Here is a 72,089-nt window from a genome sequence, read left to right on the forward strand (position 1 = left end):
TTGGGAAAATATACTCTTTTCACACTTATTTTGAAAATAACCTTTATACTTTGAAATATAATGCTGAATGTCTGCATAAAAAAGGCACATTTCCACTGACAATAACACACAGCTGTATGATGTAAGTCTGTGAAGTCTAGTTTTCATTTTCCTTAGGTTGACCTTTTCCAATACTGCAATGTGATGTGAACTCTTGATGTGATACGTACACTCTATTTATATAAGTTAGCTAAGTTGACCACAAATTCTCATCCAGCCTTTTCATTCGCCACACGGCCCAAGCTCCCCTTAATATGAAAGACATTCAGTTTTGAAGTGCAGATGTGAGCCTGTAAGGATCATATTCTGTCATGTTTGGCATTCTGTTTGTACACATTCTACATTCCTCCGGGGGAAACTGTCCTGCGCTGCAGAATGGCTGTAGAGAATTAAATACTGATGTTCTAGTCACACACATACAACCATATATTTTTACAAGCTTACTTGTCAAAGTTTCGCCGGTCCCAAATTCATCTTCCCTCTGCCTTGAGTAAAATCTTATCTCGGGAGACTTGGGTGACTCTCTTGGCACATTTTTTGCACAGCTCCATGTTGCACAGTGACGGTTTGACAGTCGATTTCAAGGCCTGTAAATCCCCCAGAATGCCGTTTGCCTGGTGCTTTGAATGGGCATGAAGCATCTGCACTCTGACAAACAGACACTTCAGCCTAGGGATGGATGAGGCTAGAGAGGCTTTGCTGGTGCTGAAGGGGTGATGGGGGCAACAAATCACTCCCCCAAATCTTCCTGACAGCTCACTTGCCGTAGGGATGTGGAGCAAGGTTGGAGGGTGCCCCACTTTAACACCCCCACAGAGCCCTAACCCGTAGTGTATGGCTGTAAACACGTGTGCACACACACACACACACACACACACACACACACACACACACACACACACACACACACACACACACACACACTCGGGGAACACTCCCATTCATCTCCTGATCACAAAAACAGTGAGAAGAAAAGAACAAAATGAAAGAGGGAGAGAAATGTTGGAAATATTCTAAACATGTTATGTCTCTTTATTTGTCTGTCAGAAAGTATGTGTAATTGCTGCTCTGATCCCAGAGCAGTTACTGTTAAACCGATAGTTCAACCGAGAATGAAAGTCTGTCATATTTACTTGTCCTTAAGTTGTTCTTCCAAACCTATATTACATTTTCTTTCTCTGTGGAATCCAGAAGGTGAATTTCTGAAGAATATCCAGGTCACTCTTTTCAGTATAATTGCAGTAAAGGGGGAAGGGGCTGCCAAGCACCATGAAAATAGTCCATATGACTATTGTGTTACATTCCAAGTCTGTGCAAAATTTTGCTGTCACTTTCAAACCAAGCAGATTTCTGTTGGTAAATAGCGAATTTGTATGACCAACTTGAACTCATGGAATATTTCACCCTCATGCGTAAATCACGATCATGTTGATTCCTATTAAAATGACTGGATTTGACCCACAAAAATTTGTTGAAACAATGGTAATTGTGTAACCACACTTTTAGAGAAGTATTATTGTCCTTTTTGGGAAGATTTTTTTTTTTTTTTGATTCAATTCATGAATCAGATTGATTCGGTTCTCAAGTTCAAGTTAACAGCCCATTGAAAGAAACAAAGCCACAAAGATGTAGTATGAATTCAGAAGACTTGCACTAATCATACAAAGTATTGTTATGCTTTCATACGCCATTTGATTAATTATACTTGAAATGTATGAAAAAGAGTGACCAGTACATTACTCAAGATCTCTCCAAAGAAGAAAGAAAGTAAAATGGTCAAATTTATAATGCAATGAGGGTGAGTAAACGATGACAGATTGTTCATTTTTAGATAATTAGAGGTAATCTTATTTGTGAATTGAAAAAGCATAATGGAACAAATTATCACACAAAATGGCCAAAATTTCCATTTCATTTATTTCTAAGTGGTTGTGTAGCTCAGGCATTACTAGACACTGCTCACGTGTGTCTGCACACAAAAGAGAGACAGCATTGTGCATTTTACTAAGAATCACTTTATTAATAATATGACCTCCAGGGTTCTTCTTCTTTTCAGAGTGTGCTGGTCAGTTTTAAGGTCAGCCCCTCAAAGGGCTTCAGAATATAAATAAATAAACTCTTTTTTTGAGGAAAGATTGTTTTTATCTCAAGTGTGTGTGTGTGTGTGTGTGTGTGTGTGTGTGTGTGTGTGTGTGTGTGTGTGTGTGTGTGTGTCTGTCTGTCTGTCTGTCTGTCTGTCTGTCTGTCTGTCTGTCTGTCTGTCTGTGTGTGTGTGTGTGTGTGTGTGTGTGTGTGTGTGTGTGTGTGTGTGTGTGTGTGTGTGTGTGTGTGTGTGTGTGTGTGTGTGTGTGTGTGTGTGTGTGTGTGTGTGTGTGTGTGTGCTTGTGTGTGTGTGTGTGTGTGTGTGTGTGTGTGTGTGTGTGTGTGTGTGTGTGTGTGTGTGTGTGTGTGTGTGTGTGTGTGTGTGTGGCAATGACAGTGACCTGAGGGTTGCACCCATCCATCAGTCAGTTACGTGTGAGTCACAGCCTTTTTAATGATGAGGGAAGAGGGCCTTAAGAGCTGAGGAAATGTCGCGTTTTAATGGCTGAACTCTGTTTGGTTGATTTGGCCCTGGGTTCTCTGGGCATGAGCATAATGATGTGAAATCCATTTAAGAGCTGGGAAAGAACTGACGCTCAAGAGGAAGTATTGAGTGCCACACCACACACACATAAGCTCACACAACAAGATTTTAACACCCCTAAAGCCAGTTTCAGCCAAATAAAGGCTTAGCATGAGCCCATAGCTAGATGCTTATGTGGACACATTGACCTGTATAGGCTACTTGATTTTCAGATTTTAACCGGATGCCATTTCGTAACAATCGTTAGCATGGTTAGCACGTTAATTAGTTTATTGCTGCTGTATTCTCTGATGTCTATGAGTAATGTACCAATGCATGCATAATTTAAATCATTTAGTTATGCTTGCTAAGCAGTGTAGTAGTCAGTTACATTCTATATAGGTCCATTGGGGAAATGTCAGTGGAAGAAATGGAAAACACCAGTGACAACTAAGCCTAGAAGTAACCAAAAAACTTAAATATAAACCAAAACACAAAAGAAAATGTTGTTAGTGTTACTGCTATGCCTCTCAGAATTTGTGCTCGGCACAATTTGTGGTTTGATGTTGATTGCCACAAAACAATTTTGGCTCATTTCTTCTTATCTTTGAATACAATAAAATAAACAAATAAATAACCAAGCAAGCAAAATTCAAGGTTACAGCACTAAAATGTGAAGCTTTTAAAAAAATCTTAATTATTCAGTTAAAACTGTCTATTATTTGATCTGTACAGTTGTTCTAGTCATTTTTACCATGACTTTAGGGTTTTAGGTGTTGTGTTTTTATGACAACGAAGGTGTAAAATTGAATATGACTTTACACAGAAATTGTCATTTTTTTCAAACTTATATCATAACACACATCAGCGTTCTGACTGACAGGGTCCCGACGCAGTATTCACTGCACCCTATTCACTGAAAAAGGTGTATCGGTTGAAGTTCATTTAACAAAATGTTAGAACACCCTGCAACATCATCAAACACATAGATGACTCTTGAGTCAAAGATATTAGATAAGTTTAAAGTTTGATTACATTATATAGTTCTATAAATAAATATACTGTATCATATGTTTGTGCTATAGGCTATATGGGTCTCATTCATGAAACATTCGTAAATATACAAGTAAATATGTGAGTGATTTGCGCGTAAAGAGACCTTCCCGAGAACTCTTCTCCTGATTCACAAATACTTCGTAAATGTCAGATGTGATAGTGAAATGTGTGTGTGTTAATGAATTCCAATTAGTCTTAAATGGGACGTGCGTGCACGCTCATTCTCAATTAGCATAAATCCCGCCCATTAAATTCGACTGACAACTATAAATGGGCATCATATTATGACATCAAACGAAGGATTTCAACATGTCTTCTCAAAAGCGATCAAAAAAGAAACATTTTGCAGATGCAGAAATTGAAATTATACTATCAGAAGTTCATTCAAAACGTCAAATTTTATTTTCAAGTGTACATAGTGGCGTATCAGGTCCTAAAAAAAAGGAAGCTTGGCAGCATATTACAGATGCAGTTAATGGAGTTTCATCTGTCAATCGAAGAGTCCCAGAAGTGAAAAGAAAATGGTTTGACATGAAGCTTGACTGCAAAAAACGAATTAGTTCACTTCGAAAAAATCGTATACAAACTGGAGGAGGACCACCATCATCATCGAGCATATATACATGCGATGAACGCATCATTAGCATAATTGGCGAAACCTCTCTGTCGGGTATAATTCCCGATGGTGACGGTGATGAAACCCCTTTGCAGGAAAGCACTTCAGCACAATCAGATGGTAAGGCTACATTTCCTTTTTTTTATTTTTTTTGGGCCAGCTGACATGGTAAAATAAAAATTTGAGGAAATACACAAAGCAGTTTACATTTGAGCAGATTTTACTTTTTTGTAAAGACAGACAAATGCCAACTGTGTCCACCCATGGTACCACTGAAGCGCCAACCGGATCCGTTCATCTTACGGCCCCTGAACCGGTATTTCCAGCAGCAACCCGCGGTGTTGCCTCTGCACAGAAGCCGGCTTTAACTCAGGAAGTGCTGGATAAGCAAGACAAAATTTGTCAAGCTGTGCTGGCAATAAATGACACATTCAAAGAAATAAATGTAAGCCTACGAGAAATATGTGATGCTATTAAACATAAGAAATAAAGTTTACTGAGACTATTTTGTGCGCTTGTTTTTTAATGCATACATACTCTTAGAAACGTAGAATTAGTTCCTGTCGCTTTGCAATTGCAGCAAGAGGTATGTTTATGTGTCGGATAGGCAACCTTGGAGGCACCATACCATGATCAGGTCTAATTGTATCCTCTGGGTCTGGCAGACCATGTTCCATGGCAATGTTGTGTAGAACGGAGCAGGCCAATATTATTTTGCAAACCTTTTCTGGTCTGTATAACAGTGTACTACCTGATGTGTCCAAACACCGCCAGCGGCCCTTTAAGATACTGTTTGTGCGTTCAATAACTGACCGAGATTTTGCGCGTGCTTCATTATATGCCATCTCCAGCCGGCTTTGGGGATTTATCAATGGGGTCATAAGCCATGGTGTCAGGGGATAACCATTGTCACCTGAGTGGAGGGGAGGGAAAGTGTTAAATATTTGTCAAATGTTGTGTATAAATAAAATTGTACATACCAATTAGCCATCCGTCTGTAACTGCACCACTGTCCAAACGTCTAGCAACTGAGCTGCTCCGAAGAATGAAACTATCATAAGTACCACCCGGCCAGCGGGCCACTACATTAAGTAGTGCACATTTAGCATCACAAATTAGTTGCGCATTGATGGAATGATAGTTTTTCCTATTCAGAAATGGAAATGCATCATGTGATGGCGCCTTGATGCGAATGTGTGTGCAATCAATTGCTCCTACTACGTTTGGCAGGTTTGCAATAGCAAAGAATCTTTGCTTCACCTCCAACTGATGGACAAGGTTATAGGGGAATTTTATATATTGAGGCATTAGCCCTATTATGCAATCAAGAACATCTGGGATGATGCAACTCATGGATGACTGAGATATCCCTGACCTGTCTGCAATCTCTCGCTGGAATGTTCCTGTTGCCAAAAAACCAAGCACGGACAACACCTGCAAGTGTCCTGGAATGCTGTGGGATCTTCTAGTTTGCTTTCTAAGATTGGCCTCCAATATATTGCATAAATGCAAAAGAACTAGTCTGGGTAGCCTGAAACGACTAATTAACCAGTCATCATTCTCGGCAAGTAAGTCTGCCCGGTCTCTGAAAAATACGCCTTTTGCGCAGCGCTCTATCTGCCAAATCTAGCAAAAGCGCTATATCAGCCATCGTAAATGCTTCTTGTTATGCCTGATTTTGGCCATTTTATAGGTAACTATTTCCGTAACAATTAAGGGGCTATTAGTTTGCCCAGCCCTATTGAAAGCAATTCATTATTTGATTAAAGTTTTCCATTTGCAGATGCTATTACTGGCTCTCATAATAAAAATAAAAACTGTATGTAATTATATTATAGTATATAATTATAGTATACTATATATAATATTTTTTCAAAATGCTGTGTAAATATGTGCACGATTCAGTCGCCCCCCTTTTTGGCAATCGAGTGCAAAATGACATACCCATAATAAAATGGTTGTTGCTAAGGAGTCCTTCTGACTATACACAAAACCAAGGTATCATTTAAAAGCTAACACTTGACAGTTTACTGTGAAAAACTCAGAATTGCTCTAGCAATTACTAATAGAGAGATAAAGCAGCTCAAAAACAATGCACAATTTTTTTGAATGTAAAATTCGGGATCACCAGGGATCCCTGCGGCTCAAGGGGTTAAGGTGAATTAAAATGCAGCCTTATTAATGAGCAAAACATTCGGATGTTAAACGCACTATTTACGCGTGGCTGGGAGCAGGTGTAGATTTCGTTCGTACCAACTAACATTTGGAAAATACGAACATTTTAATGAATCCGAAAATTTACACCAGAACCACTTTACACACAATTTACACAAAAATTTGTTCTGTTCGTGTTTCATGAATGAGACCCTATGTGTATATAATATATCCATGTGTGTATATATAAATATAAATGCATTATTAATTTAATAATTGTATTAAATTTAAATTGTCATATTTGAAAGATAAATGTCTGTTGCAATATGAAAACAAACAATATTTGGTTATGTTCAATTTGTCTCTTATCTCGTTTAACTGTATTCATGTTAATTGCATTGTAGCTGCATGTCTTGCATATTTTTTACCCGCGAACAACCATGTACAAACCTTTTTTTTTTTCAAACTTAAGTATACTGCAGTGATGCACAATGACTGATGGGTAAATTTCTCTCTCTCCACTTCCAGTGAAGTGATGTTTTGATGTTCCCTTATGTCATTCACAGTGCCCTTTATACTGAACATATGGGCTGTGTCTGAAATCGCATACTCTCTTGAGTAGGTACTTATTCTGTATAAGTAATTACTTTGCGACCACTAAAAAAGTAAGTACTATATAGTATGAATGTGTGTAGTATGAATGTAATCCAGGCGTACTAAATTCACCATGTTGTCATTATCATGTGACCTTCCAGCATCAGTTGCTTCGCTTCATCTCCATTCACAATTTCTCTCCCGTGGTCTCATGGGATAGTAGTGTCCATCGTATGCACACTTCAGAATCTCGCCGGAAGAAGTTGGTCATACAGGTCATTTTTGCCTAATCTTTTATGAATACTTTGAATTCGGACATACAACTTTTGTCACATACTGTTTTTCGCGGACCAACGGACGGACCAAACCTACACCATGGATTTACCAGCAGTCCAGCTATTATGTATGGACCAGGAACAGCAGTCCCTCGAGACCCACACTAGGCTATTTTTAGATCTTGCCTTATTCACACACTGAGTAACTTCTTTTACAGAGGCCTCATCGCTGATACTAAGGCACGCCTGCTTGGTGTGGGTCCACGGGGGAACTTCGCAGAGTAAATTGAGTGGGTGCTGGTGAACTGCGGCTCGCCATTCACCATCGGCCTCACAGAGGATGTCATCACCACCAGTCCCACTCCTACACAGCCTGATCAGCCCGCCAAGGCCACACGTCCAGAGTCTCGTCCTGCCAGGACCGCCCGACCAGAGTCTCGTCCCGCCGAGACCAAGTTCCTTCACGTCTTCTCTACCGAGCCTGAGAATCTTCACGTCATTCCAGCCATTGGGTCTGCCACCGGATCGGTCTATGGGCGTTCAGGGCTGATGTCCAGCTTGGCAGATCCCACGCTAAAGTCCACTCGATCTGCAAAGATCACCGTTCCTCCAGAGTCTCATTCCGCCGAGACCGTCCTGCCAGAGGCTCGTTCCGCCAAGACCGTTTTGCCAGAGTCTCGTCCCGCCGAGACCGTCCTGCCTGAGTCTCGTCCCACCGAGACCGTCCTGCCAGAGTCTCGTCCTGCCGAGACCGTCCTGCCTGAGTCTCGTCCCGCCGAGAACGTCCTGCCTGAGTATCGTCCCGCCGAGACCATCCTGCCTGAGTCTCGTCCCACCGAGACTGTTCTGCCTGAGTCTGAGCTTGCACTTCTCATCAGTCCAGCCGAGCCTGCACTTCACATCAGTCCCGCCGAGCCAACGCATCTCGGCATGCATGCCGAGCCAGAGACTGTTCACGTCAAGTACGCCGAGCCAGAGACTGTTCACGTCAGATACGCCAAGCCAGAGACTGTTCACGTCAGGTACACCGAGCCAGAGACTGTTCACATCAGGTACGCCGAGCCAGAGACTGTTCACGTCATGCACGTCGAGCCAGTGACTGTTCACGTTGAGCCAGAGACTTTTCACGTCATGGCTGCCGATGGTGCCGATGGTGAATGGCGAGCCGCAGTTCACCAGCACCCACTCAATTTACTCGGCGAAGTTCCCCCGTGGACCCACACCAAGCAGGCGTGCCTTAGTATCAGCGATGAGGCCTCTGTAAAAGAAGCCAGAGACTTTTCACGTCATGGCCGCCGAGCCAGAGACTGTTAATGTCATGATTCCCAAGCCTGTCCCTGTCCAAGAGCCTGTCCAAGAACCTGTCCAAGAGCATGTCCCAGAGCCTGTCCCAGAGCCTGTCCAAGAGCCTGTCACAGAGCCTGTCTCTGAGCCTGTCCCGGTCCCTGAGCCGGTACCGGTCCCAGAGGCTATCCCTGAGTCTGTCACTCCTCATTTTTTGGGAGTAAAAGTAAAAGTAGTTTTTGGGAACGGTCCCCGGCCGTTGAGGACAGGCCTGAGCCCCATGGGAAGGCCTGGCCACCCGAAGGGTCATCTCAACCGTGGCCGCCTAAAGGGTCATCTCCACCGTGGCCACCTGAAGGGTCATCTCCACCGTGGCCGCCTGAAGGATCGTCTCCGCCTTGGTTGCCTGCACAGCCTGCTCCGCCCTGAAAGCCTGCACAGGCTGCTCCACCTAGGAGGACTCCTGCTCCGGATAATCCACGTCCTCGACAGCCTCCAGGGCGCCCACCCCCCTACCCTTATTGATGTTGTACGGCGTGAGGACGCGCCTTGCAGGAGGGGGGGATTCTGTTACATGTATGTCATGTGTTTTCTCTTGCTTAGTGTTTTTGGTTCAGTCCTGTGTCCCAGTTTTCTCGCTCCTCGTTAGTGTTCAGTTCATCCACCTGTGTTGAGTTAATTTGCCCCAGCTGTGCGTTGTTTCTCTAATCTGTTCTCTGTGTATTTAAACCCTGTGTTCTCCCTCATTCCTTGTCTGTTCTCATTTATGTCTAGCGTGGTTTCTGTATCTCCTGAGATTTTGATGATTAAACTCTGTTTCCTTGTATTCCTCGTCTCCTCGTGCTTCCTACCACCATGAACCGTAACAATTATAGCATCATTATGTAATATATTCATAATTTATTTTTAATAGGAGATTACTATAAACAAACAACCAATAGAATGTCATGTCACAGTTAACAAATGTACTGTGAAATCTGCTTTTGTAAACAAACTGTCCTCTGGTGACAGTTTCATGCCTTGGGGACCAAGTCTGTAAGACAAATAAATTGACAAAATAAATGGAAAAAAAGTCCCTTGATACAAACAGAAATACTTTTAAAACATGTATATGGTCTATAAATGTAGAAATCAAATTAGTGTCTTGTCTTATTTGTTTATTAATTACTTTTTTGGAGTTAGCTAATTTGGTGGTGGGTAATTTGTTATTTTAGTATCAGCAATTTCCACACTTAATTTATAGTAAATATCAAAACTAAACAATTTCTTTCACCATATTAATAACCGATTTCTTCATTTAGTCTAGCCTCACTGTTAGCCTTTGTGCCCATAGAGAATGAGCTACCTCATAAAAGTTACCTTATTCTTGATAACATTAAAGCAAATTCCAGCATGCAACCAATTGTACATTTTAATCCAATGAAAGCAATCAAACATATGAAAAATGTCACAGCTTATTAAGTTTTGTACCCTGCAGGCTAACATGGCCCAATATCTTTGCATCAGATGGCAAGGTACTTAAGGGTTTCATTGAAGTAAGTAAGCAGATGACTTATATGGAAAAAAAGCACAGCAAACTCAGGGAGGAAATTGTAAGGTATTGGGTTTTTTAAACAGCAAACAAATTAACATTTCTAATTTTCATTTCTACCAGCCCTCAGAGGAGGGCAATTCCTGTCCAAAACCTGCTACCATTGATGAAGGTTGTTAGATTTGTAGTTGTTTCTGTCAGGATCCTGAACCCTCTTGTCTTGGTTTGTTTTGCAGTATTGACCAGCTGACTAGACATTATCAGACTAATAACATGGCTACCTAAGTAGTATGTGAGCTGATTGTGATTGAGTTTTTTATGTGTGAGAGACCCCACAGGGTGTAGCAGGATTTTGGTGGCCATTATACAAAATGACACCATCCATCCATCCATCCGTCCATCCATCTGAATCATGAACTCATCCATTATAACGTTTTTTTTTAAATTTGTTTGTTTGTTTAAAATCTGATTAATGACTACATTTTATCCAAACAGCAAGAAACTGCATTTAAAAAATATATATTCTAAATAGACCAATCTGATATCAACTATGGGAGCTTTCAACTGTGCACAAATTGTCGTCTTGGTTACTAATGTAATCCTCATTCGATGATAGAGATTCCATGAAGACCTTATGTCAACTGACAAATGGGGTCTCACTTGGGAGCCCTAATCACTTAGAAAAACGACCAATGGAATTGGCGGGTGGAATTTGCATGCCAAGCCACTCCCCCGTACATATAGATAAGATGGCAGCATGCATCCACTCATTCAGGTTTATGCTGAAGAGGCCCGACCATTCAGCGGTGGTTAATGGTTGTGACAAGGGGGACATAATGTCTCCATTTCCTCGATCAGGGAACGAGGTTTGCATCAGTAACCAAGACGGAAAGGGCCCTTTCCACATGTAGCATTCCTCCATAGGCTGTAGAAAATGGAATTGAGAACCAAAGACGCAATGACGGGACAGAGCAATATCTGCTCAGGGAAAGACACAGGTTCACCGACAGGAACCATTTCGTGGAAGCTGGAATTACGACATCAGGCATCTAGCCCAGTACAGGGGCTGACCGAGCAGGCATGCACTCGAGTACTGTCCCTGTCATTGGACGCCTCCATCGCATCTGGCTGCCGAAGGATGCTCGTAGGAAACTCAATCCAGGGTTCGCCAAGTGTGGAATTAACCTAGCGAGCCAAAAAGGCACTTGTATCCCCCCTTAGAGGGGAATGGTGCTGCAAGCGAGACACAGAGCCAGCCTTCCCACACATTAACTGTTTGAACACATGGGAAGAAACCTGATCCACCCAGAGATTGTAGAATCTCGTGAAGGTATTAGGGTGTCGTCCAGCCCGGAGCTGATGTCTGCCAAGAAGGCGCCATGCGCCAACGCCCAGGAAGAGGCAACACTCCGAGTGGAATGAACCCAAACTCAGAGGGGACACGGCTCACCTTGGGATTGGTTCTCAATCCCAAGGTACACCTTGGGATTGGTAGTTGATGGCATCTACTATTCAGTGGGCCAAACTGTGCTTGCCTTACCCTTCTGCTAACCTCCAAAACAGACAAAGAGCTGCTCAGAACTTCTGAAGCTCTGTGTGCAGTCCACGTAAATATGCAGGGTGTGAAGGGGACACAGCAACACAAGGGCTGGGACTGCCTCCTCTGGGGGTCAGCGCTTGCAAGTTCACCACCTAGTTCTGAAAAGGAGGTCCCAGGATGGGGTTAAAAGAGGCCGGCTCGACCTCAAGACATGATTCGCTGACCGAAAGTGCCTACAGGTCCCCCACCCTCCTGATGGAAGTGAACGTGGTCAGGAGGATTAACTCAAGTGGTTCAAAGGGAGATTGTGCAGACCAGAAAGGACCACATAGAGATCCCAGGAGGGGATGAAGTGTGGTCTGGGACATGTATGGCCCTCTGGCCCATAGAAAGGCAAGGTCTGACCAAGGGCTGAAACGTCAGCGACAGATCAGTGTGATGACCACAGGGAGTGTGCCGAAGCGCCATGCACATATTTGGACTCGGGTGTGTAGCCTGTAGTGGTCTCATATGCATCAATGCCAGCAGCATGACCACGGCTGCAGATGCAGTATGCCCCAGGAGCCTCTGAAAATGTTTCAGTGAAACCATAGTTTTGCCCCTGAACATATTCAGGCAGTTCAGCACTTATTGTGCATGCTCATTGGTGAGACTCGCCATCATACTGACCAAGTCCAACACCAAACTGAGAAAATAGATCCTCTGCTTGCTCTTTTTTCAGTTGACCCTTAGCTCCAGTTGAATGAATTGCCTAAGCACTAGGTCCCTGTGTTCGCACAACCGATCTTGAGAGTGAGCTAGAATGAGCCAGGTGTCGAGATAGTTGAGAATGCGAATGCAAATGCCCACTTCTCTTAGTGGTGCAAAGGCAGCCTCTGTGACTTTGGTAAAGATGGGGGAGAAATGGATAGGCTAAAGGGGTTGTACTGATACGCCTGACCCTCGAAGGCAAAACAAAGAAACAGTCCGTGTCGAGGTAGAATCGAGACTTAGAAGTACGCTACCTTCAGGTCAATTGCTGCGAACCAATCTTGGGGACGAATGCACAATGTGTTTCTGCAGTATGGCCATTGCATGCAAGGTGGAGGCGGCCTGTTCAGCGGCACAGTAAACCTTAGCAACCAGGGCTTTCGTCATCTTACAGGCCTTGGACGGGAGACGCGGACAGTTTCGCCAGGTAGTGGCATTTTGCGGGCACAAGTGCACCACAATTGCATGCTCCACATGGGTGAAATCCACATAACCCTTGGTGGGCCCACCGTCGAGGGTAGTGAGAGTGAAGAAGGATGCGACACCGCTCCGATCAGTGAAAGGTGACTTCCACGAATTCTGAACCACCTCATTCACTTCCGGGAAGAAAGGCACAGAGTTTTCGAACCAATCGTCCAACCGCAAGCTCTCAAGACAAGGTGGAGGGTTCCACTCGAGTCCAATGCCCGTGGCAGCCTGTGCAAGCATGGCCATCAACTCTGCATCCGACTCAGCCTGAGTTACCATGCCCGAAGGGCTAAGCTCAGCTTAATCTTCCTCTGCAGAGGACAATAGCCCGCATTCCGATGCAGCTATTGGCATCTGATCCTCTCCCGGAGAGCCTAATGAAATATGCTTGCCGACCATGCTTGCACTTTGCGCTGAATCGCCCAGGGGAATTCCACTGTACTTAAATGTGCACTGCTCTTTAAGTATGGAAAAATCCACTGAATGTGTTCTCTTCCAGCATAGATCTCCGTAACACACTCGTTGCTTGTTGATTGTAAGAGTAATCACTGTGCAACCACTCGGCTCCAAAGCAAAAAATGAAATGAGTGGATTCGTGCCACCGTCTTATTTTATGTATTCGTGCCACCGTCTTATTTTATGTATAGGGGAGTGGCTTGGCATGTAAATTCCACTCAACAATTCCATTGGCTGTTTTTCTACAACTCAGAGGTGACTGGTGCTCCAAAGTGAGACCCCATTTGTCAGTCAAGATAAAGTTGTAGTGACTGACAGATGGGGAACTCTGGTTACATTTAAGCACAGTTGTAGATGTTTTGCTGTAAGGCTCTATGAAAGTCCAACTGATGTTCCAGCTGCTCTTATCTGTAAAGGCTATGAAGTGATTTTGTTTGTTGAATCTTAAAAAGTTAGGCGGGGCACTGCAGTTAAACCTACCTTCTTTATACCCAAGATCTTCACTCAAATTGTGTGTAGAATAGTAGAATGTAGAATTGTTCTTTTTACTATAATCCAAGATTGTACTTCAAACATGGGAAGATTTGTCTGATGCTCTTACTGTCAGACAAATTAAGCATTAAAATTAGTTTGATTCTGCCTTTTTTCGGAAAATAAAACTTGTGCCTCCACCACATACAATACACCTGCAACTTCCTCCTCTTGTTCTTTTTAAGCACATAACACGTTTCCATGCTCTTTCTTCAGTTTTAATTGGTGTCAGAAGAGAATCAGGGAACAGAGGGAGAAAGGCACGTTGATCGGAGGACCTTAGAACGACTCCTTCATGTGATCTGAACAATTGTAATTGTGTTGGACTTTTAGCTGGGAGTTTTGAAAAGACAGCTTCAGTTCAATTACTACTGTCACAGTGTCAAGCCTCATCCCTAGGTGTTTCCCTTGGCTTGTGCTCTCTCTCTTTCTCTCTGTCTTTGCCTCTCTCTCTCTCTCTCTCTCTCTCTCTCCCTGTTGCTCACTTTATCTGTCTGTTCCTCTTTTTCTCCAACATTTGTTTCATCATGTGCATTATTCCATATCCTGCGGCTGATGTTGTGCCTCATTTCTGGTGTGGCTTCATTCACGCCCATGCTGTTTCTCACACACTTTGTCTCTCATTCCTTCTTATGAGAAAACTGTTTATTAAACTATGCAGCATTTTAATCTGCTCCCAAATATCCACCAAATAATTCCTTTCTATGCTTTTCAGTCATACCAGTGTTTTGTCTGATTTGTTAAGATTCATTGATGATTTTAGAGCTCTCCAAATATGCGTAATTAAACTGAATTCCAAATTACCCCTGCAGCTCCTCTCTGAAAGACAGATAATGCATTTAATAGTAGCAAGAGTGGTAAAAACCAATGACCTTGTCTAACTGTAGTGCAATTTAAAGAATGTTCTCGCTTGCAATGTTTTCACAGTGTTGTATAAAGTCACTTGCTGTGAGACAGGAAGCGGCCACATTTGGCCATATGAGCAGTGACCCTTCAAAAGTGACACATTCTGGGCATTCCACGCAGCGCTGGATTCGCCCTCTCAACTTGTGAAGGTTATGACTAGATTCCAGGACTGCTTGTCACTGAGTGGTCCTTTTGGGAAGGTTAATTTTATATCTGTGTACAGAGTTTTTTTTTCACCCTCATGCTTTTGACTTTTGAGTCAGAAAGGTCAGAAAGTCAAACACAGACAGCAGACATAACATTTTCTGATGACCTTGGATTTCCTTTTCCTTGGATTTTTAGTTTCATGGAAGCCTACTGATGTCTGATTGTATAGTCTACCTATGATTACACAGAATTATGCAGTAGTGAGTTAATAATATGTGATTAGAAAATACATCTTCATATTATTTTAGGGCATATTCTTTTTTGCTAGTGAACTTGTTGTCCAAAAACTGTAACCGCTGAGTCAGTGTTTACGTTATATAAATAACAGGCCATGACACGTCAGCTGGAGATTTTGTCCTGCATAGTTGAGATGATGCAGGTTAGAGGTAGCCTGGCAAGCCAGACCTACATCAAGATGTTAGGTCTGGGAACTCACAATTGGCATACCTCAATCCGAGGGGCGGGATAAACGGTTGTCTTATAAAATTCCCTCTGCACGCAATAGGACAGCGCTACAACCAACCAGAGCAACGAACGGCTGTGGCTGAGTGAGTCCCATTCGTTTTTCCACCAGCGTAGCTAGTTTATATATTAAACTTTTGCCGTATCCGGTCGGAAAAACTCCGAACACATCTTCCTTTTATTTTATTTTATTTAAACAGATCATTTTTTTTAATACACAGGTGCACTGTACAAACTGAAAATGTCGACCCAGAATTTTGTGAGCTTAGAGCAGGACCAGAAAAGATGCCCAAGAGTTCCATTAGTTGATTTACATGTATCACAAGTGGGGGAGACAGCTGGAAATAATTTGTTCAGTCTAGTCTTGAAGTAGTGCAACCTATGAACTACTTTGAACTGAATAAGCTGAAGTCGAGCATTAATAGAGCATGCTTTTATCCTGTTTAACCCTTTTGCCCATAGCTCGTCAGATATAACTTCGCCGGTGTCCTTGATCCACGCCTCTTTAATATGAAGAGAGGGGGTTGCCACAACAAAGAGATTAACAAACCGAGAAATCAAATGCTTGGAGGTGGGAGGGCTGGTCATAATATCAAAAAAGACATGTTGCATGGGGGTTACATCTAGGAGCGAAAAAGTATGCTTGACAAAATTCCTAATTTGTAGATAACGAAAAAATTGGTTAGCAGGGAGTTTGAACTTTGCCTGGAGCTGGGCAAAAGATGCAAAGTAATTATCAACATAAAGATCCCTGATAGTAGTTAAACCTCTGTCTGACCATTGCGTAAAGACAGCATCCATCAAACCAGGCTTGAAACAGGGGTTCTGACATATGGGGAGATGAATTTAATTTTCTGGGAGTTTCAGAATTACCTTGATTTGCTTTAAAAGTTTAATCAAGTTGCAAAGTAAAAAATGATTGCGTTGCGATTTAGTTTTAATATCAGGTTTTGAGAATAGAATGGCTGACAAGGAGGCACCAGTAAGTGACACAGCATTACTAAGCTCAATCTCAGGCCATCTAGGGCAGGGTCCACCCATGCTCTGGCGTTGCAGGCCCAGTAGTAATGTCGAAAAACAGGCAGGCCTAAACCACCCACCTCATTGGGCTTCTGTAAGAGGGCCTTTGAAATACGGGGGGGGGGGGGGGGCTTGGAGGCCCAGATGAAGGGCATGATAATAGAGTCTAATGTCTTGAAAAAGGAAGAACTGAGGAAGATGGGCACATTCTGAAATAGATATGTAAATTTAGGGAGCATGTCCATTTTAACAATGTTGACATGACCAATAAATGAGAGGGGGAGAAGTTTCCATTTATCTATCATACCCTTGAGCCTGCCAATCAGATCCATATAATTAAGTTTAAAGAGAAGTTTTGGATTTCTGGGGATGTTAATCCCCAGGTAGGAAAAGTGGTCATGAGAGACTCTGAAGGGCAGATGGAGAAAAAAACTGGAGTCAAGACTGTTAGACAGAGGCATAAAAACAGATTTCTCCCAGTTTATAGTAAACCCAGAGAGTCGCCCAAAGCCATCTATCCGATTAAGAAGAAGTGAAAGGGATGTTTTTACATCTGAAAGGGTCAGAATTACATCATCTGCGTACAGACCGATGGTGCACTCGGATGTGTCTCACCTTATACCCGAGATTTGGGGGTTGGCTCTAATGGCAATGGCCAGCGGCTCAAGAGCTAGAGCAAAAAGCATTGGAGAGAGACAGCAGCCCTGGTGCCACGGTGCAACAGGAACGGGGTGGATCTTTCGTGGTTGGTTATAACAGAAGATTGGGGGCCAGCATACAGCATTTTTAATATATTCATAAATTTCGACCCAAAACCAAATTTGTCAAGAGCAGCGAACATGTATCTCCATTCCACCTGGTCAAAGGCCTGCTGGGCATCTAGTGAGATCACAGCAGATTGGGGCAATGTAGTTGAATACATTAAATTAAGCAAACACCTTGTGTTTGAGAAGGAAAATCTATTGGGGATGAAACCTGATTGATCAGGATGAATTAAAGTGCCAATATATTTGTTTAACCGGTTAGCCAGGACTTTTGCTATAATTTTTTGGTCAGAGTTGAGCAGAGATAGGGGACGATATGAAGAGACATTTGTTTCGTCTCTGTCCTTTTTTAAAAGAACACAGATATGGGCGTTGTAGAGAGTATGAGGGAAGATACCCTTTTTTACTGAGCAACTGACCATCCGAAGCATGAGTGGGGCGATAACGTTAATGTGCATCTTCTAAAATTCTATCCCAAATCCATCTGGATCGCATGCTTTTCCACCGGGAAAAGAACGAATAGCATTTCTGATGTCCTCCAGTGTAAATTCAGATTCCAATTCTAAACTTGCGAACTCAGGACTGGAATGTCTAAAGTATGGAGAAAATTGGCAATATCTGTATCCGTGGCAGTAGATCCGGAAATATATAGCTGGCTGTGCAAATTAAAAAATCTGTCATTAATCTGCTTGTGATCAGTTAAAAGCTGACCGGTGGAGGAGGCAATTTTATGTATAGCCCTATCAGATATGACACCCTTCAGTTGCCTAGCGAGCAATTTATCGGCCTTCTCACCCAGCTCAAAGTGCTTCTGTTTTAGTTTGCGAATATAGTTCCCAACCTGCTCACCCAAAATATGGTTATATTCATATTTCACTTTCAAAATAGAGCTAAGAGTGTCATCAGAACCTGTGTTTCGATAATCTTCCTCCAGTTCAGCTAGTACAGCCTCAATATCAGTGCGACGCCTGACCCTAGCCCTTTTGCGAGACGACTGATACGAGATGATGTGCCCTCTTATTACAGCTTTAAACGACTCCCACAAAATAGAATCTGAGACAGCGCCATTGTCATTAATGAGCAGAAAATCTTCTATCTTGGTCGATATATAGCCAACTCGTCATCTAAATATAAAGAGGGGTTAAATTTACAACTATATCGAGTGGCATAAAGTTTGAAATCAATCACCACTGAGAGGGGCGCATGGTCGGAAATTAAGATGCTATGGTAAGTTGAGCTAATTACATTCGAAATAAGTCTAGAGTCAACCAGCATATAATCAATTCTTGTGAAACTGCCATGCACGGGGGAGAAAAAAGAAATTTCCTTTCTAAGGGGTTCTGGTGCCTCCACATGTCAACTAGGTCCAGAGATTTGGCAAGGCTGTTGAGAACAGAGACAGATTTCAATAACGGGGGCATGGACGAGGAGGACCTATCTAATAGTGGATCAAAATAGCAATTAAAGTCGCTGCCTATAATTATGTTGTAATCATTGTATTCTGTGACAAGATTGAATATTTTACAGAAAAAATCGGGGTTATCGAAATTTGGGGCATAGATGTTTAAGAGAACTAAAGGGACTGAGTTGACCATACCCGTGACAAGTATGAACCTCCCACCTGGATCGGTAATCTGCGATTTGAATTCAAATGGGATGGTTCTGCGAACAAGAATGGCAACCCCCCTCGCCTTGGAGGAAAAGGTGAACTGGTACACCTGAGAAACCCACGCAGATCTTAAGCGCCTCTGCTCTGAAGGTTGAATATGGGTCTCCTCCGAAAATACAATATCAGAAGACAGGGACTTCAAATGTGAGAATACTTTACCTCGTTTTAGAGCCCTACCCCTACAATTCCAAGTAGTAAAAGTGATGTGACTCATCCCTGACCTAAGTGAATAAATTACATAGATCTATGCGGAGGGACATAAGGTGAAGTTTGATATGTGACATACAAAAGGCTGGCAAAACAACAAGTGACAAAAAGACAGATAAAGAAAAACAAATAAAAAAAACCAAAAAACCCAAACCCGCTAAAAGAACTAAGCGGTACATCCCACTAGCTAACAAGGAGGCTGCTGGGTAACAGAGCCAGCCAAACTACTCACCGAAAAGCCCACTTTCCACGGGGCCCGTGCTCAACTCCAACACATTAACTAATGTTTAAATTGCACCCACAAGAAGTATACAGTGTAAGCGATATTCAGAACACACACCTGGTGTAGATATAGATAACAGGGGGGAGGGTGTAAACATTGCAGCATATAAAACATCAAACTTAAGAAAATAAAAAGAAAATACCATAGGGAAGAGTGTGTTTAAATGAAAAAATAAACAAATTAAAACATATAGCCGGGAGTATCACTCAATTTTAATACAGACCTAAGGTAAAAAATTAAATTGTCTCAGTACTGGATTTGTGTACCCAAAAAAGCACTCTGTGTGAAACACTATTTAAACACATAACGTTACCTTATGCTCAATCAATGACCAACTGAAAGTAAAAGTTTGACCTGAATCTTTATCAAAATGCTGGATAGAAAAATATCCAGTCCGGAAAAAAAAAATATATGTATCCATGCATATACACTTACATAACGTTATATATCTATATACACACAATGATAATAATATATAGGATTTAAAAGTCATTCGCTAGGCCTAAAGAGTTGGCAAACCGTTCAGCTTCAGCTGGAGACACAAACATCTTCGATGTGTTGTTGTAGTCGACGTGAAGCTTGGCTGGAAAACGCAGGGCACATTTAGCACCAGCTTCGGTTAGCCGCTTCCTCACCGTTGTATAGGCTTGCCGCTAAGCCGAGACCTCCACCGTGTAGTCAGGGAAAATGGAGACTCTCTTTGACGTCTTCTTTGTTTTCAAGTAGCAGGGATATCACCTATGGAAATCACGCGGAACCGTCACAACTCTGCCCTCATTATGTTAAGCCCACCCACTAACTCTATACACGATGTGATTGGCCTGACCAGACTTTGGTTTTTCCAGCTCGAATGCCAACGGAGAGTTGCTAGAACACACTGGCTGCAAAATAATTTTTGCTGCCGCTAGGGTGCGTCTAGATTTCTAGGCTAGGTTAGAGGTGATATTTCACACAACTCCATTGAAACTGCTTGCATTGTCACCGCTGTTAATGGTGCATAAACACAACTTTCAGACCATTTAGCAGTTGGTTTCAGAGTGATAAAAAAGAATGTTAGATTGCATGTAAGTAAAGGAAAGGAAATAGTGTACAATACTGTTCAAAAGTTTGGGGTCATTTTTTAAAGAAATTTATACTGAAATTTATACCAATGTGGCTATGTACAGTGTAATATCATACAAGTAAAAAATCCTTTTTAATTGACAACCCGTGTTTATCAAATACAGAAATGCGCTGCAAATAGCACAGATCACAACGAAAATGTTTCAAAGGGACCCCAACAAGTGACGAACCTGGCTGGGACATGCTTATTGTTCAATGTCTACCCGTCAGTGGTGTTGTCGATGACCTGAAAGGTACGTTTTTTGTTTATTTTAACATCCTGGTCGTATATGCGTTGTATTTGCAGCATGTTTTGTCAAACTGATGAAGTTGTTTTCTTAATTTGTTGGTGTTTTTTTATTTACATGTGTTTTCTTCAGTTGCAGCACAATGAGCTCTCTTTTCCTCATTAACAAGCTACATTTTCCAACAAGTAGTGGTGTTTCCGTTTTTATTGTGGCTGCAGTTTTCAGCTTCATTTTAGTGAATCATTTGTCTCAGTTCATTAAAGTATATGATTCACCAATAAAATGAACAACAAGCAATATATAGTATAAAAAGATGCCATTTGTCAGACTCAGTTATATATATTGTTTTCTATTTTCATTAACTGCAAAACTTTAATGCTATGACTTTAGATGCTTCATATTTTTTGTGCCTATTAAGTACAGATTTCATTGCCAAATTAAAATCTAATTTCTGTGCATGTATTAAGATATAGTATCTTAAGTGTAGCTGCTACTTATTGGTGACTGTTAGTGTAGCTAACTTGTGTAATCAAATTAGTCCATACAACCATTGTTTACAGACACTTTGTGTGCCACAGCTGTAAAACTGCTCATGTTTTTCCATCTATCCTCAAGGATGATCCTCATGCTGCTCCTGTGAGTCCCATGATCATCATGGATGTGGCCATCGTAAATCCCAGATGAGCCTCAGACACACTCTCCGGGAGACGGCACAGATACAAACCAGCAGCAAAGTGAGCAACATAGATCTCTTTGACTTTGTAGATGCGCATCAGAACAGAGTGTATAATGATATTAAAGCAGTAACTTTCCTATTAGACAACACAATTTTTATCAACAACATTTTTAGTTTACTACAGTTTACTACAGTCTACTAATACTCTAATGAGAGTTAGTTGACATGTTGTTGAAAAGTTACTTATAGTTACTAGAATGTCTAAAGTGACTATCGAAATAAAGTGTGACCCATTTTTAAAGTGCCATTTGAGCGGCATTTTTCCAGCTACGGATTTGAAGCAGTGGTGTGTGTGTTTGTTTTTGCCGTCAAGTTCAGGTAGGCTGATCATTTGGAAACAGGTAACAAAAGCAGACACAGGGCAGTTGGGGGGCAGCAGAGCTGCACTAATACCTTCGGACAGCCGGGTAAGGGATGGCCAGCCAGACTGCATCCCCAGGGTGGGCCAGGACAGAGAAAAGTGCAGGACGGGGACAGATAGAGCCACAGAACATTAAAAGTCAGACAGATAACATATTAATATTATTGTTTAATTATATTTTCATTAGCCCAGCTGTATTGTTCTTCCCCAGTGACAGAAAAACACAGCAGTGTTTCTCATTTCTGAATCTGACATTTAATCCATTCTAACCAATAACCTGAGTGAGCAAATCTATCCCTGCACATCTTCATCTATATGTCGCAGTAAAACACACACAGACACACGTGACAGATCACACACCATCTGAAATGAGGCCTGAGGGGCTTTAATGACCTCTGATAAACATAAACCTTGTTTATCGTCTCCATCACATTCTATCTGTGGAGAGAATGAATCTAAGCACACACACATTCACTAATGTGTATTTGTGTATCACAAATAATCTGTATTTATTTCAGTGATCTCGCTAGATGGTGGGTCTGCAGTATTTTATTTCATGCTGAGAGGAATAGATGCCTGTGGCGCGTCGTGTATGGAGTACGTCTCAGGTTACGACGTCGAGATGCTGTGGAAACGCCCCTGAGTGATTGCGTCGTGAAGCACGTGTATAATCAGTCCAATGGAGAGACGAGACGAGACGTCATAGGCCAGGAAACTATAAAGCACACCTGAAAACAGACCGCGCTAGCTTCTGATAAGCTGAAGCAAGTCGATCACCACTGCAACCACAGGGCAGATAACTGCATCCAGCTGGTGCTCTCAACACCAGGAAGAGAACAATATCCACTTCAAGGTGTAGAATTTCCTCATGGAGGAAGCTCTGGAGTGGAGGATGATCTCAACAACCTCAGTTGAGAGACCTGAACTTATGAGCTGGGCCCCATCAGAGGCCAAGCCCAAAGTTTCCACAATTCTGGGCGGGGGGTGAAGGATCAACCCGCTCGACTGAGAGAAAAAGTATTTTTATGTGTAAATGTATGTGCTAAGAAAGTAGATGGTCCTGCCACAAACCTTGCGCTGAGTGACCACTCATGATCGCCTCCCAACCTGTGAAGGAAGCATCTGTCATTACCATTACGTGACGACAAGAAGCCCCCAACACTGGGCCTTGGGCGTGGAACCATATTGGTACACTTCGCCCCCGAAAGCAAACCTCAGGGACTTCCTGTGATGAGGACGGATGGCTACATGGAAGGTCGCATCCTTCAAATCTATTGTGACAAATCAGTCGTCCGACTGAATCCGTGACACAATCCGTTTGAATGTGATCCTCCATACTTCTTTGGAACAATGAAGTAACGGCTGTAAACCTCTGACTCCCTACTGGGAGGAGGAACCCTTTCTATAGCCTCCTTTCGCAGTAGAGTCTGTACTTCTTGCTCCATAATCAGAGCCTGCTCTGGGTCCACCACCGTAGGTAGGACCCCTAGAAATATGGGTGGATGAGAACTGAACTGAATTCTGTAACCCTTTTCTGTAGTGAGAAGGACCCAACAAGATATATTTGGCAGTAGCTTCCACGCTGCCAGAAAATCTACTAAGGGGACCAGTCTCGAGAGACTGGCCTCTGTTATTGGTCGAACAGCCACTTCAGTGCCCTGTAACCCTGTAAGTGGCGAACCGGCAGGAAACAACCGAACTGGCAGTGCTGCGACTCTCTGAGGAGGGCACCGTATTTTGATGTGGAAACCGTTTCTTCCCGGAGGGGACTGCCCTCAAAAGTCTGACGACCTCAGCATCAGGAATTCTTCTTAGTCAAAGCCTTCTTCGAGATAACGAGATAACTGTCCTCAGATATGTCTTATCCCAAGACAACTACGGCTGAGACTACTAAAGGAACCAGCCTTCTTCGAGATAACTGTCCTCAGATATGTCTTATCTCAAGATGACTAGGGCTGAGACTACTAAAGGAACCAGCCTTCTTCGAGATAACGAGATAACTGTCCTCAGATATGTCTTATCCGAAGACGACTACAGCTGAGACTACTAAAGGAACCAGCCTCTCGATACTGGTCTCTAGTATAGCTTGAGAAGCCAATCCAGCGTCCTGAAACAGATGACCGGCAGGAGATAACCGAACTGACCCCTCTTAAGCCCTCCTTCTGCGAGACAGACACTGAGACGAGAACTCGCTGGAGGGCACAGAAGGGAGATGGGCACCATATCCTTATCCGTTTACCCCCTGGGAATTCACCATTTATTTCCTCAGAATTAAATGACTCCTCAAAGATAAGATGAGTATATATTTAATTTCCTCAATTAAATACAGACAAATATCAACCAGACAAGTAAACACGGTCTGGATGAAAAAGCTGAATAGTATATTAATACAGGCGTCTAACTCCTCAAAGATAAGATGGGTACATATTTAATCATCTCAAAAATTAATTGCAGCCAAATATCAACCAGACAAATAAACACAGTCTGGATAAAAATAGCTGAATAGTATATTAATACAGACATTTAACTCCTCAAAGATCAGATGAGTACATATTTAATTTTCTCAAAATTAAATGCAGTCAAATATCAACCAGACAAGTAGAAATGATCTAGGTGAAAGGCTGAATGTAGTGATTGTAATATAGACTTCATAGTATAATCTCAAACAATAAAGAATACATAATTCGTTTGCATACAATCATAAGAGAACGAGAGAAATGCAAATTCCTGTCTCAGTTCCCTGCGCATATTATACAGATATGCAGACACATAATCTAGATCTGAGCCACTAGATTCTTATTGCGAACCCATAATCTACGCGCTGCCTCAGCAAAAACGAGATCCGAGCCACTAGACTCTTATGCAGCCCTGTAATCTACACGCTGCCTCAGCACACGTGAGATCCGAGATCGAGTAACAGAATCTTTATTGCAGACCCGTAATTTACTCGCTGCATCGGCAAAAGCGATATCAGAGCCAAAGAATCTTTATTGGCTTTCTTCCCTCGAGAAGAAAGCCAACGGAGCAGAGCTAAACTCTCGATAGTGCATATGTTACATGTCGGGAATTTATGAATGAACTCTGTAAGCCCTCTTTTACAAGAGCTGACCATGCATGCTCCACTCCTAAACAAACAACACATGAATCACATGTGTCCCCACTCGTAATGAACCGAGGGCAGGGACGAACCTACGATCCAAAGCTGTTTGCTTGACATACTCCTGCCTAAATATAGAATTTATGCTTGTGAACAAACAACAATAAATAGACAGAGACAGATTCACACAGAGCGGTTGCTGAAGGCACAGAAACTAGCTTGGTCTGTTTTCGGGTGTGCTATATAGTTTCCTGGTCGATGATGTCTCGTCTCTCTATTGGACTGATTATACACGTGCTTCACGACGAAATCAAGTAAAATGTATAAAGTATGTAGCAAATTAGCTCTAATAACTAATAAGCTAATAACTGGTTATAATTGATTATGAATATTTGGATCAGTTACTTAACTAACTTAATGTAGTAAAATTAATTTTTACTTCGACCCACCTGTTTGTCCTGTGGACACTCAGCGTTAATTGTTTATTAATTCTAAGAAATATTCATTTCCGGGGAAGGGAAATGTCTTTCTTACTGTACAGTACTATTGAGAGCATTTAGTCACAATCTAAATTGAAAGGTAAACTTTGTATGCATGCAGAGAATCAGAACCAAATACATATTGTGCACAAGTTTTATTAACAAAAACACGAAAACATAACTAACATACTAACAATTACACATTCATTCTTCCATTCATAGGTTTAAAGTGTCAGAATGAAACCAGAGGTAGGAAATGGAACTATGGAGAAGATCCATTTAACTATGAAAATAACCATCAATGTTATCATTTTTAAGGCACCTTCTTAAAAGCATACTTGCATGGCCTTGCAATGAACATAATTCTTGAAGTTGTTGAAAATTGACGTTTGTTGGTTCTATGAGTGTCAAATGTTGAAGTTGCAATTGTTTTCTTCTCCATGGATGAAGAAGGTATGATGAACTTGCGTGGTTAGTTCGACTCTGTTGGGAGAGTGAAGGCCTTGCAGGCTGTGGTCATAGCCTGCTGGGGCCCATGCAGACATCAACCCAAGGTAGCAGCAGTGAAGGCCAGAGGAAGAGAGGACTAAGAGAGCCAATGGTATGAGTTGCGATGGACTTCTTCTGCATTGAATAAGACGTTTTGCCAAACTGCTGGGACCTGCTGAGGCCACGCAGGACAGCACAACACCACGTACGTACCAAGAAGTCAAGAGAGGAAATGTTGGGTGTAGTTGCAATATAAACCCTGAGAAAGGTCCCACCTCTCAGGGTTGGCTCGGCCAATAAGAAGGGTGGATGTTGCAGTCAGGAGAATTTGGTTTATGGCTCTTTGTTTCAAGGGTGCTCATTTGCATGTGCACGCTAGAGGGGTGGTAGCAGATGAAGAAACTATAAAAGATCCTTGTAATAATAATATGTTGTTGTTATCGATATATCATGTACACAGTCATTTCGATCTTCAAAGTACCAAGTTATAGAGACCAAATATGCCACAAATATGATTTTGGTTAACCATAGTATGCAAAGTCTGAAACATTAACCCATTGGAGTTTACAAGAAAAAACAACATAAAAGGAAAATCATGAGATGGGAAAATTAGATACATGTTTATACATTTCTCAAGTGGTTATATATATATAGAATATGTAGGATTAACTGGGTTTACTTCTCCTCAGTAATAATTAAGTGAGTGTCACATCTCTCAGGAATTCCCTTTTTGGGGTCGTCAAAATTCTTATCAATGTAACAGGACACTGTGAGTGTCTAAATGCTGCCAGTGGTGTTCACTTCATTGTGATGTTAGTTTCGGGGGAAGTTACACAGATCTTTGTTGGGGGAGTGAGTTTGCCAGACTATTCATTAAATATAATTAATAATTTGTGTGTGTGTGTGATTGGTCCAGACGCTACAAGTATAATGAAACATACATGATCATGGAAGATTTTTGTATAATTTATTCTAGGTTGAAGTTATTAATAAATATAAATGTACTATTTGTATTTCATCTTCATAAACACATTCATTTTAATTTACACATCTTTAAATGTAAAAAAAAAATTAAGGATATATAGAAATTAACATTTTTAAATGCTGCAAAAGCATTAGTTATTGTTAGTTTATGAATGCATTATCAATGCATGTTAACAAATTAAACCGTATTGTAAAGAATTGTAATCTTACATGATATATTAGTTGCAAATTTTAATAATAGCAGGATAGCCCCAAAATGCTAAAATAATTTAGAGACATTGCATTACTGTGCAGACAAACGCATCACATAGAGTTAAAATGGCTTTAGAAGTCAACAATGACAACAATACAGAACGAGTGACCAAGTTACTAACATGTTTCAAATAAGCCACTTGGCCGCTTGCTCTAACGTGAACCTACATTAGATAAATGTGCGCTATTATTAGTCGCATATCCAAGTGTTTAAGCTTGAAAGCTAAAGTAAAGCATGCTTACTGCATGACATGGAGGCGCTGACTCGATCACTTAAAACTTAACAGCTTAAGTTTAACAACATAAAATACTCTGTAATTTTTGGTCATACAGATTAGAGTAATACATCATTCGAAACTTTTATTTGTGTAACCTCACAATAACAGCAAAATGTTGTGCTTTTGCAAATGAAAGAAAACAAACAGCATGCACTTTCTGCTGTCTCGGTCTCCATGAAGTTAAGCGCATCACAAAAATTTACTGAAACTCGCTCATAGACATGAGAAATCTATCTATAGAAATGTCTGCTTTTAAACTAACCAATTCAAATAGAAAACAAATACTCTGACTATGTAATCCCTATGAAAGGCGTATTTCTCTCTAAAGGCATGTCCACTATACTGTGGAGATGGCAGGTCAGCATTGTCAAATTTCATCTTTGCAGCTGACCCGGAGAACACTAGTTTATTAATAAATCAAAACGTCTCCATGCTATTTTTTCAGACACATTCATAACTGAATGATTCATAATCATTACTTTCAACAGTGCTTTGTGGCAAGCTATATATTACGCCTAAATACATTTAAAGGTTCATTAAAAAGGGGCAGCTATTTACTGGCAGGACATCACATATATACAACATTCCTATTGCAGTTATGAAGATGCAAAACCTGCACAGGTTGTCAAAACAAGAGACAGGTTTTAATGAAGATTTATAGTGCTATCCTCATCACTCGGTGAAGACAGTAGACGATGCACTTCATCATCTTAAGAAACCGATCTCAGGGGGCCTTTGTCCAGTCTGAAATGGTTTCAAACAACTTCACCTTTAATGTATCACTGAAGTCCATTATAGTTTGTGATGTACACCAAATATACCCACATTTTGCTGATCTATGCTTTGCAACGGCCTTGGGAAACAAATTGCCCTAGATACTAAATATGGAAGACAACGAGTTGCTCAACTCTTAGGACAGCATATCTAAGAATGCTGACTTTTAAGACCTTTTATTGGCTACCTAATGCCTAATCAGGTCCTAGAGGTTGTCTATCCCTGTTCTTGATCATCCTGTTCTGATTCTCTGCAGTGAGATAATAAAGCAAAACAGAAAATAATAGCAGTCATTTCATGTATAACTACCCTTACCAAAGCAAATTACTAAGATAAAGACAGAAAAAAAAAGAGATGGGTTGAGAGATATAATTTAGATCCCTCTACGTGGCGTCCTAAATTCATTGCATTGTCCCTGTTACTTCACTTAGGTCATGGATGTTGCAGTATGTCATTTAGGAACTTGTAAATTAGTGACTTTTTCTAAAAATGTGTGTGTTTGTAAGAAGAAATTCCTGGTCAGAAGAAAATGAGGTCATGTTTTATAGTGCTTCAGATTTACTATAGCCCCTTTTACACAGAGATTCCGGAAAATACACGGATAATGTGACCCGGCATTTGTCCCGGGATTGTTTGATTTCGGTTCATTCACACTGCCAGTGATTTGCCGGGATCTGTGAGTGCGTTCGCACACAACCCATAAAGATCCTGTAAAGACACATGACGTCAGGATGAGACATGTAACGTACGCGTCGAAAACATGTACACACGCATACCGTTCCACAAAGCTGGCGAACGATCTCAGCTTCAGCGCGGATAGTGAGGAGCTCCTGGTCTCTGCTTTGTTCCAGTTTGCAGACATTTGTTCTTCCTTTCATTGTTGAATTGACGAACACAAACTTTCTTCTAAGAGTAACAGAGTCGCGCGATGGCACGAGCGTCATCACTATGACACACCACTTACGGCATTGGTCCTAGCTTTTGTTCACAAAGCGCGCGTTCCGGGACTGATTCCGGCAATGTTACTAGGTCCTCAACCCGCATCGATGCCGTTATCAATCCCGGGTCGTGTTTGCGTTCACACAGAAGGCGTTCTGGCAATTTCCCGGCAATGTCCCGGGATCAACGGGCTTTGTGAAAGGGGCTTATTCTGCAAGGTGATTACACTAGATTATTATAAAGATTTATTATTATTTTTTCTAGGATACATCAATATTAAAATAATTCTGATCATTATTTTCATTGTTAGGTCCAATTTAAACTATTTACTAATTTGTCTAAAAGTTTTCAATGCTTTTCAAGTGAATTTAGGTACTATTTTTAGAGTTACAAGTAATGGTGTTACTAAATTATTAGTTTATAAATATATTCACTTTAAGTGAGTGTTAGATGATGGCAAAAGTATTCTAACTATTTATATCTAATTTATATCCAATAATTTAGCTGATATTTATATCCAGTATTGACCTAAACCAATACATTTTAAAGACCAGTAATAGGCCAATAACCGTTGCGCACTTGTGTATGCCTTTTTGATACGACGCAATGAAAACTGAAGCCAAAAATGGAAATGTCATTGGTGATATTTTTGAGAGCTGGGCTCACAGAAGAGCAGTGTGAATGCAGAACAACAGGTGTCCCAACTCAACATCTGGTGCCACCAGTGGAGAATTGTGTGGATAAGATGTAAAGAGACATGTTGATTGGAGTGTTTTAATATTCATGCTCATATTCTGAGTTAGTCATCCGTGAGAGAAGGAAAAAGTAGAAAAAATAGTGACACACACACAAATAGACCATAATATCTAAAGGTCCATAGACATGTTGAGCTTGAGTCTAAATGAAGGTGACTGGTGAAGACTTTGCGGTCCACCCTGTAGACAACTGCCTAAGGGTGAGGGGTGGGTGGAAAGAGAGAGTATCTTCAGATATTATAGTTTAAAACAAATTAACTTTGCACAATGTACAATTTAATGTAAAATTTCTCTGAATATCCTGAAACCGATGGGAAGTTACCAACTGTAGCATCACTCTAATAGATGACACATGCAGGTAGTTTTCACATGGCTTTCACATTATTCCTGTTTTGTCTACACTCACACAAATGTGTCTCATATTTCTAGCATTGGTTTTACAGTCTGGTTATGATTATGTCTGTCTTGTATTAGTTGATGATTTGTTTATACATGGATCCTGGAAATCTTTGACATAATTTTATTGGACAACACCATAGATATATGCTAGTACTGTTGTTGTAATTTCTGTTTAAATAGACTCCTTTTCATCCTGCCACATTTGCAAGTTTCATATTGACTTCAACATGCACTGAGAGCTCTTTTCCTTTGTAGATTCCCTTTCTTGCCATTTAGGATTGCCCCTCTTTTTCTCCTCAGTGAGTATACAACAACCACGCAGTCCAGTTTGGTTAATGTCTGTCTTGTTTTTCACACAAACTGAAAACTGAGTTCAGATGAAGGTACTACAGAATTTGTCCATGAAACTGCATCAGATGTGTCTGAATAGTGGTATTCCTTAAACCAGTTTTTGAGTAAAGTTTGTGTGTGTGCACGCATGCATGTACTGTATATGTATGGATGTCTCTGATAATAGAGGAACTTTCTGTGTCATGACAAATGAGTACCGCTGTGCACAAGCAACAGGGATAAATAACAGTGCAATATAAATAATGCACAAGCCGCAGTATTCACTGCTACAATGGACACATGAGCCCGCAAACACACAAATAAACCCTTTCATGTATTAGGAAGCACATAAACATGATCAATAATTTAATATGTAACAAAGATGGAAGGTCTATAGGTTAGGTCTAGAACATGGGAAGTTGGAAGTTGGCCTGGAAGATTGGTCTAAATATATGTTGTGTTTCTTTGTTTGTTTTGTGTTGTTTCTTATGGAGTTTGGGTTCTTTCATAAGTTCTCCTTTGCTTAGTTGGAGACACTTAATATCAGGGTGGTGTCAAACCCCAGTGCTGTGTGTGTATGTGTATGAAGTCCCATGAATAGAAGCATAACATATACATGTTCTTACTTTGTGTTGGGATAATCGGATGAGTCGCATGCATATATCTGCACCATCACAAACCACACAGGCACACACAGACACCCCAAGGCTAATGAAATGTCATGGAGGCGTGAATCACTCTGTAATGGATGGAGTGTAAGTAATTTAGGTGACTTTGTCTGCCAGTCACAGCATAAAATCATACACATACAGTAGACGCCCAGATTTATAGAATGGACAAATGGATATTCACAATGTAAATTTAATCACAAACAGAGACAGAAAGGTTCAAGTTCTGTTACACAAACAGTATGGGCATGGACCAGGATGCAGCATGTGATCATTGGTTAGTCACCTGGCCTGCATCTCTTTTCATACTGTCACTCCACACTCATAATATTCATAGATATATAGTCACATATGTGCTAGATAACGAATGCATGCATTTTTACACATGGAAAGTGTACACATGTTTGTCAAACTAATGTAACGTGGGCCTTGCTCCTCTCATTTCATGTACCATTTCAATTGATGTAAATGAGATCCCAGTCTTACAAGAAACCCGCTAAAGAGGATTTGCTTTTTTCGTAGTCACAAATAACAGGCTTCTTCTTTTGGAGAGTTAGCCTTGAAAAACTAAATGTTTTGGTACATTTGTTCACTGTTGATCACAAAATGGTAGCGCAACGGCTTGGGTTACTTGTGCTGTGATAACTGCATTTTTAATTAGGCTGTTTGGATGGATTAAATGGAGGATTGAAGGAAGTATGTTACCAAAAATTCAAGATTTATCAAGTGGTCATTGAAAAACCCACTTTGATTAACCACTAATCTGAATATTGGAAGCAACATGTCTCTCTTCATGTCTGTGGTACGGCCCTGGATGGATGGTTTATTCGCTGTAAAAGTGTCTGAAATGTGAAGGAAACCAGAGGTCTTAAAAGAGAGTATAGGAACGTGTAAATCAGTCCCAGTCTTATTGTCAGGCAGAATCATGACCCTGTCTGGAGGGACCGAAGGAGCTGTTGATCTTTCACGTGAAGCCGATCACGGAGATGAACGAGTGTGCAGATGCACGGATTAGAAAATGCATTATAGATCACAAAGTTATTTGTTGTTGTGAGCAGCAGCTGCTGTGTCTAACTGATCGATGGAGATCTCACAGTACACAACCTCTTTCTTAGCTCTTTCATGTGTGGAGGCCTGATTGTTGAGCTTTACATTACCGCCCCCATGTGACAGCAGCTGGAACTGCAGAAGTCACTGATGGGGGAAAGACAGCGGGAAAATGGTTATGCTGTGTTCATTTAACTTTTTAATTTGTTTATTTCAGACGCACTCTGAATGCACTCTGTTAATGAATGAGGGATATATATTCAGAAATAATATAAATAAAAGTGTGTGTGTGTGTGTGTGTGTGTGTGTGTGTGTGTGTGTGTGTGTGTGTGTGTGTGTGTGTGTGTGTGTGTGTGTGTGTGTGTGTGTGTGTGTGTGTGTTTATATATATATATACAGGTCCTTCTCAAAAAATTAGCATATTGTGATAAAGTTCATTATTTTCCATAATGTAATGATAAAAATTTAACTTTCATATATTTTAGATTCATTGCACACCAACTGAAATATTTCAGGTATTTTATTGTTTTAATACTGATGATTTTGGCATACAGCTCATGAAAACCCAAAATTCCTGTCTCAAAAAATTAGCATATTTCATCCGACCAATAAAAGAAGTGTTTTTAATACAAAAAAAAAAAGTCAACCTTCAAATAATTATGTTCAGTTATGCAAACAATAGTCAATACTTGTTCGGGAATCCTTTTGCAGAAATGACTGCTTCAATGCGGCGTGGCATGGAGGCAATCAGCCTGTGGCACTGCTGAGGTGTTATGGAGGCCCAGGATGCTTCGATAGCGGCCTTAAGCTCATCCAGAGTGTTGGGTCTTGCGTCTCTCAACTTTCTCTTCACAATATCCCACAGATTCTCTATGGGGTTCAGGTCAGGAGAGTTGGCAGGCCAATTGAGCACAGTAATACCATGGTTTTGGCACTGTGAGCAGGTGCCAGGTCGTGCTGAAAAATGAAATCTTCATCTCCATAAAGCTTTCCAGCAGATGGAAGCATGAAGTGCTCCAAAATCTCCTGATAGCTAGCTGCATTGACCCTGCCCTAGATAAAACACAGTGGAACAACACCAGCAGCTGACATGGCACCGCAGACCATCACTGACTGTGGGTACTTGACACTGGACTTCTGGCATTTTGGCATTTCCTTCTCCCCAGTCTTCCTCCAGACTCTGGCACCTTGATTTCCGAATGACATGCAAAACTGAGCAACAGTCCAGTGCTGCTTCTCTGTAGCCCAGGTCAGGCGCTTCTGCCGCTGTTTCTGGTTCAAAAGTGGCTTGACCTGGAGAATGCGGCACCTGTAGCCCATTTCCTGCACACGCCTGTGCACGGTGGCTCTGGATGTTTCTACTCCAGACTCAGTCCACTGCTTCCGCAGGTCCCCCAAGGTCTGGAATCGGTCCTTCTCCACAATCTTCCTCAGGGTCCGGTCACCTCTTCTCGTTGTGGAGCGTTTTTTGCCACACTTTTTCCTTCCCACAGACTTCCCATTGAGGTGCCTTGATACAGCACTCTGGGAACAGCCTATTTGTTCAGAAATTTCTTTCTGTCTTACCCTCTTGCTTGAGGGTGTCAATGATGGCCTTCTGGACAGCAGTCAGGTCGGCAGTCTTACCCATGATTGCGGTTTTGAGTAATGAAACAGGCTGGGAGTTTTTAAAAGCCTCAGGAATCTTTTGCAGGTGTTTAGAGTTAATTAGTTGATTCAGATGATTAGGTTAATAGCTTGTTTAGAGACCCTTTTCATGATATGCAAATTTTTTGAGACAGGAATTTTGGGTTTTCATGAGCTGTATGCCAAAATCATCAGTATTAAAACAATAAAAGACCTGAAATATTTCAGTTGGTGTGCAATGAATCTAAAATATATGAAAGTTAAATTTTTATCATTACATTATGGAAAATAATTAACTTTATCACAATATGCAAATTTTTTGAGAAGGACCAGTGTATATATATATATATATATATATATATATATATATGTATACACACACGTTTGTTTGTTTATTTGTTTATTTGTTTATATATATATATATATATATATATATATATATATATATATATATATATATATATGTCTGTCGACAGATGAAAATAGTTAATGTTTTAAAAAATATATTAGAACATTTATAACAAAAAAATAATAATAATTTTGTCATCATAGTTTCAGTCCATGTATCTCTATATATTTTCCGGTCCAGATTGGTTTGATCCAATACACTAATTCCATCTCCACATTCCATCATTCTGCACGTGTACTTGCTAAAAAAATCCCTTCTGATTCCTTCAAATCATCCCATTCTGTCCCTTTTATTGATCTCAATTCCAGTGAAGATTGTAGGGTTCCTTGTTCTTAAAATCCCATAAAAAGTGTATCTTTTAATCTATAACTCTACTAACCGAGCTGTATACCTCCAACTTCAGACTGTGTGAACTGGTTTGTGCAGACCTGCGCCTCCTTGTTTTAATGGCATTATGCTCATCCCTGGAGCTGGCCTTCTCTTGATGTTGTACTGGGCAGTTGTCCAACAATAGCAAGGATATGTTCACTAGAGCGTGTTTGCGTGTGTGTGTTAGTGCTTTGGGCCAGTGCCATGATCTTGGCACTCGATCCTGGTTCACCAGCTTCAGCTTATTCACGAAGTTATTTGAGCTTTGTTGCCTGCGATATGGGACCCCTTGTGCTGCCAACACACACACAAACTGGTGCTGACTATAACACACAAGAACTCACGTTGATACGATTTTGTGGGTGAAGTAATGTTTTCTTCCTCAGCCATCTCTGTTTTCTTTCTTACTATATTCTCATCTTCTTAGGATGGCTCTGTAAGCGGTTGAGGTAGAGGAGTAATGCAATCATTCTAGTGGAATGGATAAATCATTCTGCTCCTAGATCCCTTCCAATGCCAACAATATACTCACACACAAAAACTGTGTGTTGGGTTTTACATGTCTACTGTTATTTCATTGGCTGGTCTCTTTCTACAACAGCAGATTTTGTGAAGTGAAACCTGTTCATTGATCAAAATCCTCACAGTGTGAAAAAAAAACACACATTTTCTGCTTTCAACATTATATTTCCTGTCATGTCCAATCTATGGCCCACTATTCACCAATACGTTATTACCACTGTCAGGGGATGTCAGGACACTACAGGGTCCAGATTACCACTTTGAGTTTTGAATGGGATTAGATTGTAATTCTAGCAGAGAAGAACTGCAGCTAAATTTTGACTTTCATAGGCTTAGTAAAGAGTAATCTATAATTAATCTATAATTGCAATGTCAATGTATTGATCAGTTTTACACCTAAACTCTGTTGCCAATTTGCAGAATTAATTTTGCATAATTTTGCAATTTTATATATATATATATATATATATATATATATAAAACAACATCATGGAAAACATTTCTGAAAAAATAGCAGAGGTAAAGGGAAATAGATTTATTTAATGTGGTAGAATTGGTCATACAAAGTTTGCTTGTAGCTTTACAAAAGTTGTTTCTACTGTAGCAGTCAGTATAGTTTTACAAAATATGCGTACAAAAATATACCAGTCAATGTAGAATTATCTAAAATAGTCATAATAGTATAACATAATACTGATTTAATTTAAACACAGACATAATCAAGTAGGCAGGTTTCCTAGGATAGATGTGTGTGATTCAGTATACAAACACAATGTTAATGTGCAAAATCATTACTTTACTGGCAATTCATTTGGGAATAAACTGATTATAAATACAATTCATTTTCAAGCTGGATTGGATATTTAAGTTGTCAAATGGTTTAAAGGCAGTTCTGGAGCAATAATCAACATAAATTAGAGCACTGTGGAGTTCTCCTGCATGGTACAATAAAACAGTCCTATAGGCAATTAAAATACCAGATTATCCAGTGTAGTGTTATACAGAAATGGTGTGTGTGATATGTCCTAAATAACCTATTGGTCAGACAAGACCTTACAAGATAGCCATTATTCAGTGATTACATGTACAGTCATGTCAGTATAACAGAATTTCAAATTTATGTCCAAATCTCTATCTGAGCTCATTCTTGAGTCAACCCTCATTGAGTGGAATCACTTGGAGTGGCGTTTGTGACATTGACGTGTATAAAGATATAGCAGTGCAAATTGAATAAGTGGCCACGGTTCAAAAACACCACAGGTGATATGCATGGACTTTATGTCACGTTAGTTTTTTCACAGCATTAGAAGATATTATGTTGAAATGACAGTATGGCATCTATTTCTCAGGTGGACTGAGACAGAGACATTTCAGAGATTGGTTTTGCTCATTTTTGGATGTATGACAAAAATAGGTCTCAACTGGCTTTGCTTCGGTTGATTTTATTATTTGGATTTAGTATTGTTTTCTCCCTGCTGTCAATCAGAACAGATTTTGGTCGTGACCCATCACCCGTTAACTACTACAGATACTGTATAGACACAGCCACACATAAATGCAAAGAGAAAAAAAGGATAAAGGTCAGTGCTCTGCAGGAACCACCTGTAGGATGATCTGTAGTGATCTGTTCACAGAGTCTGAAAAACACAAGGGAAACAAACATTAAAAGGCTAACTTCACTAATTATTAGCATATGTTTTATGATATTACCATATTCTAGATGATATGGAATAAATTCCATGACATTTATTTATGCCAACTGTATGTTTGTCTACATGTAGCACCTTACGACCAAAGCAAATTCCTTGTATGTGTAAAACACTACTTGGCAATAAAGCACCTTCTGATTCTGATTCTGATTCTGAAATGTCCATATGTTCCATTGTTTGTGCATAATAAGGTTATTTTTATTAATTTCCAGAAAATATATTTCCAAGAGTTTAACACTAGTCATATAATAAAAAAATTGCCATGGCAAAGTCATTATAATAATCATTCATGTGTAACTAAACAAAAAATGACTTTCACGCAAAATCAGAAGTTTTACACTGTTGCGTTTTGCCATTTGCATTTATGTAACCTCTGACCTGAGAATTTCTGGAACCATTTGGGTTTTCTTTCGGTGTAGATGAATATGTAGTATGCAGGGATGCCAGTGAGAGAGATGGCAAAGCCAATCCCAGTATTAAATGGATCCGAATATAGAGAAAGGAAGACCATGAAGAAACAGGCGAAGGAGAAAACAGCAGGGATTATAATAGGGACCTGTGAAAGAGAAAAATACAGATATAAAGACATATTAAAAGTATAGTGTTCCAGAGTTTGGAAAGAGCAATAAACTGCATGTGTTTTTCAGTTGAGACTGTATGTACTGTATAAATGTAAGCCTGTTCTTTAAATCATATGACTTTAGAAGACTTGGAATATAGTGAGTAGGCCACTTTCATAATTTTGATAGTGCTTTTGTTCCCTTTTTGAAGAGAACACCTGTTTATTTTGACCTGTACAGATAGTGTTTTACAGAAGACAATCAAATGGGTTTGGAGCGTGTTTGGGTTTGGTTTGCCCCTATTTTGTTATTTTAAAGGTTCCTAATTTAGTTTTGGAGGTCTCCTACAACAGGTTTGCATGCATCAAAGGTCAAAAAACACTTTAATTTGCTCATAATATACATTGTACATGACCACATTTTTCAATGATTCTCAAATGACTCGTTGTATGAATCAGTCTCTCTAAATCCGTCCTTTCCGTGAGCCTGCTCTGCTCTGATTGGCCAGTCTGTTGTGATTGGTCTACCGCTTACAGCGCTTGTCTGAAGCTAAACGGACAGTCAGTCTGCATTAATAGACAGTTTCAGGTTATAGTGGGCCCACAGCTATTTTGTAGAACTATTTCAGTAAGACAGTAATAACATGAGTTAGCCGGTTAGTCGGAAACTTACACAATATAAAATATAAAACACAAAACTATGTATTTCAAACACCCGGTAGAAAATATAAATCAATTATTCACTTGCAGGTTGTGAATCTTAGGAGTAAGCTAGTCCAATATACTGGGTACTGACCCATCTTTCCAGAGGAAGTGTTTTACAAATCCCGCGTTGAACGAGATTTAAGAAGCAGTTGTCAGTGAAATGTCATGTTTGAGGGCGGGACAAGTTGTTCTCAAGCAGGCAACATACAACATAGTTGGGCATTATGCAAATGTCTTAACTAGTGACGTAGAACTGGAACGCAGTGGGATTCGATTTATAGGCGGTTCTGAGTCGATTCTTTCTTTTGGGATATACTATATTTAAGTGTACTTTCGACTTTAGACAACATGTTTTGACCACTGTCAGTGATGTCTGTAAAATCTTCATTTACCTATCTAAAATGATCCATGGCCATATCATGAATTTAAATTTCATGTTTATACCCAACCCAACCTGTTCTAGTTTGTTTAGCTATACTTTTTCATCACGACAAATTAAAATACTTATAAGACATAAAAGAGAGCAGTTACTCATGGATCAAAAAAATTTCTTGATTTTGATTTTGAAATTATTTTGTTGTTATTTCACAGTATATTCGATACTTAGTAACTACCAGATGACCAATCCCAGAAAAAGGCCCCCTGAAGCAATTTAATATTAAGTGGACAACATAACAAAGTGACTGAGTACAATTGAGATCTCAATGGCTTTCCAACTCTTGCCTCATCTCTGATAACATACACCTTAGAACTAAATCTACCACGTTTTCTTAACCGCTAGATATTTAACTAATAATTTACATTAGAGATGCGTTAGACATGAGGTAACATGTTGCCAGAACAGAAAAGAGGGTCACCTTAAAAGGTCGTGGCATATCAGGGCGTGTGTGTCGCATGTAGATAAGGCCGACCACTGCCACCCCGATAAAGAACCAGCGTAGAAAGCTCATGAAGTTCAGCAGGCTGTAGATGTCCCCTAGGAAGAGGATCAGTAGTGTGATCGGATACTGAAAGAAAGACGAGCACTTTTAGAAAGGTGTGTAGGCATGAAAATTACTGATATAGTAAATTAAAAGTTATATGTTATATAATTTATGCGAGTTAATGTTTATGCATATGTCAGTTAGTTAGTCAGTTATATGTTTTTAATAATATTAATAGTACTTTTGAATATTTTATATACAGTGTATGTCTATATATATTTATTATTATTATTATTATTATTATTATTATTATTATTATATATACATATTATTATTGTTATTATTATTATTTTTATATATATATATATTATATATATTTTTTTTCTTTTAGGAACATATACAATAGTCAGTTTCATAAGTAATATGTTTTTATTTTTGAATCTTTCAAATTAGCTGCAAAGGGTTTTGTTCAGCTGAACAGAAGTATCTGTACAGGTGACCGTTGAGTGGGACATATGTGTGTCTATGATTTACCAGGACAATCACAGCAGGTATTGGCGTGTGTCGGCGTATGTGAATCATAGAGAGAACTTCAGGAAGCTGACCTTCTCGAGAGGCGACATAGAACATTCTGTGGAAGAGAAACAAAATGTAAAACGTTTAAAACATCAACTGTAGAAATACGAACCAAGACATACAATAGTCAATGTTCTGAAACTTTGGATTTGAAACTAAAGACTAAAAATGTGTCAAAGCCTAAAACAATTAACTGTGACCAACAAGTGTTGGGTCATTTGAAACATAATAAAAAATGCATATAGGCTACTTGGTGAAATTTTCAACATCTCATGGCAATTCTTAAAGGGTTAGTTCACCCAAAGATGAAAATTCTGAAGTTAATTACTCAACCTCATGTCGTTCCAAAACCTTGAACCTTTTTTCATCTTCGGAACACAAATTAAGATATTTTTGATGGAGTCAGAGAGCTTTCAGTCTCTCCATTGGGTGCAATGCAATGTACACATTCAAGGTCCAAAACGGTAGTAAAGACATCATTTAAGTAATCCATGTGACTTCAGTGGTTTAACCTCAATTTTATGAAGCGACACAAATGCTTTGCTTGCGCAAAAAACAACAACATAATTTACCCCTGTATTTACAAAATAATATTATCCAAAGCGCGTTCACTGAACAACTTCTGGTTTTGAGTCAACACAACACGCATGCGTTGTGGTGCTGCCCCTACTGGATTGCAGGTCTATATTTTTGTAAAGAAAGTGGTAAATTAGTTGTTGTTTTTTTGTGTGCAAACAAAGCACTCGCATCGCTTCATAAAATTGTGGTTAAACCATTAGAGTCACATTTATGACTTTAATAATGTCTTTCCAATCATTCTGGACCTTGAATGTGTAAATTGCGTTGCTCCCAATGGAGGGACAGAAAGCTCTCAGATTTCATCAAAAATATCTTCACATGTGCTCCGAAGATTAATGAATGTCTTGCGGGTTTGAAATTATATGAGGGTGAGTAATTAATGACAGAATATTCATTTTTTGGTAAACTAACCCTTAAAGTATTTTACCTGTTGGTGAATTGGTGGCTCATTCGTATGCATTTGTGTGATATTCCCAAAATAATTAAGCTTGTTCCTAGTTTTTCTATAACCTTTATCGCTCTATGTTTGACACTTAAAAAAAAAAATAAGTGTAAAAATCAGGTAATCTGAGACTTAAAACTGAGATGCACACCTTGAGATGGCAAATATGCCTCCATTCATGGACCCAAAGCAAGAAAGAGCTACAAAAACGGGAACTGCTACTGAGAAGTCTCCCATCAGCTTCTCTGCAAAAGTCTGTTGGGGAGGGTAGATGGATGGATAGAGGGGGAAGAGATGAAAAGAGTGGATGGAAGTGAGAAAGATGAACTAATTTTGTGAAACAAATAGGAAAACAACATTGATCTTCAATTTTTAGACTTGTCTGTGTTTATGAATAATCAGTGTAGAAAAAAGGCTTTATATTTTCCATAAGAGTGAGCTTGTAGAGGGACACACAAAGTGAAACAGGCTATAAATGAATGCATTACAGACGTCTAACCAGATGAGAAAGCTTTTAGAGTATTTCAGAGCCTAGCAGGAGATCTCTGCGCACGTATTCTGGTGCTGTCAGTTATTTGTGAGAGATATATGATTACTCCAGCAGAGAAACAGACAGGCATTTAGAACCACTGGCTTTATGTAATCACATTTACTTTGGGGAGGAGGAAGGTGTTGACTATTACAGGCACTACTGCAAATTGCTTAAACTCGTTTAAAAAACTAATATCCTTTTCTTTTCTGGCTCTCTTTCTTAAATGTTCCAGTTACTGCTGCTACATGAAAAACTGATAGGATCCTGGATTGTGTTAATTGAATTTGTTGAATTTAATTGGAATTTGTTAATAAATGAAGAAGTTTTGAGATAGAAGCAGACAGGGAGTGACCCACCACAGCTACGGCATTGGAGGCTAACAGCTCTTCTGCTGACATCACGGTATAATATGCCACGTTTATCAGTGTGTAACAGATCATTACTATCACCATGGAGATGCAGATGGCAAGAGGCACTGTCCTGGTGAATGGAAATGAACACTTAAATCATCACTGCCGTTTGGTTTGCCAAAACAGCTGAATTAAACATCAAACCATACAGAAATCATATTTGTTATAACACTAACCTCTCAGGATTCTCCACCTCCTCAGTCACAAAATTCAAGTAAAACCTGTAAGAGGCCAAAAATGTATTCAAACACTGCATGCAGCATTACTGGATTTGTGTGGAATTAGAAGGTGCGCTCACCAGCCGGCATAGGCGTACATGCCTGAGTAGAAGGCAAGAGGAAGTCCTGATAAGTCTACTGTGTTGACCTCAAATGCATTCTCAAAGTTTTTGGTCTCCCCTGCAGATGTAACCAGTGGTAAATGATTAACATTGTGATAAGCTTAGACAGCCTGATGTTCTCTGTAATTTTAGTTTTCCCTGAGCCAAACCTATTTCTGTTGAATGGATCCTTAATTTTTATTATTAATCAAAATGAATGGTTTTCAGTGGCAGATTTCGGCATGGGCAACGTGGGCTACTGCCCATGGCGGAATCTAGACGAGGGCAGCACAACTTAAAAGGAATGCATGATCAGGGTCTTACCACTCATCTGCACATCATGTCAATGTCACCATGTCACCGTGTGGGTCAATTAACCTGGTCAGGACTTGGAGAGTGCACACGGAGAAGTAGACTACTTTCACTCAAGTAAGTAGGAGTAAGGTTTGTTTACATCTATTCAGGGCTTCCAGTGGGGAAACCTGAGGTGACGTCAGTAGGAAGAGCTGGGCTGTGTTTACGTAAAAAAAAAATGATGAGATTCCCTCGCTAACTTCCCTCTGTCTCGTTCACTCGGATGTACTTCATTGCTTAAGCTGCACGAGTGCCCACTACTCGTGGAACCCTTGAAATGTTTTTAAATGGAATGCCCTAAGACCTTGATCACTTGGAATACAGCTGCTATGGAGCGGATTTATTATTTTAATGATAATCAACCATTTAGGCCTGTACAGTATGTACTCTTGAGCTATATAATATATAAACTATTAAATATAAAAAATACACAAACAAAAATGATAATACAATAAACTATAAATGTGTTAAAAAACACACACAGGTAGCTACAAAAAGTATTAAATGCGGTTAAACGTCAAAATAATGCCAATATCATTCACTTGAGTTGTGTGGTGTGGGGGTAGATTAAGCTCGATCTGCTGTGACGTCACACTCATGGTGCATTGTGGTCTATAAATCTGCCTGAAGTGAACTTCTTAGGTGCTTCTCATTTGTAATTTGTGCTTTCTTATTTCCTTTCCTCACGTCTCAGCTCCACCCCTTAAGCAGGGCCGGCCCGAGGCATAAGCGAACTGGCCACCAGGGGGCCCCCCAATCGAGTTTAATTTTTTTTTTTTTAGATGACTTAAACAAGTGACATAATAAATGAATGAATGAATGAATGAATGAATAATTCAAGACAAGAAAACTCTGATTTCATGATCAATATACCTGCCAACAACTGCTGCTGTTTCTGCCAGCGTTTAAGTCATGCGCATAATCTAGACACCTCGCGAGTGCATAGACAAGTCGTGCGCAACTGCGCATAGTCACGGTATCGGTTTAAATTGGAGAAAATAGCCGCAGGGGAACTTAACCTTCTAAGTGTAAGGGTAGCAGTTTGAACTCTTCTCCACTTTATTATACCACACATCAGATCACTAACTCCAAAAACCCGCGACACTCCAGTACTAAGTGCGCACGACCCATTCCTATCTACGGCAAGCCCCGTGGGGAAAAATAGATTGCATACACACATACAACGAGCGCCAGTACATCATTACCGGTATTATAGTAACAGACTTTGTTGGATTCTGTCATTTACAATCCAACAAAGTCTGTTACAATAATAATAATAAAAAAGATTTTGAGGACAGTTACACTGTATTGAGACAGTTGAGAAATAATACTATTTTTACAGTTTTCAACAATAGTTGTCATTGTTGAACCCTTGCTCTTATTATGTTTCTGATTTCTCAGTTTTGTCATTATTTTAGCAGATAATTTATTTTATATGTTTTGAGACCGTTTGTTTTAAGAAGTTTCAAAGAGTTAGTAAAAGAGTAAAGTAAAAGTTAAAACTTTTTAAGTAGACATCTATTTTTTATTAAGTATTTATTTTGTATTAATACATAACCTCATTGTATTCATTTTTAATGTCTCATTATTGCGTGACATTTTTGTCAATAATCGTCAAGCACAGGTGACTTCGCGTAGTGGGAGGGGGCCCCAAAAATCAAATTCTGCTTAGGGCCCCCAAAAGGCTCGGACCGGCTCTGCCCTTAAGCCAGGGACACAACAAGCCGACGGTCGGCCGTCGGGTCGTTTTTGAGTGTCAGCCGACTTAGTTTTTCCGGTGTGTTCCGCACCGGTGGCTCTAGTCGGATGCTGTCGAGATTTTGTTTGGCTTAATTTAAAAAAAAAAAAATATAATGCAAGATGCCCTGTTGAAATATGTGAAAGTGAAAGTGAAAGTGAAAGTGAAAGTGAAAGTGACACGTGATGGCCAAGTATGGTAACCCATACTTTGAATTTGACCTCTGCATTTAACCCATCCAAGTAAGTGCACACACATTAGGAGCAGAGTAGTGAGTAGTGAACACACACACACACACTGCCAACGTGGATACACACACTCGGAGCAGCGATTGGGGGTTAGGTGCCTTGCTCAAGGACACCTCAGTCATATTCCTACCGGTACTGGAATAAAACCAGCAATCTTTGGGTCACCAGTCCAACTCTGTTACCCCCATAGTCATGTCATACATGTGACATGTATGGTTTATTTAAACTGCAAAGGAAAAGCATATTAAAATTATTGTGACAGATGTGAGGGGGAGTAGAATTTACATGTACGTCAGGCTTCTAGACAAGAAAGAATTCAGCATAGGGTACACCTGTGCATCCTCACTCATAGCTTCTCTGGGGGGAAAAGTGCTCTGAGTCATCAGGAGCCGAAATTAAGAAAATGAAGAGGGGAAACATGCAAAAAGTAAAGGTACATTATGCGGCTATCACTCATCTTGTTATGAGTATAATACTATGTTAAGTTTATAGTGTACAGATTTGCACCTTTGGGATATTTTTTATTTGCCTCAGTTTGTAATAATTTAAATATATACATTTATACAAAATAGCAAAACAAGTTGATATCGTTTTAAAAAAAGATCTACATTCCTCAATTTCATTCATGGTGATAACATGAAAAATGTGCCCTGATTTTGTGGAAGATTGCTGTTATCTTATCTACTGGAATACAAACAGTTTTAAAATTAAAATGAATTGAATTGAATTAAATGAATTTTCAACTATAGCCACTTCATGGCTGCCGAGGATTACTCAATGGCTCATAGGGGTTGTTTTGTGGGGTGGCAGAATATGGAATGCCAAAGCTGACTTAATTAAAAATAAATAAATACATAAATAAATATACGAATAATTTTTTATTTATACATTTATTAATTTATTTATTTCCACTTTTATTTATTTCCACATTAATTTATGTATATATGTTTTTATGTCTACATTTATTTATTTTCACATTTATTTATTTAAACATTTATTTATTTCCACATTTATTTATTTATACATTTATTTATTTCTGCATTTCTTTCTCCGTATGCTAATGAGGGGGGCGTGTTTTACCTCAGACATCAGCAATTGAGCTTAGAGTGGCAGTGCTGAAGCTTTGAGGCCACAGTGACACCTTGTGGTGTGAGACCAAATTACATTTCAAGTCATGTATATCACCCTAACTGTATGTAGGGTAGGCTATATAGGGTTAACACACATAGCACACATGAACAGAAACTGCACTTCAACGGGTCTGATAGCAGACACTTGGACATGGAAGCGCATGAAAGTATTCACTATTAACAACAATGTAAACGCGGTGGATAGGGCTGATAAGAGCTTGCGTTTATTATCGATGAGACTCGCACACCATCGCAGAAGGCGGAGAGAAACCAGCGCACATTTCACTGACTCCTACGCAAGCATATTGATCAATGAGTTTGAAACGCGACTCAATACACGGTTTACATTCACGTTTCATAATTTCGTATGCATAACAGGTGACAATTCAAATGCTTAAGAGCCATTCCACCGAATGGGTGACATTTGCTTGTTGTAACTCTCAAAATTTAACTTGATTCTTTATCTTTTATCAAGACTGAATCTAATACTACACATATTTAACTATTCAAAATGTGTATTGGTCAATCTCAGCCAACTTTATTTTTATCTTTTTTACAAGGTTTAAGCAGAAGTGGACGCATATTTTCTCAGTCCTGTTACCGAAACTCATGTGCCATTTAAAAAGCATGTTTAAAACCATGTCAATTAATTCCTTTTTTTTCCCCACAAGAAAGACTTTATTTTAAAGAAATTGTTGGTTATATGTTCAAATAATTGATATTTGTGAAAAAAAATCACTATATATTAAGGCAAGGTGTATTTTAATAAAAAACACAAAGCCATTTTTTAATTTTAAAGAAGACCGAACCCTCAAGTTTATAATTGTTTTAATAATTTAATTTATTAAACTATTGTATAAATGATGGCCCAAACAAAACTGATAAAAACACTGGTTTAACTTTATTTTTTTAGAAAAAAGAAAAAAAATAGTAACAGGAATGCACACTTTGTAACAGGAATGAACACTTGGTAACAGGAATGAGTGTCCATATGTGTGTGTATTGGAGACAGTGTACATGACTGTGTGTGCATAAGATTTCTGTGTTAAAGTGATGTACTATGTGCTAGTAGTACTTCACAGAGAAGGAGGTGAAAAGAGAAAGAAGGAGAGAGAAGAAGAGAGATGGAGGGAGGAAGAGGGAAATTAAGACAAAAAAGGGGGAAAAGAGAGGGTTGGGGGTGTGTTTCGATCCTTCGATTGCAATATGCCATAGGTGGGTATTTCTGGCACCTGTATAGTATGGGTTTTCTCCATCTTCTACAAAATATAAGACAAAGACAAAGACACAACATTTAAGTCACCTTGTGGTGGACTGGCTTCCTGAAAGTATGTTGTTCACATTGTAAAACTAATGCCAATGTCTACAATATAAGTAATTGCAACCTTAAAACTCATAATTCAGGTGAATAGTATTATATCAACTAATATTTACAGTATTAAATCAACAAAACAGAAGACTCTACTCACTCCTGTTACTTTAACTCACTCCTGTTATTTTTCATATAAGCAACAGGATTGAAAGTAACAGGATTGAGTTTTTAAGCAAAAAGTTATCAAATACATGGAATATGGCCACATAGCATACATGCTAACAGCATGAGGACACTGAGCAATTTCTAGTGACTCACCAAAAGTTCATATTTTTAAAATGAACAAATAAAATATAAGAAATATTTTGGTAACAGGACAGTATGTTGAGATTTACCTTCTCAGTCATAGTTACAATTTCATCAAATATACAGAAATTAAAATGAGAGGACTTACTTATGGTCTTCCCATTGCCTTCAGAAGATCCAGATGAAAATGTGTCTTGTGGAATATTCCAAGTTTTTTCAGAGGGGGGGATGTGTTAGGGTAACAGGACTGAGTGAAAACCCGGGGACATGACTAAAATTTGTATTTTATCTAAAATATTAGGTAAAATATTTTTTTCTTATTAAAAAAAAACATTTTAAAGCATAGATTGGATATAAAGTCACACAACAATGTAAACAAATTAAGATTTCTGAAGGATTTTAATCATCATATTTCATGGTAAATTTTAGAGATAGAGAGTGGGGACATGCAGAAAATGCTATTTTTTAGTGTCCTATGTAGTTTTTATTAATGTTTTTAATTATACATTTTAAATTTGTAGTTAGCTTAATGTGCAGGACATTTTGCTTAATAATATAATGTCTTTTAGAGTTAAATTTCATGCAATTTTATACATTTAATGTCCTGGGGACAGAAATGTCACCCTTTCGGTGGAATGGCTCTTAAAACACAACCCATATTTCATAGATGCTGCTCTAAGATACTGATTAATCACAAGTCATCAATTTGGAATTATTCTTAAATCAAACAAAAGGGGCTCATGTAAACGCAGCTATAATGAGCCACGCATCTCACCCCATGCAGTGGAGGACAGAAGCATCATCATGCCCATTCAAACAGCACCTGTCGTGCCCATTGTCGTGGTGATATTTCCCCCTATAAATTGATTTTATATCTACCCAAACCTTATTAAATAGGTAGGCTATACATCATCATATATGTCAAGTTCTTAATATTAATCGATAAACTACTCAGTTATAATTACAATAAGGCACTATGCTGTTATCAGTAAAATAAAATTAACATAAGTCATTAAAAGTCAAAATCTTAATACAGAGGAGAATGCTTTTACACTGCAATTACAATTGCTTAAAAGTCGTTATGAGATTAAGGATATGTCTCACTCGTTTAAGACAGTGACTTAACGCCACCTACTGGCTGTTTTAGTTTCATATTTAAATATACAATTTAATTGATTCCATCATTTCATATTTCTATATTCATTTATTTTTAACATTAATTTCATAACGACTTTTACTTTCTACCAATTTAATAAGGTTTGGGTAGATATAAAATCAATTTACAGGGGGAAATATCACCACGACCAGGTGCTGTTTAAATGGGCATGATGATGCTTCTGTCCTCCACTGCATGGGGTGAGATGCGTGGCTCACTATAGCTGCGTTTACATGAGCCATTTTGTTTGATTTAAGAATAATTCCAAATTGATGACTTGTGATTAATCAGTATCTAAGGGCAGCATCTATGAAATATGGGTTGTGTTTTAAGCATTTGAATTGTCACCTGTTATGCATAAGAAATTATGAAACGCGAATGTAAACTGTGTATTGAGTCGCGTTTCAAATTTATTGATCAATATGCTTGCGTAGGAGTCAGTGAAATGTGCGCTGGTTTCTCTCCGCGCTCTGCGCTGGTGTGCGAGTCTCATCAACAATAAACTCAAGCTCTTATCAGCCCTATCCACCGCGTTTACATTAATAGTGAATACTTTCATGCGCTTCCATGTCCAAGTGTCTGCTATCAGACCCGTTGAAGTGCAGTTTCTGTTCATGTGTGCTATGTGTGTTAACCCTATATAGCCTACCCTACATACAGTTAGGGTGGTATACATGACTTAAAATGTGATATTGTCCGCACACCTCTTGCGTTTCGTTTGGTCACACACCCCAAGGTGTCACTGTGGCCTCAAACCTTCAGCACTGCCACTCTGAGCTCGATTTATGATGTCTGCTGTAAAACACGCCCCCCTCATTAGCATACGGACAAAGAAATGTATAAATAAATAAATATAGAAATAAATAAATGTGGAAATAAATAAATGTAAAAATAAATAAATGTGAAAATAAATAAATGTATACATAAAAACATATATACATAAATGAATGTGGAAATAAATAAAAGTGGAAATAAATAAATGAATAAATGTATAAATAAATAAATGTGTGAAAAAATACAATTATACATAAATAAGGAAATAAAAGTATAAATACTCATTTATTTGTACTTTTTTACATTTCTCTGTATATTTATTTATGTATTTATTTATGTATTTTTGCTTTTTTACATTTATTTGTATATTTATTTATGTATTCTTTTTTTTAATTAAGTCAGCTTTGGCATTCCATAGTAGAAGGGGTAGTTCACCAGGACATCATTCAAGCTACAACCGGCACTGAATCACCGGTTGTTGAATTATACAATATCTCAACATTATGTGAATTATACAATATCTATGAAAAATGATATAACTAATAGTGATATATTATTAAAATTAATACTGCCAATTAAAAGTTTGTTTGTTTTTGAAAGAAGTATTTTATGCTCACTAAAATATATATATATATATACATACATATATATATATATATATATATATATATATATATATATATATATATATATATATATATATATGTATGTATATACACATTCTGTGCATTTAACTCTTATTCAAGAAGCCAGAAGCATAATATAAACTAAATACCTTTGAAGAGTAGGTATAATCCTGGAACAATGATAATGGCGAAGGCGAGCAGCTTGCTGAACGTGAGGAAGATCTGGATTCTGGCAGTCCAGCTTACACTCATGCTGTTTAGATACATTGCCATGGCTGCAATGAAAAGGAACATACAATATCTCAAAATTAATATGGCACGTATAAACCAGGCCATAATATGGTATATACATACTGTAATTAAGCCGCCTAAATACTTAGCCAAAAAGCTTACTGAATCCGATTGCTGTGGCCAATTTAACGGCAGTCTCAGGAACTCCACATGGCATGAAGATGGGCTCTAAAATATAGCGGCCAAATGCCAGAGCGGTCACAGCAAAACCTGCAGGTCTTCAAGATGAGAAAATGAATTCTGAGCACTCAGTGTACTGTACTGGTCATCATGTAATCTCTCATAAAACACGGTTTCAAAGTAAGGTCGAACAATCTATGTGATAAATCATGACTGTAATAGAACCTCTTTTCTTGCATTTTTCTGTTATAATCAGTGAACCAGTTCACTTGTACATAAACATGTTTTGTGCTCTCCTTCACATGAAGCTTGTTTGCTTTCAAACTACATCTACAGATGTTACTCTTGGCGGTGTTGTTATTGCTACATATGAACCTGGACTGAATCCAGCTCTTGATACTTTGCATGAGAGCCTCCACAATGGCTTGTTCATAAGGCACTTTATCTCTGGTTTTTATTCCATTCCTACTGGAGCCCAGCAGTAATATTGAGAGATAACCTTCATCGGGCAGAGTTTGCTTGTGTTTATTTGAGGAGTTTAGGGGATTTTGTTTGTTTATTCTGGCAGTGCCCCAGAGACCTGTCAATGAAGACAGAGGATTAATAAGGATTTACTGACCTTATGGCAATCATGTCAGCCCACAATCGCACAAAAGCCACTTGCGGACCAAATGCCTCCAGAATGTACGTGTAATGGCCACCAGACTTTTTAATACAGGTACCCAGCTCAGCATATGATAGAGCACCTGAAAAGGACAAAAAGTAAGGGAACTAGGCAAATACCGTTGTACTTTAGCAAAATTAGGTAACAGTGGCTGGACAAAGGCAAGAGTTGGAGAGCGAGTGCCATGGCTATTCAGAAAGGTGGCAAGATTTACACAACACCTGAAAAGCAACCCTAATGGCACATGGTTAAGTCAGTTCATTAAGACCATCTATTCTCAGAGAGTGCAGTTACACAAGCTCTTTATATTTCTGTGCATTTTAACATTTTAATGAATACTCTGTTCAAATCAAAGCCCTTCTTCACTCGCAGTTCTTGACTTGTGAGCTTCAAAAGGTAAATGTAAAGAGAGCTCTAAAATACAAGGCCCACCAGGAGAGTTTAGAATGCAGATTTCAGCTGAGAGAGATTGTGGATGAACCTACAGTTGTTGTTTTTTTTTAATGGGCAGCTCAGCTTTTCCTCAAAGCCTGTGGGCTGCAGCACACAAAAGAGAGCTGACAAGTGTGAAATGACTCCTGGCATACAAATGAATAAACAAACTGTCAAACAATGCTCTTCTTATACACAAACTAATTCTTCTTCGACACATACACAAAGCCATCAACCTCCACGATGTCAGACCGCGCTTTCCTCACCATCAAAGTGCGGCTTAAGACAATATCAGCCTCTATTGTGCACAGACACACACATTAGGCATTAGAGGGGCCCTCTGATCAGGTTATTCACGCATAGCCTGAAATTCTTGCATGCCGACTATCAGTGAAACCTGAACTTCTTTTTAATATAATGAATTAATGTTCAAAATAGTGTTTATATCAGAGCTTATAGTGGAGTTCCATAAATATTTGGGTTCTTGAGTTGATAAAAAGCCAATTAGTTAAATCATGAAAGTATGTAATAAAAAAAATTATTTTAAAATAAAAACAATCAAAATAAAACACTTACTTGAAAAATAGGTAGAACTTTAGTTTAGAGTCCAATTCTCACTATTTACTAGTTGCTTATTAGCATGCATGTTACTATGTTGGCTGTTTATTAGTACTTAAAGCACATAATAATGCCTTATTCTGCATGGCCATATTCTACATCCCTTAATCCAGGGGTGTGACAACTTTTTTAAAGTGGGCCAGATTCGATGTTTTGGACACGCCTGTGGGGCTGGATTTCTTCATTATATATATATATATATATATATATATATATATATATATGAATAATATTAGTGTAACAGTCACCAGCTGGAGTGCCATTGAAAAGCCACCAGAGGGCACTCCACAAAAGACTATTGTCATTCCCTCACAAACTACATTTCCCATACCTCACTGCCCAGACTCATCATCATTCATTGTTCTCACCTGTGTCTCATCTTCTTGTTTGCTCACTCTATATAAGCCTGGTTCTTTCAGTTATTGCCTGCGAAGTCTTGTTTAGTGTTACACTGCAATTTCATGCATTCTCCCTGGTCTCATGTCTCTTGGTTTTTTGGAGTTCTTGCCTGTTCCGTGGATTACTCTTTGCCCATACTCTCTGCCTTGTTGTGTTTGTTATTGTTTGGACTGATTACCCGGTGTTGTATGACCTTTACCTGTTTTCGACTACAATTGTGGATTACCCTTTCAAATAAACAGCATTTGGATCCTCAACCTTCTTCTCTCGGAGCAGTTTGTGACAATTAGCCTACATGTTTGGTCTCTTGAAAATGCAAATCTACAGTAGCTTGATTTGGTACGCGGATGTAAACTTATTTTCATCAACACAAACAGTAACATTTGTACGTTTTTGACCTCATTTTTAAAGAGTAAAATGTAAATATTATTTTTGAGCTAGAGCTCTACTCTTAACCATTCATTTCTAATTTTCACTATATTTAATATTTAATACATGTCCATGTTAATAATATAATAAAATTTGATATGAATATCCCATGTTTCTTCCACAATACTATGTCACTACTAGTGTTACTACTGTAAATACATGGTAAATGTTTGTGATTTATGAATTGAAAAGTATGCTAACTGGATTGTTTTCGCATAGTGTTTCTCCTGTTTTCAGTGTCAGTGTTCCTGAGAATGCACACACACACACAGCTCTGTCAGCACTGGTTTCGTCTGGCTTTTAACTAGTGATAGACGTTTGTATTGGAGACATCTGTGCCAAATTCGAATGCTTCTCACTGGATCTCGCTGCGCTGTTTAGTGATCGCATGTGAATTTTAAAGTGTGACCAAGATAACATAAAATATTTTGTTTATCTGCATGTCAGTCACGTAACCATTAACCAACATCCGAGAACTGTGAACATGTAATTGTGTTAAGTCTTCTTGTAGTCAATAATTGTATGCCTTAAAACTCATCTCTGATCACCAAAATGATATTTTAAATGTTTTTTTCTTGTGAAAAAATGTATTCATGCCTTAAAATAGTTTAAAGGCAGGCAAACAGGCAGAGGTTACATAGACGAGAACCGACAAGAACAGACTGAACAGAGCAAACTAAATATAGATACAAATCAAACATAACGAGGTGATGACAGGTGACGGATGATGAAGAGGATGAACAGGTGGGTAATTGCAGGGGTAAGTTCAGGTGTGGAGAAAAGGAGGATTGTGGGAAGTGTAGTGCCGATGAAGACAGAGAGGTGCAGACGATGACTGTGACAGTCGGACACATAACAGTAATTAATATGATTGATTTTTGCTTGACTATCAAACAGCTAATAATGTATTGCTAATGTTAAACAAACCATGTTCGTCATGTTCACCATCTTAGTCTGCCTTCTAAAGATCAGTATCCTTAGAAATGCTTTGAACAACTTACAACGTCAGTGGAGAAAGGCATATAGTTCATCATTACATACATCATATACATAATTCACCCGATATATTACTAAATGTACATGAATTTTCATATCAACAGAAAAATATACCGGGAGAACCTGGCTTCTCTTTAGACTCCCCTGCTTCAGAGCGGTTTAGTTAATGATATGCTAAACCTGCCCGCACGTTGACGTTATTGGTTACATGGTAGTTTGTGATGTAAGAAACAACCATGATTTCAAACTGCGTTTTTGAGACTTTCTTTTCTTTAATTTTTTTAGGAGAAAATACTCAGCAATGATGTTGACTGATGTATTTGCACATGGTTTGTCTTAAAGCATATTAAACACACCACATAGACATATAAACAACATTAAAAACTTGATTTTCACCACAGGGGGTCTTTAAATTATTAAAATATGAACTTGACATTTCAGGTGGTATTTTAAGTTAATATTTTAGGCCTAATAAAAAATGTTTGGGAATCCTTGTGTTAACAAATTGAACCTTATTGTAAAGTGTAGCCAAATACTTCATGATTCGTTTTTTTAAGAATACTTTTTTAGTTTGGTGTAATAGAAATGAATAATCTACTAGCTCAAAGCTCATGATTCTGAGTAATGTTTTTTTTTTTTTTATCTGACTCAGAGCTGTCTAACTTAGGCTATCTAAATAATTTTGGAATGTACACAATGAGCAACTTAAGCAATGCAATGCTTTCCATCTGCTATTTGAACAAATGCAGCTTTATCCATAGTGCCTAATTTTCAAATAGGACACATTTTCAAATGTGATTGCAATCATCCAGTTCTCCTTTTTTAACTAGCGGTACTCTTATAATAAAATAAACGACAGTAACCAGGTGTGAGAGTGCACAGGCAACATGAACCTTAGTTCACCCAAAAAAATAGAACTCTGCCATCATTTACAATGATGTCTTTTAAAACCTGTATGGCTTAGCTGAAGTTGGCTAAGTTTAGCTGAACATTCAAGTCAAGACTTTAGTAAATACTGTCTTAAGTTTCACTCTTCACACCAAATAGCATCAGGTAACAGGTAGCTTTTATGGTGTCTTTTTGTCATTGTTGGACAGCCCCTTGTCCCAATCCACTTTCATTGTGTGGAAGAGAACAGCTGAAACCTGCTAAACGTCTTCTGTTTGGAATGTCATGAGAGTAAAGTAAATGATGACATAATTTTAATTTTGGAGTCATCAATCCTTTTAACAACACTCATTTCCTTTCAGTGAGTAAAGTGGTGTGTCCCAATGAATGACTGTGACATCAGTGGTGCTGTTAGGTAATCCACAATTTCAAAACAGCAAACAAGCGGTTGAGCAAGCGTCTGTACAGTTCTTCAGATTCTAATACCAGTATAATGTACCGGATGAGTGTTTGAGATATTTAGGTCATTTATTAAAAATGAATGATGTGTGTGGAAAAAGATAATGTGAATGTGAGCCCGTGTGTGAGAGCATATGCACATGTTAACACACTCATGTTTGCGTATGTTCAGCTATGTTATGTGTGACACTCACCAAAAAGAGAGAGAATCCCACAGGCAATCCACACCACCAGTGACATACCCACACTGCCAGAGTTCTTCAGAATTCCCTTCGGAGAGATGAATATTCCCGCTCCAACGATTGTACCAACGATGATAGAGATTCCTCGGAGCAGGGTCACCTTCTTCCCCAGTTCCACCTTCTCCTTGGGGGTTCCGGCGTGGGGGTCTCCATTTCTTTCGAGAGGGTCATTCTCACCTAAATTACTTTGAGTCAGATCCCCGTTGGGATGGGGAACTGACACAGTCCTTCTGGTCATCTTGTCCATTCACTCACAAACACACACACATTGACTCTCTCACTCACAGTGTAGTGTGCCGCCCCTTGCCAGTAGCACATGAGAGGCCTGAGCAGAAGGTGTTCTAGAAGTAAAGTAACCTTCTGATACGCTGTGACAAGTCTAAACAAATGCTATGTAAAGTGGCCTCTCCCTCCTCTTTCTCCTCTCTCATCTGCCTTTTTAGTGTCTCAAACACTCCCCTTTTCACTCATTTGCTCTTTGAATTCCTTTTTTCATCTTATCCTGTAAATTACTATGTATTATGTGAGTAAAGATGGTATTTCTTTTTGTGGTTAGTGTAGCCCAGATTTATGATGCTTTAGCAGTAGTATCCGATTCTCACATTTCCTCACGTGACATGCAGATCATACAAAGGCATCTGACACTCACTTTAAACACTTGCTGTTTTGTCTAGTTCTTTCAAAGGCACTTGTTTCACTGCACTTGTTCTAGACGTGTTCGGATTAGCAAGTGAGCAGACGATAGACTGATTACAAACTCCTGTTTCTGGGATTGTGGACTGACTGTTTGATCTTTTTGTCATACTTAATGTTGATATAGGTATTGGAGCTGAATGTGGAGGACAAATCACATGTTACTGTAGTTACTGTGTGTGTGTGTGTGTGTGTGTGTGTGTGTGTGTGTGTGTGTGTGTGTGTGTGTGTGTGTGTGTGTGTGTGTGTGTGTGTGTGTGTGTGTGTGTGTGTTGTGTGTGTGTGTGTGTGTGTGTGTGTGTGTGTGTGTGTGTGTGTGTGTGTGTGTGTGTGTGTGTGTGTGTGTGTGTGTGTGTGTGTGTGTGTGTGTGTGTGTGTGTGTGTGTGTGTCTGTGTGTCTGTGTGTGTGTGTCTGTGTTTTCAGACAAAGCAATTTCAGTCAAGCCTGATTCAGTGTTCTGTAAATAAGAATGAAGACGGTGTGAGGCTGATGTAACATTACATCAGATCAGCCTTGACACTATTGTGAATTCCTCAACTTGTGATGATTTGCAAGTTGCTGATTTTTATAACCTGAAATATCTCACAAAAAAATGTATATCTTAACCTCTGAATCATAATGACTGTGCAAAAATGACAATAATTGTGGCTTCACTTTTGTAATTAATTATTTATCTGTAATGTTACTTTCTTTTGTGAGTATATGTTAAAAAATATAACTTTATGCAGGATTACCTTTTATGTTTTATAAAGAACTTTTAAAGTTGTTTAAAATAATACAAAAATAATGAATGTATATTGCAGAATAAAACCGGTAATTGTATTCTGAAAAAGATTCTTATGGTCATCAACATTGCACTTATTTGACTACGCATTTTTTATTTAAATATACTTTAAACTGTGATAACAAAGATAATGGAGTCTTTAGTGTCACATGATCCTTCCTTTAATGCTCAAGAAACATTTCCTATTATAATCAGTGTGTGTGTGTGTGTGTGTGTGTGTGTGTGTGTGTGTGTGTGTGTGTGTGTGTGTGTGTGTGTGTGTGTGTGTGTGTGTGTGTGTGTGTGTGTGTGTGTGTGTGTGTGTGTGTAGATACACTAGTATGCCTCCTCTTGCCTGTGGCATAGATCTATGGCACATGAGAGTCCTGAACCCAAGCCCCAAGGTCTTCTCGCAGCTAAAAAAAAAAAAGTTGTGATACACTGTCGTACACTAAGTATCGTTGTTGAGAGTGAGAGATAAACTGTGAAAGGACACCATGAAAGTAAACAAATATATCTTATACATTCACAGACCAATTTTAAACAACTGACCCCAAAAACATCCCCTCTGTTGGTCTTTGTACTTGTTTGCCATGCTGGAAAGAGGAAAGCAAGAACGATATTCCCAAGAAACATCTCTCTTGCGCAGTCCAATCAACTATAATATGATGAGGGGGAGGAGAGATCATCATGGGACAAAAAGAGTCAACAGAGGATGTAAGCTGTGCATTTCTAACAGTATTCAACAACAACCACACAGCTTGACAAAGACTGCAGCCTAAAGGAGTCTTACTCTATTGTGTATATGGATTTGTCTGAGGAACAAACTGTAATTTAAAGGGATGGATCACACAAAAATGAAAATGCTGTCATTATTTACTTGCTCTCGTGTCTCTCATGTTCTTATTAACACAAATTAAGATATTTTGGAGAATGTAACAGAAGATTTCCAGTTATCAATGACTACCACTGAGACATTCCTCAAAATGTATGTTCTACAGAAGTCATACAGGTTTGGCATGAGAGTCAGGAAACTAAGATTAGAAACTTACATCTTTAAAGCATTATTCATTGAAAATCTTGACATACAGCAGTCTTTGTCATATTTGAGACAAGCAGTAATGTCCAAGTAATGTCCAATTATCAATGTTTTTTTTATTTTAACATAAACAGAAACACAATTATAATACAATAATAATAAATCAAACAACCCTGAGCCAAACATTCCCTCTACAGAGGTTCAGTAGACTGCTATTCACTTTAAGGCATAAAACATTAAAAAAAACATGTTTTCCAAAGCCCAGAATAAAGAAAAACAAATTCTCAGCCTAACATGTTCCATATCAAGAGTAGAACCCGAACCAGAAGAGTAGCAGATAAAACATTGCCTCTTACTGGCAGACTAAGTAAGAAGAACCCAGGGTCCTCATCAAATGTTACGTTGAAAATATATCTCCCATCTTCCATTCTAACCCATCCCAGCACTTTGTAATGGCTGGACAATACCAAAAACAATGCATGAAGGTACCAATTTCACTCTGGCATTCTCAGTAATATTTAGAACTGTAGGTGTTTTTTGTCATTTTGATGCATACCAGCCTAAATAATTACAGAAATACAACTTTTGGGTGAGCTTTCTCTTTAAAATAATTTTCTCCTTCCATTCAATCTTCTTTATGGAGTATTTACAAATATTAGTGCAGCAAAGCCATCCCTAACCTCCTAAGAAAAGTAAGGGAGAAGATATATTCCACATTTGAAGTTGTCCTTCATCTGTTATGGATTTTGTACTTCAGGCTGGCTTCGGGAAAGAAGCGATGAGGTTAAGCGGTCATCTCTCTTTAGAATCATTCAGAAATGAGAGGGAGAAATAAGTGAGGGATCAAACCCATCCTCCCCCCAGAACAGTGAAATCTCCCTATTTAAAGGAAGCCCCAGGCATGTTTCCAAACTTCCAAACTTTCTTTCTCTGTGTGTATGTGTGTGTGCTGAATGTCAGGCTGTGTTTTCAGCTTGAGCAGTGAGGCCTAAGGGAAGCCTGTGGGAAAGTTAACACCTTCCTTTTTCACTCATCCATCCTACCAGAAGCTATGACCAAACTAAATTATCCAAACTTAATGATCAGGAACACTCACGGATCCATTCCAACAAGAATGGAGTTCAGTAACGTTGTCAAAGTTGTCGCTGTGAAGCAGTTTGCCAATATGATTCACCAAAATTTCAGGGCTCCTGTCTACTTCTGAAGTGGTCACAAATGCGACAAAAAATACACTTTTGTAAAAATGTACCATTTAGTTAGTCAGGAAACCCTGTCTGTGTGTCCATTTGGCTTTTCGATGAGCACTCACTGCTCTCAAATGAACACAGTGCAGGCCATGATGTCTGATCCTATGAACTGGTTCTATTTAATGAGACAGTCAGTCAGTACGTTGTTCAGATTCAATACTGTATTCACAAAGGAAGTGAACCACAGATATTTTTTCATTTTTGTGCGATTCAAAATTAACTGGGAACCTCTTTGATGTGCATATACATTACTGTTTCTATTTACTGACTGGCCACATGTATGGTTATGTGTAATTAAAGAAGCATATTCAAAAAAGTTTTGTTTAAATAAAATAAAACATTCATAACTTTATCCCCTGGTTTCACAGACTAGATTTAAACCCAGAACCAGATTATAATGCATGTTTGATCTGTTTTAACTGAAAGCAACTTGCACTGACATATCTTAAAATGTCAGTGCCATTGTTTGGTCTCAAAATGAGACTTTTTTTCTAAGGCACGTTTATTAAATCTACTTAAATGTCCTAATTGAACCAAGGCCTAATCCTGGCTTAATCTAAGCCCTGTCTATGAAGCCAGGCCTATATGTTTTTATTTATAACATACATTTATATAAAACTTATAGTTGTAGTGTACACTAGCGTTCAAAAGTTTGGGGTCAGAAAGGTGTCAGTTTTTTTTTGTTGTTGTAAGGCTCCTATATGTTTCTGTTTAGAAGCCAATGGTCTGGTGCCCTGATTCTCAGAAATCCTTTCACCTTTAGATGTATTTTGGACCCAGGTCATTGTACTAAATCAAAATGGAGGCCTATAGCACTTTTTATGTGTTCACTAGCCACTGCTAGATATTGATCTTATTACCGTTTGCTTGCCAGACCACTTTGTTCATATCTGTCCTTCAGATTGTGTGGAGGGAGACCTGTTGATTGACTGAGGGTCTCAAGAGCTCCTGTGATATAAACATACTTCCTTTGCTTTTCTTGCTGTTGTAATTCTCCAGTCATTTTCAGTCCTCAGAATAACATAACAATTCCTTAGACTACCTTTTAAAAACTTGCTCCAATCGCCCATATAAGGTCAGTCTGGATTCAAGGCTGTAAATTGTGAATAAACTCAACTGTTTGATTGAATCCATTTCCCAAATGGATTAATAGTAACTGGCTCAGGATGTGCTCTATCCATCTGACTGATCAAATTTGATGTAAAAAATTTGGTTCCACTGGCGTGGTTAGTATAAACTGAACTCCATATAAAACTAGTTTCGTTTCAATCCCTCCAAGGTGACTGTGACTGCATTTTGACCATAAAACGATTACAACTTTCAACCTCAATACGTCTGTCTTGTCTGCGGTCCAATCCATCTGTGACTTTCTTGGGAATTCGTACCCCTGCCAATGTCTCCTTATACATGAGGAAATAGAGAGAGATTGATGAGATGCAAATGAACGTTCTTTCCTCCGTGGAAAAAAAACAGACAACATTTATCTACAGTCGGCTAGATGTGTTTATGAATAATCAGTGCAGTGAAAAGGCTTTAAATTTTCCGTACGAGTGAGCTTGTAAAGAGGCTTACAAAGTGAAACAGGCTATAAATGAATGCATTACAGACGTCTAACGAGATGAGAAAGCTTTTAGAGTATTTCAAAGCCTAGCAGGAGATCTCTGCGCACAGATTCTGGTGCTGTCAGTTATTTGTGAGAGATATAGGATTACTTCAGCAGAGAAACAGACAGGAATTTAAAGCCACTGGCTTTATGTAATAACATTTACAGTTTCAGAAAAAAAGGTACAAAAGCTGTCACTGTGGCAGTACCTTTTCAAAAGGTACACCTTTGTACCTAAAGAGTGCATATTAGTCCCTCAAAGGTACATAATGGTACCAAAAGTGTGCATATTAGTACCTAAATGGTACATATTAGAACCCTTTTGAAGGGTACTGTCCTAGTGACATCTTTTGTACCTTTTTTCTGAGAGTGTACTTTGGGGAGTAGGAAGGTTTTCACTGTTTTGTTGGGTATGGGACACAAATTTCTTCTGAATTTACTGTTCTATAACCAGTGTTGGGAGTAACGTGCTAGAAAGTAACTCATTACTGTAATTCCACTACTTTTAGCGGTAACGAGCATGTAACTAATTTTTTTTTAATCAAGTAACAAATTACAATTACTGAAATTTAAATGAGTTTGTTACTCGCGTTACTCTCTTTTGTGAAAAATGAACACTTGCAGACAAGAAGACAGATAGGCCTTCTTTAGGTGCTTCTGATCTAAAGTCGCAGGACCTTGTAGTGGCGCAATGATACACCAATCGAACAATGAGCATTAAACCACAGCATGTTGGAATGTCTAAACTGGCAAGACGAAACACATCCAAATTATAAACTTTCACTCTATGTGTTACAGTGTTGGGTTTTGTGTCTTGTCTTGTCATGTTCAGCGGTTCCCTGTCTGTCTACTAGTCTTCCCAGGTGTTTCCCATTAACCATTCTTGTTTGACTGTATACATGTCTACAGTTATGTTGTTGTTCTGTTCTTGAGTCCTGTGTTCCTGTCCTAGTTTGTTCAACTTTAGAATCTAATTAATAAAGTGTGCTGCAACTGGATCTTGCTTCATCTGTGCTTCAACCAACACATACCTCAACGTGACAGAAGAACTCACCAGACCTAGATCCAGCAGCCATGCCTACCTGGAGTCCTGATGTCCAGATCCTCCGTCTTCGCCAAGAGAATCGCGCCATCGAGGATTATGTCGCAGAATTCATCCAGCTGGCACATCTTGCGCAAATGAGCACAGAGTGCTTGATAATCTTCTTCCGCTGGGGATTGTCAGAGCCTCTCCGGTCATTGATGCCCGACGGTGAGCCACACGGGTCATTAAAAAGGTACGTTGACCTGGCCCTGTTGTGGAGTGGTTCCTTGTTTACTGTGGGCGAGGAGGAGAATAAGCTCCCTGAACCCACAGTGTCCCCTCAGACCGCGCTCCACGTCTTGTCAGCAATCAAGCCAGCCACCAGTTCGGTCTATGACCGTACAGGAGTGATCTCCAGCGTGGCCGATCCTCTGTTAATTGTCTGCACGTGCTGCCAGGAAGACCGTCCCGTCCAGCCCAGAGCCTTCAGCGCTGGTCCCGTCCAGCACAGATCCTTCACCGCTGGTCCCGTCCAGCACAGATCCTTCGCCGCTGGTCCCATCCAGCACAGAGCCTTCACCGTTGGTCCCCTCCAGCACAGATCCTTAGCCGCTGGTCCCGTCCAGCACAGAGCCTTCACCGTTGGTCCCGTCCAGCACAGATCCTTCGCCGCTGGTCCCGTCCAGCACAGAGCCCTCGCCGCTGACGCCGTCCAGCCCAGAGCCCTCGCCGCTGGTCCCGTCCAGTCCAGTGCCCTCGTCGCTGACGCCGTCCAGCCCAGAACCCTCGCCGCTGACGCCGTCCAGCCCAGAACCCTCGCCGCTGACGCCGTCCAGCCCAGAGACTCCTTAACCGCTGGTTCCGTCCAGCCTAGAGACTCCTTCACCGCTGGTTCCGACCAGTCCAGAGACTTCACAACCACTGGTTCCGACCAGTCCAGAGATTTCTTCACCGCTGGTTCCGTCCAGCCCAGAGACTTCTTGACCGCTGGTTCCGTCCAGCCCCGAGACCCCTTTACCGCTGGTTCCGTCCAACCCAGAGACTCCTTCACCGCTGATTCCGTTCAGCCCAGAACATTGTGCTGATTCAGTCACTCTCCCCATTCATTTTTTTTGGGGGGGGGGGGGGGGGGGGGGGTCATAGGCCCTCGCCGTGGGCGCCCAAGGGCCCATGGCCACCAGAAGGGGCTTCTCCACCATGGCCACCCGAAGGGTCTTCACCGCCGTGGCCGCCCGAGGGGTCTTCACCGCCCTGGGTCCCTACGCAACCGGATCCGCAAAATGAACATAAGAATAGTTGGACAGAAACATAGAAGCTACTGAATCAAGCAAAAACATGTAGCTGTACACTCTGTGTTTGGGTTTGTGAGGATATCTCTTTGAGATAGGTGCCCAGTACACCGGTGTGTGTTAATATACTGTTAACTAACCTCTTATTCACAAATTAAAGCTCAGCTAATGAAGGGCTAGGCTATTACTGCTTTGTGAGAAATATCCTTAGAGCCAAAGCAGCATTACCTCTCTCATTTATAAATTAAACCATGGGAGTGCGTGTACATGTGTCTGCAATTTGCACTCTTGAGTCATCAAAGGCCTCTATGGAATATGAAGCCAAGAATAGTCCATGTTGCAATGGGACCACCATTTCTCCTAATTGCCGATCCCTTCAAATGATCTAAAGTCAGTTCACTGAGTGGTTTTTCTCTCTCTTGCTCTTCATGACTAAATTCTAAATCTGGCTTTATTGACTGTGCCTCGAGGTCTTTGAGTTTCTAGACTGGCCTCTAGGGCTTCACAGGCAGTTGGAGGGAGGAGATGGAAGGGAGGGGACTCCAAATTTTTTTTTTTTTTACGAAAATTTTGTATGCGAATTTCAGACTCAGTGTGCAATGGCCTTTATCTGTACAAAATCGCCAGTTGAGAAAGTAAGTTGTCCCTCTCCCTGCCCAGCTTAGAAGAAAAGAACTGAAAGGTGAGTTTAATGTCACATTTGAATCTGAGTGAAGTGTATTTACTGTTTATGGATGTGATGTGAGTGAGTGCAAATGTGAATGAGTGTAGCTATTTATCTGCAAGGAGAATCCATTACAATGTGTTTGATTAACCCAATATTTAACTGTTGGCATCTCCGTTATGAATTTGTTACACTGTTATTGTCAACTAGCCTACACAAAGATAAGATTGCATAGAATAGCATTATTTGATCTCTGTTTCCTTGTCTCTCTGCCTCTCTCACTTTCTCTTACACACACACACACACACACACACACACACACACACACACACACACACACACACACACACACACACACAATAACAAATAGACACCAACACCCTCTCTCTCAAGCTAAAATTTAACACCTCTGTTCAATCTTTCTGATTTTAGTAATTTTTTGTAAAAAGTACTTTTAAATTATTTATTCAAATAAAAACTTTAAAATAATTTGAGCTTAAGCCTGGTTTAATAGCATTTATTATATATATATATATATATATATATATATATATATATATATATATATATATATGTGTGTGTATATATATTAATGTCTTTGGTCAAATTAAGCTGTAAAATAAATAATTTGTCCCTTTAAATGCAATGGATTTTGAAAGATATCAACAAAAAACGAGCAAAAAACTTTAAAAGCGATTTTCTCAGGTTTTCAATTGGAAAAAGAGGGCAGACGACCATAATTCAAATGTGTATATCTTTACAACCATTAAAGGTATGCCTTTGACTAGGATGTCATTTGAAAGCTTATGGTCTCCTCTTTCCATTAATACCAAAATCTCAATTTTGAAATTTGGGTCACTGTGACTCATTTTGCTGGATCAGGTCACATTTAATGACAACACATTTTTAAAAGGTGATTTACTCTAGTTTGATCGCTACCATAGACATCAGTGTTTATATCTGAACTATAAACTTTTAAATGTTTGTAACGCAGAAATAATGATACTGGTGTGGCTGAAAAGACTGTTTATGAAATTGTTTCATACCTGCACATGACACCTTCTCTCTCTGGGTCCGCAGCAGCGCCACCACACATTTGAATGTTCACAGTGATCATAGCTACTAGTCAATAGCCTACAACGTACCTAATAACTAATGGACATAGCCTACTGAATTGTTGTCATTTAGGAATAATATTGCATGGGTGTTTGAATCAAGTTTGCAATCTTTTATCGATTAATCGTTCAGCTCTATTACTGAATACGTCTAGACAAAAATGTGAAGACAAAAAAAAAGTTGACAGTCTTTGGGAAGACACCCAGCAGTGTGTCTATAGCACATTTTCATTCTGGAGATGCTTTGACATGCTTTGGATGGATTCCACAAAATGAGATCTGTTGTCTGAGGGGTTGTTCCAACAACTGGTTGAGGTACTGTATGCAGTGTCGTTTTTGGGCAGGTAAGGGTGGATGAGCCTGCTTTAGTGAGACTCAGGGCTTCATGTCTTCTTAGGCACAGCAAAAAGTGCACTAGTCACACTGAAATGTTCTTAATCCGCTGCATATCTGTGTGTGAGCATGTATAATGGTGTGTGTGTGTGTGTGTGTGTGTGTGTGTGTGTGTGTGTGTGTGTGTGTGTGTGTGTGTGTGTGTGTGTGTGTGTGTGTGTGTGTGTGTGTGTGTGTGTGTGTGTGTGTGTGTGTGTGTGTGTGTGTAGTAAGTTCACAGTGTGTAGTAAGTTCACATTCCTTTTACAATGGGTAAGATCATAAGAACATGTGACAGCCTTCTGTTCGTTCATCCATTGTGATGCAATTTTCTTTAAAATCTTTCTGTCATGTTAGCTTGTCTGTGTCAAATAAAGATCGGAGGTGACATTGTGGTACTGATTTCCTTACAGGCAGATACATTATTTCTCTGATAGGTGATTGCAACAAATGAAGATGGGGAGAAGATACACACATAAACACATATGCGCACACGTTATCTCACAAACATGTACTTAGACACAAATAATGTAGATTACAGTTATTAGTTTGCACCTGTGGCAAAGGTGCACTCAGACAAGACAGGAGTACAGAAACATCCTCTCATCTCATGTTGTTAACTGTTACGGTCCTTAGGCCCTTTGTGTGTGTCTGCCCAGATGTATTGCTGCTTGTTTGTCCTCTGCGGGTCCTGTGTGCACACCTGTGTCCAGTTGGCAATCAGCTATAGTGCACACCTGTCTCCAGTTGGTAATCAGCAGGAGCTGGTATAAAGAGCTGAGAACAGGCAGACTTTTGGTGAAGAGTGTGGAGAGCAGATGGCTTATCTGAGCTGGGTGACACTGTAGTGGCGTTCGTGGAGTCCCTACAGTTAGTGATGGCAAAATGAGGCTTCCTGAACCACTGAGACCTCGCAGCCCATTGCTTCACCCAAAGGTTCATTACTCGAAGCTTCATTCAGCATTGCTCACTAGTGACACCTAGTTACTGTGCAAAGAAGTAGCAGACAAATTAATTAATTCTGAACCAATGATCTGAGCAAACTAATACCCCCCACCCAAACACACGTTGTTTTATTTATTTATTTATTTATTTTCTTCTCACTATTAAAGTCTGTAACCTTTCATTTGCAATAATAAAAAGACCTGAGAAGACATTTGTCCATTGCCTGGGTATAAAATAAAATATGTAGCCTATCTTTCTCTGTCTGAATTTACTTGTGCAGAGACAACTGTCACACACACAGTTAATTAATTATTCAGAAATTATTTGGATAGTGACAGTATGAACAACAAAAGTGACACTGTGTTGCGTGCAGTGCTTATGGTGGAGGGAGTGTAATAAAGTAAACTGCAACAGAATAGTCTGGGGTGGAAAAAGTTAAGAATTGTTTTTGGGGTGTTTTGTGCAGTGAACTGTTACTAGTTTTAGTGCAGTGTTGTGCTTATGGGACTGGGGATTTAGAGGAGCAAACTGCAACACTGCAGTTTGGGGTGGGTGAAGGAAGGATTACAATAGATTTTCATTGAGAAACAAAACAATTTTCAAGTGTGTTGGGGTTTAGACGATTCCTCATCTTGGACAAAACCTCTCCAGCCTTGGAAAAGATCCTTTCACAAGGAACAGAGGATGCAGGGGAACATAAAAATGCCAGTGCCAGCTGGTATAAGAGCCCTTTCTCATCCTTTGGCGGCATATGTGACGCCATATGACAAAACGGCGAAATACTACGCACATGGCACCCTTTAGCGTGAATATAACACGCGAACCCAAGGCGTCATAAAGTTGACTGGCATCCTTTAGCGTGAATATGAGACGCAGACCCTACCCCACACCTAAACCTACCCATCACAGTGCGTGTTATATTGACGATAAAGGGTGCCATGTGCGTAGTATTTCGCCGTTTTGTCATATTGCGTCACATATGACGCCATAGGATGAGAATGCGTTGGGTATAAATGAGGATACTGATGCTTCTGTTGAGGCCAGACAGGGGAGGATCTCCTCTTTCTTGCGGCTCCATTACCAGGAAAAAGGAAGAGTCGCAAAAAGCAAACAAATCCAAAAGGGCAATCCAAAACAATAAGCAGTCCAGATCCAAAAATCCAAAGCAATCCAAATTATCTTATCTAATTAATATAACAAGACTATAATGTAGCTACTATAATTAATAATAACAATATACTATAAGTATTCTAACTTGATATAATGTAATAATATACAGCCCTAACAACACATATGACACAATAACGACAATGACAATGAGAGTTCTCTAACTCTGTCTCTGACACTACTACAACTGCGTCTGCTACTCCTGACAACACCCACAAGGTGGCGCGAGTTTCGACACTCAAACCGAACCGATGACGTTTCCACACAAACCGAGGCCTCGTTTGTCATTAGTCACGTGATTTTCACATTAACAACACAAGCCTCGAATCGCGGCTTCATCTGGCACGCCCATTTTTTCTCGACACAAGCTCCGACGCCTCGGTTCAAATGTCACATCACTACCTACAGTAGAATGTATCAAGTCTGAACCTCGTGGTGGGGTTTACTGTCTCAGTGGAGGGAGGGTGGTGAATTCTATGGTATTATTTCCCCCTTTGTTGTACCTTTTTGAGACTACCTTGGTTAATTATATTGTAAATAAACGCCAGACTTGCTGATAAACCTGTCTCATTTGTTCCTTCTACCTGAAATGTTTTTATTATTGTCACAACCTCCTCCTCCCCTAGACTTTCCACTGGAGGTTCGTAACAATTTGGGGGCTCGTCCAGGATCTGTTTTTCCCAAACATTTCTGGTTGAATGGAAGAAAGCGGTAAGCATTTATCGTCTTTATTAGTGTTGAACGAAAACTGTTTTCATTTACCGTTGTGTGTGGGTGTTTCATTGACTGTTGTGAGTAGGTTTTCACTGTCCAGTCTTTCCAGAGAAGACCTTTTCCCCAGCTAGTTAGAAGTGTCCAGACAGGCTGTTCTGCAGTCTTTCCATCGGGCACTTGGTTTTTATTTTTCCTTTATTATTTTCGGGGCGAATTCTGGGTGGAAACGAGATCCCTGTCGGGGGTAGGCTTTCGGGGCCCTGGCTGCCGAAGTTCGCCATTAAAGTCGCCTCGAGCCCGGCAAGCCCCTGAAGACAGCTTAGGTTAAGCTTTGGGTAGGCAGGCCCTGGGGAAGTGGTTATTATTTTGAGGAAGCTGGTGTGTGACTATTCTATTGTGTAACCTAGGCAATCTTTTTCTTTTTGTTGCGTGTCTGCGAACATTTGTTGCGTTGTTGATTGGTGTAGGGCTTCCGTTGGTGTAAGCCAGTTAACTATTGTGGTGAGGATGGCTGGGTTTAATTTAGAAGAGTTTGTAGCAACCCTACGCTAGAGGGATTGTTGTAAGAAAGCTGACCTGTTTGCTATCGCTAAACATTATGGTTTTCCTGTGTCTAGTTCTCTGGTTAAAGCAGAGTTGCGCGCAGCTGTGACTGACGGGTTAGTGCAGAGAGGTGTTTTGAGTTTCGCCCGCTGGGGCCGCAGCGAAACAATCCGGTTCTGTGGTAGAGGACGTGGCCACGCCAACCGATGTGGCAGATGCACCCGGTGTGAAGCAGGGCGAGGGTGGGCAGTTTACCCTGCCGAGGTATTATCCATTGTCCATAGAGTCCGCTCCTACGTCTGGACAGGACGCACGGCTGAAGGTTCGTTTGGCTCAGCTCCATTTGGAGAGGGAGGAACGCGAACACCAGTTTAGGAGAGACTTAGAGTTTAAAAAAATAGACGCCAAGGCGACTAAGGTGTTGGAGCTAAAGAAGTTGGAGGCGGAAACAGCCATAAGAATGCGTGAGTTGGAGTTGCGGTCAGCGCAGTTTCCAGCTGCTGCTGTCCCTACAATGTCACCAGGATCTAATGCTACTAGTAACTTTGATGTAAGTAAACATATTTCGTTGGTCCCTGTCTTTCGTGAAACTGACATTGAGAGATATTTCACTGCATTTGAGCGCATTGCTGTTGCCCTGAGTCAAGTCAAGTCAAGTCACCTTTATTTATATAGCGCTTTTTACAATACAGATTGTATCAAAGGAGCTTCACAGTGATAACATGAAAATAATATAACAGAGTTTGTTTCTAAAAGAAAATTGAGTCAACGTCCACCTTAAGCAAGGCAGATCAATAATATTATTGAATATTAAATGTCCCCAACTAAGCAAGCCAAAAGCCAAGGCAACAGTGGCAAGGAACCAAAACTCCATCAGGTGACAGAATGGAGAAAAAAACCTTGGGAGAAACCAGACTCAGTCGGAGGGCCAGTTCTCCTCTGGCCAACGAAGGAACAGTGCATGATTTATGATTCGGGCAGCATTACAAGTCAGATTGGATCGGAACATTTAGAATATTTATCCATTTCCATCTTTTGGAAGTCCAAGTAATCACGCCGGTGTTGAGACGAGTTGTTGAGGATCAGTGCCGTCCACCATAGAGGGTCCATATCGCCGGTGTTGAGTCGTCTCTTCACAGGCTTTGTGATTGGCGCATCTGAAGTCTCTGAAAGGCTGGATACAAACTGGAGCTGACGAACGCCGTTTTTCTCGGGACTCGCGTCCCGAGATAACAGCAGAAAAGCAAAAAGGGAAAATAATTAGCGTAGCTGCTGTTCATAATGATTTCCATAACACGGGCGTAAATGATAAAAAACATGAAGACAGTGATTCTTGCGTCCCAGAGTCACCCCCCTCCGTCCCCCACTCAACTCAGCCCTGCTTACTGACCTCTACATCCCTCCTGCTGCTGAGACCCAACCACAATCTCACAATCTCTCCGCAACCCAACCATACGCGCCGACCCGTTTGACTAAGGCTGTCGAGCCCCACTGTCGTCGTTAATGCAGGTTCAGTGGCAACGGTTCCGTATGGCATACCAACTACCGCAAAACACAATATCTACCCAACCACCCGTCATTCACGCAATATACACAGGAACGTAATGACTGTAAATACTATGCAACTTATACAAATAACCTACAGACTCTTCAAGTTTTATAATATTAAATGCATTTGATCTGATTCAGCAGTGGTATAAAAGGTAAGCATTATGTAAATGCTTGGCTAAAGAGATGCGTCTTTAATCTAGTTTTAAACTGGGACAGCGAGTCAGAGCTTCGAACAATATCAGGAAGGCTATTCCAGAGTTTTGGAGCTAAATGTGAGAACGCCCTTCCTCCTTTAGTGGACTTAGATATCCTAGGAATGACCAGAAGCCTCGAATTTAGTGATCTTAAAGAACGTGATGGATTGTAGGGCGATAGAAGGTCCATTAAATACACAGGAGCTAAACCATTTAGGGCTTTATAGGTCTGTAATTGATACGGAACTTGATAGGTAACCAGTGTAGAGATGATAAAATTGGTGTTATATGATCATATTTTCTTGACCTAGTAAGAACTCTAGCAGCTGCATTTTGCACTAACTGTAGCTTGTTTATTGAGGATGCAGGACAGCCAGCTAATATAGCATTACAATAATCTAGTCTCGAGGTCATGAATGCATGAACTAACTTTTCTGCATCAGAAACAGATAGCATGTTACGTAGCTTTGTAATGTTTCTAAGGTGGAAAAAGGCTGTTCTTGTAACATATGAAATATGATTTTCGAAAGACAAGTTGCGGTCTAGTATAACACCCAGGTCTTTTACTGTAGTGGATAAAGTAACTGGACATCCTTCTATATTAAAGTTGTATTGTAAGTGAGTTTGTGGGTAGTTTTTTGGACCAATAAGTAATACCTCCGTTTTATCTGAATTTAGTAGCAGGAAATTACGCGTCATCCAGCATTTTATATCTTTGAGACACTCTGTCAAATTTGATAAGTTAGCGTTTTCATCTGGCCGTGATGAAATATATAATTGAGTGTCATCAGCATAACAGTGGAAATCAATTGCATGTTTTCTTATAATATTACCAAGTGGGAGCATATATATTGAGAATAGCAGAGGGCCTAACACCGATCCTTGCGGCACTCCATAGTCTACTGACGTTATCTTTGATTTTTCCCCATTTAAACAGACAAAATGATAACGGTCTGATAAGTACGATCTAAACCAGCTTAATGCCTGTCCCTGAACACCAGTGTAGTTTTGTAGTCGATCCAGGAGTATTTTATGATCGATAGTGTCGAACGCAGCGCTTAGATCGAGTAGAACTAGTATTGAGATACAGCCTTGGTCAGAAGCTAAAAGTAAATCATTTGTAATTTTAACTAGCGCAGTTTCTGTGCTATGATGCGGTCTGAATCCTGACTGGAATTTTTCATATATCTCATTTTCTTGCAAGAAAGAGCACAATTGAGCGGACACAATTTTTTTCTAGTATTTTAGACATAAATGGAAGATTTGAAATGGGTCTGTAATTTGCTAAGTTATTTGGGTCTAATTGCGGTTTCTTAATGAGAGGTTTTATTACTGCCAGCTTGAATATTCTTGGAACATGACCTAAAAATAAAGACGAGTTAATAATATTGAGAAGAGGCTCTTCCACTACAGGTAACACTTCTTTCAGTAGTTTAGTGGGTATTGGATCTAATAAACATGTTGTTGGTTTCGATGCAATGATAAGTTTATTTAGCTCTTCCTGTCCTATAGTTGTAAAGCGGTGTAGTTGTTCCAGAGGGGCGATAATTGAGGCTGAATCATAAGACACCATAAAAGAGTGTACATTTACAATTGTGTTACGGATGCTTTCTATTTTCTCATTAAAGTAGTTCATAAAATCATTACTACTATACTGTAACGGAATATTTTGCTCTGGTGATGTCTGTATATTTGTTAGTCTAGCCACGGTGTTAAATAAAAACCTTGGATTATTTTGGTTATTTTCTATTAGTTTGTGGAGATGCTCAGCCCTGGCTGCTTTTAGAGCCTTTTTATAACGTGACATACTGTCTTTCCACGCGAATCTAAAGACCTCTAACTTAGTTTGTTTCCATTTACGCTCTAAGTTACGAGTTTCTCTCTTGATAACATGCGTAGCACTGTTGTACCAAGGTGCTTTAGTTTTCTCTCTAACCTTTTTTAATCTA

General features: G+C 39.7%; 1 protein-coding gene across 1 annotated transcript; it reads right to left on the reverse strand.

The window, feature by feature from the left end:
- Positions 1–35,800: 35,800 nt before the first annotated feature.
- On the reverse strand, positions 35,801–55,627 carry slc7a11 (solute carrier family 7 member 11). Its single transcript, XM_077247819.1, has 12 exons — positions 55,169–55,627; positions 50,709–50,835; positions 50,072–50,187; positions 49,828–49,953; positions 42,014–42,113; positions 41,892–41,936; positions 41,662–41,785; positions 40,925–41,028; positions 39,711–39,807; positions 39,111–39,260; positions 37,368–37,545; positions 35,801–36,917 (listed from the first exon to the last, which is right to left on the reverse strand). Exons 1-12 carry the CDS (start codon positions 55,461–55,463, stop codon positions 36,862–36,864), a joined length of 1,518 nt encoding a protein of 505 aa, XP_077103934.1. The 5' UTR covers positions 55,464–55,627; the 3' UTR covers positions 35,801–36,861.
- Between the last annotated feature and the right edge of the window lie 16,462 nt (positions 55,628–72,089).

The sequence above is a fragment of the Siphateles boraxobius genome, unplaced genomic scaffold (assembly GCF_051911475.1).
Source record: "Siphateles boraxobius isolate OS27281-9 unplaced genomic scaffold, OSU_SipBor_1 3, whole genome shotgun sequence".
Lineage (NCBI taxonomy): Eukaryota > Metazoa > Chordata > Actinopteri > Cypriniformes > Leuciscidae > Siphateles > Siphateles boraxobius.

Bases quoted from the DNA above. Each gene is read 5' to 3' on its own strand.
- slc7a11 (XM_077247819.1), bottom strand. From the start codon at position 55,463: ATGGACAAGATGACCAGAAGGACTGTGTCAGTTCCCCATCCCAACGGG. The intron at 42,114-49,827 runs GTATTTAGTTTA...TTACATCTGCAG, and splicing joins ATTATACCTACTCTTCAAAG to GGGAGACCAAAAACTTTGAG. The intron at 39,261-39,710 runs GTAAATCATAGA...TCTTTCTTTCAG, and splicing joins TACCTGCTGTGATTGTCCTG to TATCCGATCACACTACTGAT.